Below are 72,089 nucleotides of genomic sequence, written 5' to 3' on the forward strand. Positions count from 1 at the left end.
GGCAGCAGTTACAGTATCTGTCAAACAACTGTGCATCAGACAGTGAGTCTGTGACTCTGTTCTCCCAATCATCAACTGCTGGAGCCTGCTCTTTTATGACTCAGGGAGGCCTGTGAGACTTCAGCTTTTCTATACAAGAGGCAGGGGTTGAGGGGTGCCCTGCAGGGTCCTGCTCGGTCTCATCTCCATGAAGCCTTTTCTAAGTACTTCACCTCAAACCAAACTTCTTATCCTTGGAATTCAGATGTACATAAGCTATGTACCATAATGTTTTACACTTAGCTATCCTTACCTTAAGTTTCCTCTTATTATCGGTTTAGCTCTCTTTAGCCATATAGTAACTATAATGTACATACTTTTTTGTTGTTTGTTCTTTAAAATATTCTGCAGAGTATCTGTACCACTTAATACATGATTGATTACTAAGTCAGTGGAAGGGTTAAATCCTTGATAGCTTCTTTAAGAATGTAAATATTTTCTGAAAAGGGCAACCATTTATTCGATGTAAAGCAGCTTGTTAGGTTAATCTAGGACACAAAGCTGGGGTAATCTATTGGAGACAAAAAGAAAAGGAAGGCTGCCACAGGTGAAAACAGAAAAGGGTCACCCCTGTTTGACGACGAGGAAACTGAGACATAGAGAGGTTACCTGACTTGCCCAGGACTGTATATCTCGTATGATATCCTGGCAACCTTGGGTCAGTGAGGGTCCTTTACTTTTTCTGTGTCTTTTTAAAAACACAATCCTCAGGAAAGTGTATGTAGGGAAGGGGAGTGGGGAATAAAAAAGAATAGCTCTCTACTCACTTCTTAGAGTTGAGTGCAGGCTAATTGCAATATGTGAATTAAAAGTGACATGTTAATCTCTCTTCGTCTTCCCCCTCATTCTTCTAACAACTCCTCCTCTCCCCCATTGCACTCCGTTTCACTTTCCACCTCCCTCTCTCCCTTGCCTCCTCCCCTCAAGCATCTCATTACAGTTTTGCAAGAAAAATTATATGCTACATACTGCTATATTCACACCTGGAATTTTCATCAATTTTACCGAATCAAGCTTTGAGTCCACTTTGCACTGCATTCCCATAGCAACACCAAATAGTAGAATTGAAGGAAAAAACTGAAAGCTCAGCAGTGCAGCTCCTGGATCTTGTGCATTTATGACCTTGCTCTTCCTCCACAAGTTGCCTGTTTTTTTTTTTTTTTTTACTTTGTTTTTGGAAAGGAGACACAAATTAGAATGATATCACTTCATATTTTGATTGCTTTGCATTTCAAAAATTCTCAATAGGGTGTTCTACTGTAACCAAAAACCATGGGTTTTGTATAAGAGACAGGAGAAGGCATCCTGAGACCTAGTTTCTCTGACCTACTCTAGTAATGATCAGAGTAATCTGGGAGCCTCTAGCACATCCTTCTATCTACAGTGGCCCTCCACGTGCCTACCTGTAGTCTCAGTGTCACCTGTGCTCAGAAGGAAAAAAAAAAATTAAGTGTTTCAAATCAAAGGAAGCTGCCTGAGTAGACCAAAATAAAAACAAAAACAAAAACACAAAAAGCAAACCCCAAACAGTGAAAAAACCAGAATTAAATAGGGGCATTGGATGCCAGACTAAGGAACTTTGATTTTATCCTAAAGGCAATTCAGAACCGTTGAAAGTGGGACAGGAAGAAATTAAACAAGGTGCCCAGACTGTAATGGCTGATACAGAGCTAATATCAAAGTCCTGGACCCAGATTCCTGTGTATTGGTTTACTTCTCTAAGTAATAGTATTTGGGATAGAAATATAAAGAGGTTAAGAGATTGGACTCTAGACTCAGACTGCCTTTGTTCACATCTCAATGTCACCACCTTCTACCTATGTAACCTTGGATCCCAGTTTCCACCTCTGCACAATGGGAATAATAAGAGTACTTATGTCATCAGATTGTTTTGAGGATTAAATGAGATAATATACAACGATTTAGCACAATTTCTGGCACACAATAAGTTCTTAGTAAATGGCGGTTGCTAGTAAAAAGGAAAAAGAAGGGAAGGAAAAAGAAAAAAGAAAAGGACAAGGGAAAGGAAAGGGAAGGGAAGCAGAGCAGTCAGAGGTCATATGCTGCTGTCTTGGAGTCAGATCACATTTGGAGATTTGAACTGACCTGGATCCAGAGCACTTGCCTGATTTTTATTGTTTTGTTGGATCAAAGATCTGCATTTCCTTTCACCTTGGCTTGAGTTGCTGGATCTCCTGTCCCCATCCACCCTGTGAAAGTGACGCCTGTTTGATGCCAGCCATATGCTGATGCTAGAGGGTGCTCCCATTATCATGGCTTGGCTCCCCTTACCATGGATAATATTGCTCCAGGTCTCCTTCCAGTGTCAGCTCAGTTGTCACCTCATCTAAGAATTCTTCCCTGATCAACTTATATAAAATAGTTCCCCCTACCCCATGCCTTCAAGAACTCCCAACCCCACTATTTTGTTTTATTTTTCCATAGGACATATTATTAATTCAGATTACCTGATGCATTGGTTCATTTATTGTCTGCTTCCCCCTGTCCCCTGGAAATGTGAGGTACTTAAGAGCAGAGGCCCTGTCTGCCTTATATTCAGCACTTTTTCTCAGGCTCCCAGCATAGTATCTGGCCCAAAGTAGGTGCTCGGATAAATATTGGATGGGTGGGTGAGTAGGTGGACGAATGAATGAATTTGGCAGGTAGTTATTAAACACCTGTTATATACGTAACACCTGATTACCTATTTTGGAGAATAGACACTACTGGCCTCCTGGAGAGTTTACCAACAGAAATGCCAAACTTCAAAAGGTTGATGTGTGTTGTGTTTCTTGTTTCCTTTCCCTGTGGCTTTCACAGAAGCAGCCATTCTTGACTGTTTCAGGTGTCATGGACCAGGCCGTTTCCAAGCCACTCTTTAGAGTTGCAGGGTTTGGTTTGACTTGCTTCAGGAATTTTTCCAGCCACCTTGCTTCCTCCTAATTCACTGTTAGACCATTGAGTTCTAAAATGTTGACATGGTTAAGTCTGTCTCCTATCACACTCCCCAACTGATTTAAGGTAAATAAATACACTTGGGAACTGATGTCTCACCAAGATTTTTGTCACGTGCACCTAAAGGTAAAATACACGAAAGGCTAAGTTGACCTCTTTGTAATGACTTAGGTAATTTATTAATTTTCTTTAGGCTTATTGACTTCTATAAGAAAAAGATGTTAAATCTTAAGAGGAAGCACTAACAAAAAGAAAAATTACTTGCCCCAAGTGCAAAGGGAAGGAAACTCTTAAATCAGCAGCCACTGCTAGTGACAACCACATCCAAGGCCATTTGGTGCATATCTTAGGCTAAGGAAGAGAAGGACACTTTAGGGCTGAAGCTGAGAACTTCATTTTTGCTGTATGTTATTAGGCCTTTTCTTTTACTGGGATAAGACATCCATGTCCTAGTTTAGGGATATTAGAAGGTGCTGTTTTAAAGACCTTAATTGTTCTTTTTTAATTGCTTCTCTTACAACCCTGGGACAACCCTACAATCTCTGTTTCTCGGTTTTATTATTGACTCACCTTCTCTGGGACTCTGCATCCCCTATTTGGACAATGGAGCTGATGCTGCAAGCTCTAGCCAGCAAATTGGAGTGGTAAATGACTGTTATCTTATTTTCTCTACTGGTAGAAAGTTCATATAAATATGGTGTTATTTTGTCATTGTTAATGGTCATTATTGCTTACTTGGGTTTCTTTATCCTGGAAAGGTGCTAATAGTAACCATTTCTTCTCATCCCATGTGGCTGCTTACCAGGATCAAAGCATCCATTGTCCTTGGGGTCTCAACGATCTGATATTGAATAGTTTGCTGAATCTGATACAGCATTTTGTGAGTGGTAACCATGGGTTTGCAGAAACAAGATCCGGATTTAACTGAGCTATGATCGAGTTTTCCAGATTTTAGTATCTGTAGGTTGGGCTTTGTTTTTTAAAATTACAAAAAGGTATTGTCTTCACACGATATTAAGAAAAATTTTTGAATAGTCTTAAGGCAATAGTTAACACTTAGATTTGCTCTTCCAACCAGGAGATTTCACTCTAAATCTAATTATTCATATGTTATCTCACACAGTAATACTATTTGCATAACACGAAATCATTTCCCTCAGGAATACTGAGCATATCCTACGCATACCAGTTTGGCTTTACGGAAAACATTCTGAGTGTACGTGTTTCTCATGGACATTAATGGAGTCAATGCCCCCAGCTGCCATTCCAAATAAGAAATCACCCCTGAATCTTGTAGTGCCCTTAGGGCTAGTAAATAGATTCTATGCCCCTGGACTCAAATAACATATCAGCAGTGTTGTATACCTTCCTTGGGCCACCTTTGTAAGTCCTGAAATAGATGACGATTTTTAACTTTGGAGTTTAAATTGGGTCAGAAGCGAAACAAAATGCCTTCTTTTTGACTTGTCTGTGCTTCCTCCGCTTCTATTCTAATATTTTTGACACCAAGTTTCTCTCAATCCTATTCTAAGAGGTTCTGTAAGATAAAAAAATAAACAGGATATCTTTGCAAATGACAAGACAAAAAGATAAGTATCTTTCAAGTATATAGGATTCATTTTCCACATACTCCATAACAGTGATAGGATGTATGTGTGCATGGGCTTGTGTGTATGTGTGTGTGTGTGTATAACATTCTGCAATCACATACTCTTTATGGATCTATGATAGGTTCACTGGTATTTTCGATGATCTGTGAAATTAGATGGTGAGTGCACATTACTCAACATTCACTGATTAATACAGTTTGGGTTTGAAAATGCCCAATAACTACTTTATAGATCTAGTATAATTTATATTCATTCATTTCAACCAATTCCTAAATAAAACCTTCAGGGAAAAATAAAAGCTCCTTTGGTTCTGTCTGAGAAGTATGCATAATGGTTGACTTGTCATTTTATATTGTATTACCTGACTTTATCATGGTATTGCACTGTGCCAGGGATTAATTTCTTGTGTATCCATGAAAAAGAAGAAATAACTCTCTATCCAAGGCTCTACCTCAGTGAACATCAAAGACATGCAGATATGATTCATGAATATTAGTTGGTTTGGATAATATGGCAGACCGGAATCAAGTGGGGTGCTTTAAAGAAAAACCCTCATGCATGGATCCCATCCTAGAGATTCTATTTAAATGGTAGGTTATGGGACTCTGACATGAGTATTTTTCAAAGTGTCCCCCATGATTCTAATGTTCAGCCAAGGCAGGGAATCACTGATCTAGGTCAGGGTTGGTGAACATTTTCTGTAAAGGGCCATATAGTAAATATTTTAGGTTTTGCAGGCCAGAAAATGTGTGTTGCAACTACTCAACTTTTCCACTGTAGCTTGAAAGCAACCTTAGACAATACATAAGTGAATGAGTGTGGCTATACTTGAATAAAATTTTACTTACAAATACAGGAAGCAGAACCAGATTTGGCCTGAGGGCTATAATTTCTGACCCCTGCACTGAATGAGTGGTTCTCCAGTTTTAGTGTGCATCAGATCATCTGGAGGGCTTGTTAAAGTACAGGTTGATGAGCTCCTCCCCCAGAGTTTCTGATTCAGGAGACGCAGGAGGGGAGTGAGAATATGTGCTTCTAACGAGTTTCTGGGTGATGCTGATGCTGCTGCTCTTGAAACCATACTTTGAAAACCACTGATCTAGACCCTTTTAGCTGTAATATGTTTTCTACAGTGATTCATGATTTAGTCTACTCTGGATCATTTATAGACCTCAAGTTAAAGTTAGTGGAAGAGAAGAATAATTCCTTATATGATAAAATGTATTGATAAATACCGATACAAAAACCAGCATCATAGTTAACTATGAAACTAAGAGTATTTTCATCGGAGCTAGGAATAAGGCAATATCACCACTATTGTTTGACTCAATTCTGAATGTATCAGCTAAAACAATTAGATGAAAGACAGATGTAAAATATTTAAAACTTGAAAAAAGGAAACAAAATGATAATCATTTACAAATACGATTGCTATACCTGGAAAATCTAAGAGTACTAACTGGAAATTATTAGAATTATATAAATATACATCTACAGAAATATAGAATATATATAGTGGATTCCCTTGATAAAAGCAGTTAAAACCTAGAATTAAGATCTTATTAAGAAATGTAGAGAACCAATATAAAGAAAAATTTTAAATGTCTATTGAGGGATGTGAATATATAGAAAGACAGATACCTTGTTCTTGGATGGGAAGATAATACTAAAAGATATTAAAATTTAATGTGATTCCAACTAAAATACTCAGGGAACTTTGGTCTAGGCAGAATGATTACAAAATACATACAAAATAGGAAAGTAAACATGTGAAGATAGCTAGGAAAATTATGAAAAGTAGGAATAATGAGTAAGGATTAACTTTATAATATATATTTTAAACTACAGTAATTAAGGTACAGAAATAGGAAGACATGTCAAATAAATAGATGTTTTATCCCAGAAATAGACCCAACACTAACATATAATTAACCATATTAAAATAGAAGATTATGTTGAAACTGACGATTCCCTATCTCATTCTCTATACCGAAATTAATTCCAAGGAGATCATAGATTTGAAAATAAAATAAATTTTTAAAGTATTAGAGTTAAAAACACTGGCCATGGAGGTGGGTAAGGGTCATGAAATACATAAAAGGCCTAAGGCAAATACGGAAACCTTAGTGGAAAGTATTAATAAATGTCACTATAAATTTTTAAATTCTTTACAGAAGAAGATATAATGACTGCTAAGGGGAAAGCTGGAAAATATCTTGCAACATGTATAGTAGATAAAAGCCTAATAATTTGCATTCTTATGAATCAGTGCAGGATCACTATTTAATACAAGGGAAGGGAGATAACAAGCAATTCAATTAGTGAGAATAAAAAGGGCTTATAAACATAGGAAACAATCTTAAGTTTTGGTCATGAGTAAATGCAGATTAAAGTGAGTGGTAAATGTTAATTTTTGATAATATGCAGTGTTGGCAAGTGAACAGGTAACATAGTTAGAAGCAAATCCTTTCCTAGAAATTTGTCCTATTGATTCATGGTGATTTGTCCCCAAGGGGACATTTGGCGATGTCTGGAGACCTTTTTGATTGTCTCAACAAGGGTGGCGGTGCTACTGGAATCCAGTGGGTAGAAACCAAGAATATTTGTAAACCTTCTATAACGTATTAAACAATACCCTACAACAAATAATTATCTGGCCAAAAGTGTCAATTGTTCTGAGATTGAGAAATCCTGCTATAGATATACATGCGTGCACAGATGTACGTTCAGATGCTCTTTGCAGCATCATTTGTATAAACAAAAGACTGGAAGCAACCTAAATGTCCACAAATAGAAGTCTGATCACATAAAATATGACATATCCAGAGAGTGCTATTACATAGTCTATAAAAATAAAAAGGTAGGTATATGCTGTTAAGGAAATATTTACAAGATAAGCTAAGTGAAGAAAAATCAGGATACAGAGCAGGTAGACAATATATGTCCCTATTTGTGAAATAGAAATATTTATGTGTGTGTATGCACATATATATATGTGAAAATCACCAAGGATGCACAAGAAATTATTGAAAATGGTCACTCTTGGTTAATGGGTGTAGGGTGAGAGACTCACCTTTTATTGTGTTCTCTTTTGTTCCCTTTGACATTTTATGAAAGTGGGCCTTTTTTTTTTTTTTTTTCATGTTTTTTGAAGAAACCCAGACTGATATTACTCCATCTTTCCTCCACAAGCGGCCTCTCCCATTTCCACCCTAAACAGAAACAATTCTCCTTGGAAGATGGAGTTAGTTATTAGATTGTTTTTGATCTGTGCCTTTTGCCTATGAAGTCTTTATCCCAATTTTACCCCCCACTTTTTCTTTTTAATTTTAAAATCTCACTTTCTAAACCCAGTCTTTGCTAGTCTCCTTGGTTACATGGGATCCCCCTTTCATTTACATGTATAACACTTTGTATATATTTTTAAGGCACTCATATTCTGTGTTGTAATTATTTATGACATTTTCTGTTTTTCTTTTTGCCTCTACCCCAAGCACACACATTAGATTGTGAACTTTTCAAGGGCTAAACCATATGATATTCATCTTTGAACCATTCACAATGTGCAACAGAGTGCCTAAGACATAATCATTGGTCAAAAAATAGTTGTTAAAATAATGCCATTTGCAGCAACATGGATGGACCTGGAGATTGTCATACTAAGTGAAGTAAGCCAAAAATAGAAGGAAAAATCACGTATATGTGGAATCTTAAAAAATGGCACAAATGAATTTATTTACAAAACAGACTCATGGACATAGAAAACAAATGGTTACCAGGGGGGAAGGTGAGGGGTGGAGGGATAAATAGGGAGTTTGGGATTTGCATATACTAACTACTACATATAAAATAAACAAGGTCCTACTGTATAGCCCAGGGAACTATTCAATATCTTGTAATAGCGTATAATGAAAAAGAATATATATATATATATTATATCTACACACACACACACACACATATACATATATATATATCTGAATCACTATGCTGTATAAAAGAAATTAACACAACATTGTAAACTGACTGTACTTCAATTAAAAAATAAATTAAAAATTAAAAAGTTGTGTTAGATCGAGTTGAATTGGATGAGAGTTTATAATATATAGAGGATTATAACTAGGTAAACGTAAAACCAAAAGCAAATGAAAAAAAAAAGCAAGTTTTTTCATTCTGTTAGCAGTCTAAACTCTAGTGGTGTTTAGTTTTTAAGCTTAACAGTTGAGTATGTATTATTTCCTGAACGGAAACCAACCCTATATACTATAATATACCTAGGTAATGTTTTTATAGTCTATTTTCTTTAATAAAATCACTTCAATTCTTATAGCAGTTCCACTGAAATTGTAATTGTTTCCTTTAAGTGTCAGTCATTTATCATGTGTCTCACCGGGGAAAGTACTGCTGGTTCTTATTTTACAAGTGACACAACAATTCTAGAAGCGAATGAGACACTTCTTTTATCGTCTCTAGCCTCTGTGTGTCTTGACTGTTGTATGATCTACTGAAAATTGGCATTTCAAGATATTCATGAGGATGAAACATGTCCATCATCATCACACCTCCCATTTCCTTAGGAACAACAGGGTATATAGTAGAGAAACTCATTAAGATATTTCTCGAGGAATGCTTCAACATCCATTTTTATATATCCCAGGATAAGGTCAAATTATGATAGGAATTTTGTTATGGAATTTGAAGTTCTTGGTCTTTTGAATCATTATGCATTATCCAGACACTTTTTATTTTTTTAAGTGGAATTTTTATTTTTATCTTTTATATTTATATATATATATTTATTGACGTATAATCGGTTTACAATGTTGTGTCAATTTCTGGTGTGCAGCACAATGCTTCAGTCATATAGGAACATACATATATTCGTTTTCATATTCTTTTTCACCATAAGTTAGATCTGGGCTTGGTTGGAGGTATGACAGTACTGAATGTTGCCATTTCCTAGTCTTCTTGGATGGCTTACTAGACTCTATATATGAATATATGAAAGTGATGTATTACTATTTTTAACTTGTGGTTATGGACCAAATAGGAAGAAATGACTAAAACTGACTGCAAGTAAAAGGAATAAAAAAAAATAATAAACCATATTAAAAATAAAATTTGCCTAGTTTTTCCTTCTCTGTGTTTACAGAGGTTTGAATTAAATGTTTTTTTCCACTTTAAAAATCTGTAAATTTATTTAAGCATCAGTGCTTGCGTTTTTCTAGAAAAGATTTGAGTGTTTTCAGATAATAGTGCTCAAATAGCAGAGTCCCATATCAAAATATTTTAATTACAAAAATAAACACTAAAAAACTCCATTGACGTCTCACAGCTAAGTGAGATGATGAAATGACTGGTAACAGACAGACTATACGTGCTGGGAAGAGTAGGTGTTTTACTGTAACCTGGAACTGTCCTCACAGATGTCAGCTTATAGTTTCTACCTCTTGCGAGAATTATCCTACCCACATGGATTTCCCAGAATTCAGCAAAGAGTGTCAGGATCAAGAAAATGAAGGAGCTTTTGGCTTGGTGATGGAAAGACAGGTAATACATAACATGATTTTTTTCCCCTTAAAAAAACATTTCTCAGCAGAAATGAAGCATTTAACAAATGTCTTTGGAGCTATCAAATATTTATCTTTTCCAGAAATCCAGCTGCATCACATTTACAAACTGTCCCCTTGTATGAACCTGTATTTCAATGTTGGCATTTTACCTTCGAAAGTTATGATATACAAAAGGAAGTGAAAAGATAGCAGCAGACTCCCTAGGCCAGTCTTACATATTCAAACCAATCTGCTAATTTTATATGAGTCGATGTCACCCATTAATCTTTGGCATCTTTTTTCACAATATTTTCTTCCCTTCTTGCTCTTTGTCCTTCAGGGTTCTGCTCAAATCCCAAGCTTTTCTTGACTATTTCTCTCCATAGTCTCCTTTCCCTTTGCTCAATATCTCTGAAGCACTGAGGGCTCAGAATTGGTCTCTAGATTTTTTTTCTGGTGTTCTTTGCCATAGTGAAGACTCTTCCAGGACTTGGAATTTCACTAAACCTGTTTATCTGTACAAGTGTGATAATATAGCCTTCTAAAGCCTTATTTGGAGGATTAAATAAGGTAAACCATGCTAATTGGATAGCACAGAGTCTGGCCCATAATAAGTATCCAATACTCAATAGCTGTTATGATTATGCGCTCTCCATGCTTATAGTTGATAGCTTACTTAAGCTTCCTTTCAAGTCTGCATTCTACACAAATACACATTCGTATGCTAGAAGGAGCCTCAGACCGTGTCTATAGAAGCAAAACGACTAGTTAAAAATTTCAAATCCTATCAAGTAGTTGCTTTCTCTGCATTACCAGTAGTTTAGCTGAATTATCTGAGTGAGAGAGGAGGCTGTTAGGTGTCTTGGTATCAGAATGTACATTATACATGAATTTCCACAAAAATCATTGCTGAGAAAAAGAACCTAAAGAACAAAGTCACGGCCTATGAGGCATTTGGATAGACTTGCCACTGAACTCAGGAAAGCAACCATTTGACTGGCATTTTTAAAAGTTGTTTTGACTTCATCTGTTGTTCTCGCACTAGATTAAATTGCCTAGTTTTTGGTGTGTAGAAACAGTGTCAGTCTCTTTTAATTCTGCCCTGATTTCTTTCAAGTGCCAAACATTCGGACAGTTACTTACTGTCATTATTCTTCTGCAGGGAATTTTCTGGTTGCAACAAAGCATTAAGAAATGGCATACAATGCATGTGTAATGTCCGTCAGCCTCACAGGCACTGTGCTGATATGATATATTTCGCTTGGCAAAGCAGCGCTCCGCAAATAGGGACCTTGTTCCCCATAGTCTCCCATGTAGCAGTCTGTTCTCCATCTCCATCTCTTCACATTTTGGTGGTAAGGAATATGGTCCATTTTGAAATGGATTTCACTGACTTTTTCGACAATAAGCACATCGTTGCCCCAGCCTGTGAGCAGATATCTTACTCAGCAGTCCCGGCTGTGCAGGGGAATGACCCTTTGAACGTGGGAAATGGTGCTCCAGGGATGTGAGTCAGTGCAGCTTTTGAAAAGGTTGAGGGATAGCACAGGCTTCTGGCAAGTACACAGGGTAGTGGCAGTAACTTGTTTATCTGGAATTTATACCCTGATTTCTTTCAGAAGACTTTGAGATAGTTTATAAATTGAGTATAATGCAGAAAAATTGAACAATTAGGGATTGAAATAGAATAGAGAGCATACTGTTCATGAATACAGCTGTGCTATTCTCAACTATGAAAATGTACTGTTCTTTACTTATTTAATCAGTGAGGTTTTTTTTCTTTTCCTTGCTCTGTGCCCTTTATCCAATTAGGTCCTAAATGAAAATTTTCAGGCACTCTCATTGTTTGGTTAGATCACTGGTGGTCTCCTATTTTTGCCCCCTTCCTTTTACTGCTCAGAATTGTTGCCCTCAGAGGTGGTCCACATTGTAGCTTCATCAAGAGCAAAGTGCCTGGGGGTCAAGGTGGCCCCCACTGAATGACGCAGAACAGCCCTCGGCTGCTCTGTGACAGCAAGTACAAATGAGTCTGACCTGCATGTGTACTTCTCAGTGGACCACTCATTACCTGTGTGATGTCTCTCTCCCCAGGCAATAGGCATGATAGCCCAGCCTCCACAGTGAAGCGTGTCTGATAAAATTGGTAGAGTATTAGTGGAAAATTTCAGTGTTTTTCTTTCTAGATGCTTTAGTTTACCTTGCCAACCAAAGGCATAGTACAAACACCTTTGCCAACATCCATGAGACTCTAAGACCAAGCTCTGCTTTGAGAGATTTGGGCAAATGTTCCATATTAAGTCCTTAGTCTCCCAGAATGAAGAGTATAAGTTTCCCAAGTTCTGGTTTCAGTAGTTTTCCCCGACCACTGGCCATCTGTTGTGGTGCGGAGACATTGCCTACAGGGATACGTGCCTTAGCAAATTTTTGTCATCACTGTCATATCCACTCAGCATTTTCTTGTCATCTTTCAATTTTTATAAAGTGCTTCTGAATTGACAGCTGTCACCAACATGCTTAGGTAGCAATGTTGAGGTTAGCTTAATTTACCAAGGTTAAATTTGCTACTTGCTCACTAAACACTAAGACATTGGGACTGATTTCTACTTAGGAGTTAATGCCTGGTTATGTAAAATTTTATAAATGAATTTCAGGACATCGTAGTTTCTATGCATCCTAATAGTAGTCTTTCACAGAGAATTGGATGTAGTTTTCTATTTTTATGTGCATCAAAGACTGAAGTCACATGCATACTGCAGGTCATTTCATTATAGCTTTATTGATAGAAAGGCACCAATATAGAGGCTTTGCCATCTTTTGTTAGCACATGATCTTTGATCGCATTCTAGTTAAGCCTTGAGTGTCAGAGAAGTTACGGTGACAATACTACTGCTTAAAATATTTTTTGTGTTACTTTTAATTGTACTTTTCTTAAAGCCTGTTTTTTTTTTAATTTAAAAACATGCACTCCACATGTACTAAAATGCTTTTGAGAAGTTATGTTTTCAAAACTGTGTGTCCAGCAAATTCACTGATTTACCCTTTGACCTCAGGTGTGTGATTTTTAGTGACTACGGACATAGACTTTTCTGATCTACATGCTTACAGACAATGTGGTGATAGGGGACCTGCTCACACTGTTTGTACTATGCTTAAGGTGTTATAGAGTCTTTTCCAGAGCTGACCACAAAGTGAGTTTTTATAAAGTGAATTAGATTTCTCCCATTTTATTACTTTATTGTTCTTTTCCTGCCTGGCTGAAGAGGCAAATGTCAATTACGGATGTCTCACTGCAGCCACGGGGACACAGTTAGAAGTCAGTGGACAAATTGTATAGACCTTTCCTCAGAAAATCCTGGTGACCTTCAAGTGCTGTGTATAAGAAATGTATTAGCGCTTTCACTCCCCTGTAGTTACTTTCACTGCAGGATCCAGGGATGCACATCTTGAGCCCTGTTGGCAGATGAAGCCATAGGGTTTGGCCTTTCTTGTTGTACTTTGGGTACTGAATACTGTGGCATTTTTATAATGTCCGCTAGAATGGGTCATCTTCACTTCTAGTCCTGAAGAGGACTGGGTGAGTGAGTGTGGATAGCCCTGCGTCCCATCATATCTGGGAGACAGACTCAGAATGCATAGTTTGTACTTGATTCTGGGAATAAGCAGTATGTGAAAGAGTAAAGAATCACACTATTGGCAAGGATAAGTCTCACTTCTCTGAGACTCCTGTTTGTGTATCATGGGCAGCTTTTTTTCCCTGGGACTATGTCTTCTCCTGGGACAAGTATCACACCTGTTACATTGTACTCTTGTACAATGCCTTTTACCCTCCAATATTTGAGATATTTTACGTTTGGGGGTGAAATGGCCCTATGACTATGTTCTCTCATCACAGAATTGGTTCGAAACTGTTTAAATATCCTTTCTAGTCTGGATTTCAGATGGAAACCCTAAAATCAGTTTTAACTAAGTCTATACCTGTTTTCCTGAATCATCTCAGACTAGATATTTAAACTGATTATGTCATCCTCTCTTGCATTTTTCCTTCATCTCTTTCATTTTATTATATGTGGTATAAGAATCAGTTGCTGTATCTTCTGTTTTTTCTCTTGCCTTTAAAGGAGTTAGAAGCATTGCTTAAGTTCCCCTGTTCTGGTTCGTGTTTCAGTAGTTAATTCATCACTCCTTGTTTGCTGTGCAGAAGTTAGAAACAATTTGGCTCTTGGCCATCGTATGTACCTAGTACAGAAAACAAATGTGAGAGTCACTTCAGTCACAATTGTTTTCTGTAGTAGGCAGTTGGATGTTGTTGCTAAGTCAAGGATGAATTCTCCTTCCTACATCACCAAAATCTATGTCATAGGTTGACACACTTAAGACCAATGCACATCTCATTACTCATAATAGAAAGTTTTGATGATTTCTCCAGGTATAAGATGTAAAAAGATGCAGTCATGTCTTTCCTTGTGTGGTTTAAAAATCCCAGGAAAGTGTTACTGTTTTGCTTGACTACTGAGAGATTTAGAAGTTTCTTCCTTATTTGATTCATGCAAATAAAACTGTATAACATTTTACAAATGACTTCCCCACCTCCAACTCCCTCTATGGGATGGATATATTTTTAAAAAATGGTAGCAGTACATAATGAGAGATTTCCAAATGACACTGAAACAGTCCTGCATCCATGCTGCTTTTTTCTTTTTTCTTTACAAGGTATATGTAAGGAAAAGTATCAATAATGCACTAATCTCCACAGCAAATCATGAGATACAGTGGATGTTGCAAAAGAGTATAAGGTGACTTAGGGATTATAAAAATACAGCAGACACTGAATACTCTTCAAAAGCACGAAAACGTCAGTGGCCCAAGAGAGGGAGAAGACCTTTAAAGCATATTGCAAATTATTCTTCAATAAGGCAAATGCATTATTTGATACCTGCTTTGAGGTCAGTAGCAGTGGAAAGACCTGTGTTACAAAATTATACTTAAAGGTCAACAGCTGTTTTATTCCAGATGCATCCTACTTCTGAAGCTGTTTAAACACATCTTTTTTGGAATTGAGATTACTGCAGGGATACTGGCCTCCCCCTACAAGATGTTTAGGGCCTATTAGAGAAAAAAAAAATACTTTAATAGGAATGTTTGACCTTATTAGCTCCAGTGAAGCCTGGTTGGGGAAAAAAACACATAAAGTGACAGAATACATGAGAATAGGCCTGAAATTCAGTTTAGCAGCAGCAGACGTTAGAACAGAATTTTTCCTTATAAGTTTAAGGAAATGTTGTTACTGGGGGTCTTGAGCTTTATGGCTCCAGACATACTACTTTGGGTTCTATTCAATGGTTCACTGTTTTTTTTTTTTTAAATGTTAATATATTAGCACATTTAAGTTAATAAACAATCTGGGCAAAGGAATAGTTCATGTTATACAAGCCTGGGGATCAGTGATCAAGGGACCAGACAAGTTACTTGAGTTGGTCAAAGAGAGACTCAGGAGAGGGGTCCACCCAGTGGCCAGAGGAAGGATAAAAATCTTAGAATCAGGACCCAAGAGGAAATTGAGATGGTGACCAGAACATCGACAGGAGGCCAGAAAACCTTTCAAAGAATTGACAGAATGCCAGAGGACTGCCTTCCAATAGGCAGGAAAACAGCTGACTGTCCAGAGGGTCACAGGTGATAATGAATTGGGCCCAGAGTGTTTCCACTTGTTCATGTTAAAGGTTTACAGGTCAAAGCTATGTCTATTAAGAGCTCAAAAATAGAAATGAGTGCATCAGTTGGAATTTCAAGGGTGTGTTTTCCTCCCTTTGTTGCATTGTTCAACGTTTCTTGAACACCCACTTTGAGCTAAGCACTGAGACAGGCTGTAAGGAATACAGAAACTTATAAACTAGCGTCCCTGCCTATCACAAGCTCACAGCATAGTGGGGGACACTAGTGAGGAAATTCCACTATTGTGAAAGATTCGAGTGCTGTGATAATATTATTCAGGGAGAGCAGTGGAGAGCCGTCTGCATTTTATGCAGGGTTGAGTTACTGGTCGTATGTGAGCAAAACCAAAAATGATCTTAGAAGAAATGTCACTAGAGTCGAATCTTTAAAAATAAGGAGGATTGGCCAGTTGGACTGAGATGGAGGAAAGGCATTCAAATTAGCAGGAAAAATATGTGCTAAGGCATCAAGAGATACAAGTGTGGCTTCTTGCAGGAGCTGCAGGTAGGCCAGTTTGGCTAATACTGGGGATGGAAGGAAAAGAGATGGTGCAGGAGATGGTGCTGGAAAGATAAACAACAGCCAGATCATGAAGGGCCTTTGGAGGCCAAAGTAAGGAGTCTGCATGTTACCTTGGAAACAGCAGGAAACCACTGAAGGATGCTAAGCAGGGAGTGACATAATGAGATTCGCATTTTAGGAAAAAATCAAACTGACAGCTGTGTAGTAAGTACTATAATAGAGGTAAGCCGGGGAGTTAAAGGAGTACAGAGGAGGTACACAGAAGGGTGCACCTAACTCAGTTAATAACTGACAGGTTAAATAAGCCCATAAAAGCGGTACAGCTGTTTGTGGCATGCACAGTTACTTCATCTGAGCTTTTTTTATTCTCCAGAATTTTGAGTGCTTTTTATTTTACAGGAATTTGGAACATTTTCCAGGATATGATGGTTGAAAGATATAGTGATTTTCAATGCATCCATACATTACAGCTTCAGAGTGTAGTTAGAGGGCTACCCAAATGCAGGGGCATGGGGCTCATTTTCCTACCCTTTGAGGATGACATCAAGAGAGATGGCAGCCTCCAACATGGCCCCCATGGCTTGTTAGAGAAAGAATACTGACTTCTCATATCACCAGTAGTGTCATTAAGGAAAGGTTATACCAATATGAGGGCCACCCCTAACTTAAGTGATACTGTTCAATGGTTTAGCTTTAAGAAGAATAGGAAATTTTAATTTTAGATTTTAGATTTTCAGTTTCTCTTGAGTTAGAGTCCTCAGCAGCATCAGTGATAACAATTTCCTTTGGAAATGAAATCAAAGGTCGTCATCACCTGTTTTGAACTGCGGCCCTGGCATTTGCTGCAGTTATGAAATCAAACAGCTGAGTACCTTGATATTGCAAACTTGGTAGAATCACTTGAAAGAAAAGTTCCCCTGATATTTGTACATTTATTTTTTCATCACCTAATGCTAGCTAACCAAAACTATATTCAGCAGAGAGAGTCGGGAAATTGATTTTATTGAAATTGATAAGTAAAACGTATATAAATGATTAATTGCCAAGTAGTAAAATGTTTCTTATAGTTTAGGCATCTTTATACTTGAGTCTGACATTTATTGTCCCTAATGATGTTGAATTGATCCTTATATGAAAATTTTACAAGTTCAACTGTTATTATTGGTACCACCGTGAATGTCAACGATTTACTCACAAGGAAGTGTGAATAGACACACACACACACACGTATATATATATATGCCAATCTAATTTAACAAGAAAATACAGTATTGCTGAAGATAAAGTTCGTCTGAAGGGTAAAGGTGAAAAATTAATCAACATTTGGTGATGCAATATTATTTAATGGAGATCATTTAACTTAAATTTTGTTGCCTATTAACCTCAGTTTGGTCTTTCACTGTGATTTAACTACTTACCTTTTGGTATATGGTTGCCTTTCATTTTTGATGTTATAACTCACTGAGGCATTCAGGCAAGTGCAGGTAGAACTTAAGTCTCCTCAACCCCCAAGTCAACATTAATTTAAATTTTATAAAGCTCCCAGGCACTGTACTAACTACTTTTGCAGAGGATATCTCAATGAATTCTCACTACACAACCCTATGAAACAAGTGTATTTTACATACAGGGAATTCAAGGTCCAGGGTTATTAAATAATATACCCAAGGCCTCACAACTTTTAAGTAATGGGGCCAAGATATGGACTTTGGCAGTCCGATTCTAGAAAACTTATTCATTACCACTATGCTATACTATCTTAATAGAGTGTGTTGTCAGCCAGAGTCAAGACTCAGAAGAAGGTTCATACCATTACCAACAGGTAGTCTGGCTTCAGAGCCAAAATTTTGTATACATTAAAATTATTAATCCATTCATACCTTATGATCCAACTTCCACTCCTAGATAATTACCCCAGAAAAATGAAAACATGTCCACAGAAAGACTTTTTCACAAATGTTTATAGCTACTTTACTCATAATAGCCCCAAATTGGAAAGAATCCAAACTTCTATCAATAAGTAAATGAATTGTGGTGTGTTCATAAAATAGAATTCCACTCCACAATTTAAAGAGATAAACTGCTAATACACACAAAATGGATGAATTTCACAGACATAAAGATGAATGAAAGAATCCAGGCACAGGAGAGTACACACTGTATGATTCTATTTATGTAAAGTTCAAATATAGGCAAAACTGCACTGTGTTGGGGAAAAAAATCAAAATAGTGGTTACCTCTGGAGAGGGATTGACTAGAAAGGGTAGAAAGGAAATTTCTGGGGTGATAAAAATACCATTTAACTTGACTGGGATATGGGACACACAGGTTTATGCCTTGGAAAAAACTCATTGAACTATACACATAAGATCTGTACATTTCACTTCTTAAAAATGATACCCCCTAAAAATGTAAAACAAGCAAACAACAAGAGCAAAATTTAACCCCCATAATAAATTTCACATAGTTCAAATGGCTAGATCATATTTAAGCCATTATCAGGCCAAGAATCCAAAATCAAAGCCATCTACTCTGAGGACACTGGGATGAAGCTTTGGAGATGCACAGTTGAATTGAAGAAATGTTCCTAGTCAGGTGATTTTAAGGATTTTGGCCAAAAGGGCTTAAGAAAAGTGTATTACAGTCCAAACCCATCCCCAAGGAAACAAGTGTGATCTTCTTGAGGGAAGATCTGTAATGCCAGTGCTTAATACACAAGAGCAAGAATAAATAGGCTCCAGTCATATGGCTGGGAAGCCAGACGGCTTTCCTCTGGGTACCTGGTCTAGACGGGGACAAAAAAAAGCCTGAACATTTTAGACTTCCCAAGCAGAAGAGGGGCACAGAGGAAGGCTTGGAAGGCTCCCCAAATGCTACTGAAAATTGTTCTAGAGCATTCAAAGCTTTAGCCTTGAGCAAAATATCAACAGAAAAGCTTTTGTTTCCTCTTTTTAAAACTCCCTGCCCCAGCAATTCTCTTGACTTTCTTCTCCATTGTATTTGGGTCTCTGTTCAAATGATACCTCCTCAGGGAGGCCTTCCTTGAGCACATTATCTACAGTAATTACCCCCTACCCTCAACATCACTCTCTGTCCTCTTACCTTGCTTTACTCCTCTTTATAACCCTTATATTATGCTCCATAATTATTGGTTTATCTAATTGTTCTGTCTCTTTTCACTAGAATAGAAGCCTCCTGAAGGCTGGGGCTTTTATATGTTCTGTTCACTACTGTATCCTCCATGTCTAGAAAAGTGTCTGGCACATAGCACATGATCAATAAATATTTGTGAAAAGTAACTTATTAATTATAAAACCTGCTGATCAAAAAGAGAACAGTGCAGGTTTATCTCAGTGGCATAAGAATATGATGACCTGTGCCTAGTGTTAGGGTATTGTACTCAGAAACATTGATCTGTTTCATAAAATGTCCTTACTAATTTATCAGCTAATTATCAAGAAAAAGTAAGTAAAGGCAGGCAGTCAGGCTGAACTGAGTAGTCTTCTAGTTGCAGTTTCTGCCATGGAGTTCAAACAGTCTCAAGAGCTAAGGCACTTGCTCCAACTGATCTTTATGATAGAAGCAGGAAGTACTACTTTTCTATGTATTGACATCTGTCAGAGCTAGTCTCCTTTCATATTGAAAGAGATCAATCCTTCATGTGATAGAGGATTATCTTCTTTGCCACCCATAAGCTGGCTTTGATCCCTCTTAGCTCTCTTCCTGAAAGGGTGTCACCATTTTATTATTTCTCTAGCAACCTGCAGAGTTCCAAACAGGACACTATTTTAAATTAAGTAGAGACATATCTACCCGACCACTCACTTATGTGGCTATTTTAGTGGCTTGAACCTTCTCAAATTTTCTGAAATGAAATGTCTGAATATCAGATTCTTAATTTAGGTTAATAAAAGAAGGGGAAGTTTTGCTACCAGAGCAATATATAGTTGTATGCTTTAATGTTTTTCTCCTGTCCTAGAGTCATCCTACAAACATGACAGTTCAATTTTCTTTCATAATTGGAACTTAAATTCACTCAATAAGCAAGTATATATTGAGGTTCAGACTTACTAGCCTCAGTGCCAGTGTCAGCCAGGTCAGTTTAATTCAATCCAGCAAAATTTAATGAGCTCTTGCTCCATGCTGGACACTGTACTAGATAAAGAGATTATAAAAAAAAACCAACACAACCTCTGCCCTCACGGAGAATATAGTCCATAAGCATGTAACAAGTAATTAAATGTATGAGGAGTAATATAAAGGAGAATATGTTGGGTACAAACAGTAGGGGGAAAATAGTCTATAGGATCAGACAATGCTTCCCTAAGGAGGAAATATTTAGGCTCAAACTTGCAAGATAAGTGGAAATGAGCTATGGACAGACTGAGAATGGTTATTATTTTTCACATGAAGTGACATCTTCTTTGATTCTAGCATACATGCCAATATGTAGTCATGCCAAAGCCAATTGGCTTGTTTCTTAAGGATATAACAAAGAGTTGGCTATGGAGAGAATATCATGCCTTGAATGAATTTACTTAGTCATTCAATAAACATTTATTGAGTGCCTACTATATACTAGACACTGCTCTAGGCCCTAGGAATATAATAGCTAATAAGGCAGCAGTGTCCTTGTGATCAGGGAGCTTATATCTAGTGGGAGGAGAATGACTACAAAATTTTAAGTTAGGAATTATCAGATACTGACAAATATTGAAAATTAAAAAGACTAGAGTTTTCTTTTTGATTAGATAGGAGGTGATGTTTAAGTTGAGATATGAGTTACAAGAAGGAACCAGTCAAATGAAGATTGGGGATGACCATCCGAAGGAAGATTTACTGCCAAGGGTAAAAGACCTAAGGTAGGGAAAACTTGGCAAGCTGGAGGGACAGATAGGCCACCATGGCTGGACCATGTGGGCAAGGGAAAAGGGTAGGTAGAGATGATGTAGACAAGTGTTGTTTCCTCTGTGGTTTTGTGAATTTAAAGAAATTTCTGGATTTTACTCTAAGTGCAAAGGAAATACCCTAGAACTTCACCACCCAACTTGTCAGGCACTACCCACGTGTGACTATTGAGCAATTAAAAATGGCTGGTTCAAACTGAGAGGTACTGAGGGTAAATTACACATTGGATTTCTAAGACTTACTGTGAAAAACAGAATGTAAAATATCTCAGTAATAATCTTCTGTTGGACTGCATATTGAAATGACAATATTTTGGATATGTTGGGTTAAACAAAATATATTATTAATGTTAATTTCACCTGTTTCTCTATTCTTTAAAAAATGTAGCCCCTTGAAAATTTAAAGTTACATATGTGGCTCTCAGAGAATGAAGCCTTGAGTTTTTAGCTTTCACAGCTGTGTATATGGTGGTACCATTTCATGAGATGAAGATGGAGAGGAGGGACAGTTTCTGGTTAGGGGTAGAAATCAAATGTTCTATTTAAGAGATACAAGTTTGAGCTATTTGTTAGATAGTCAAGTTCATGAGTTAAGTGGGTGATTGAACATAAGACACTGAATTCTGGGGAGAGGTTGGAGCTGGAGATACAAATTTAGGGTTCATAAGTATGTAGATATAAACACCATGTGTGGGAATACATGGCCTCACCCAGTGATAGTCTATGGGGAAGAAAGTCGGCCAAGCACAGAGTCCTGGGACATGACCACATGACAAGGTTGAACAAAAAAGGAGAATCCAGCAAAAAAGATAAAGAAGGAACGTCTGGTGGGTTAGAAGAAAAAAAATTGGTAGTGCAGAAGAAAGGCAGCTGTATAAAGTGTTGTATACTTACTAGAAGGAGGGAGTTGTCAACTGTATCACGTGAAGTGAATATTCTATTCAGTAATATAGGAGTCATCAGTGACCTTGACATAAGTAGCCTTGGTGAAGTGATGGTGGCAGAAGCCCCACTGGAGTGGGTTTGGAGGGCAAATGTGGGTGAGGAGGTGGAGGCAATGAATATGATGGCACTTTCAAAATTTGCCTCAAGGAGGAGCAGAAAAATGGGACAGTAGTTGGAGAAAAATATGTTAAATAGGGATAAGTTTCTTGTGTGTTTCATTAAAATAAGAGCTACTAGAGTATTTTAAATGCAGAGGGGAATGATCCCATAGAGAGGGAAGGATTGATAACACAGGAGAGAGAAGGGACAATTGTAAGCGTGACGTCTTGAGAAATTTAGATTAAATTCTTTATTAGGAATAGGGATACAGGGACACAGCATCCACTGTAGCAGTAGCAGGCTGAGAGTGTGGCAAGATTATCAGCTGAGATTATGTGTACATGAGGTGGGAGAGTGTGGAGGGGCGAGGGGCAGTGAAATGAGCTATTGCAGGCAATTTGAGGAGAGTGGACAAGGTGTGAAACTGTTTTTTTTTTTCCAAAGGGCAAAAGTAAACATACTAGGGAAGTGTAGGAACATCTCTGGGTGGCAGTGTTTGTGACATTTGAGATTTGTAGCCATGCATTTAAAGTGAGACCAATCTGCACAGTTATAAAATTTTCTGCAACAACATTGTGGAAGTGAAAGAAGGAACTCAAAGAAGATGTTCTTAATAAATTCTCTAGTTAAGGTCATAGAAAGTTACTTGTTGTTTACTTTTTTTTTTAATGTTGCTTGATGTTCACTTAGTCTGGCCTAAAAAGTTTACCCCAGGCTTGCCTTAGTACAAGCATACATTCTGTCCTATGATGGTGATAATGCCAAGTGACATTTTCCTCTGTGTACAAGGCAGATGTTTAATTTCATGGTGTTTTCAATTTCCTACTGAGTCTTCTACCATTTAATCTTCTCCTTCAACATTATTGCTTCTCCCACTCATACTGTTCCTTTTCCTTTCCACATACTACTTGGGTCATATTTCTCTGCTGTCTCTCATTCCTTTAAGTTATCTTTGTTCTTCTGTGGCTCTCCCATCCTTCTTCAGCTCTTTCTTCTTTTATTTATTTAAAAAAAATTTTTCTTGCAGCAGGGTGGTAATTAGGTTTTACTATTAATTTAATGGAGATGCTGGGGATTGAACCCAGGACCTCGTGCATGCTAGGTGTGCACTCTGCCACTGAGCTATACCGTCCCCTCTCTTCATCTTCTTTTAGTTCCTCCTTCAAACCTCTTAGTTGTAGATTCACTCCCTACCACATCACGCACGGGTGTATTTTATTGTGCTATTCCTTTCATATGGAATGTATTCTCTCAGCAAGCTACATATTTCCTAATAGTTCCTCTCTGAAGATTATTTTCCTGACCTAGCTTAAGCTCCAGGAAAAGAATACTTGTCATCACCATGGAATTACAGTTAGAAACCCACTTTCCATGTATAGCTGTAGATTTTGGGTTTTTTTTTTTTTTTGATCACTTAATGTTAGCAATTCAACTGAAAATAGAGAATTACCTGAGACAGTTCTGGGAATCTGAAAACACTGATCATACCATCAGTCTGTAGCCTCATTGTTGGTATAAGTGTTCTTTTTTTAATGTTCAAAAGTGGTACGATGTTTCGTTCATTAACTTTGATGCTTTTCTAATGAAACACTCTCAGCTAATCAATAACTACATTTACTGAAGTACAAAATAATATTAACTTTGAATTAAGAAATCTTTTAATATGCTTTCAAGAGAGCCTAATCTCTGGTATGTTTAAGCACTCTAACCATTAAAGGTTACTTTGAAATGGCACCTGTTGTTGACAACAGTTACACTAGTTCCAGTGTGCTATTCAAAGTCCAAAGAACTACAGGTTGATTATAATTAAATCATAGTTATTAACTATAAGAATCTCTCAGTGTTGAACTCCAGCTATAATCACAAGCTTGACTTGCTGCCTCTCTGCCTTAAATAAACCTCCTCAGCTAGTGTACTTTAACCCCGAGCTTGCTCCAGCACCTAAAGATCAATCTGGCCTCTAATCAAAGGAATTATGAAGACCTATTGGAGCCCTTAGCCTAGTAGCAAGTCAGCTTTCATCTACTCTTGCTTGTTCCTTTTAACCCAATCCTTGCCTGGTGCCCAAGTTTAAGTAACTTTGTTCCCACCCCTTGCTCTCCTGACCCTGTATCTGAGCCTTTCTGGCACTACCAACTAAATTGTGGCTCCCAAACTATCCTAAAAATTGGCCCTAGCCACCAGATGAGATGTCCTATGTTACCTAACATTGGGTCTTCTTAAGGCCAATTCCTTATCTCGGACTTCCCAACACTGCCTTCTGCTGTGGTCTGTACGAAACACCTGGGCTACTCAGGTGATAGTATATCTAGTCTCCAGGATTCTGGACAGCCCTTCTCTCATCTGTTCTATAGAAAGTCATTCTCTGTAGGCCCTTGGTAATAGTTATTCAGTGTAATCATTTGCCAAGAGACTGAGTTCTTTCACTCTATTCACTAAATAATAAACAGATCATGATAAGAAAGCTGGACTGCAGGAGGCTCAACCTGTTTCATCATTAGGTGATGATTGTCTTGTCTCTATTTGAGGCTTTCTAGACATCCCGTTACTAACCAGAAGAGGGAGTTGAAACTTGGTTACAGCCCAAGTCAAACATACTCAAGAACAGTTAAATAACTGCTTCTGAAGAGGAAAAACCAAAAGAAAGGCATATGGAGAGTGTTGATTCTTAAAAGAACTCCGTGGGAAAACTGGACATCTTTTATTCTTTTTTTCTTTAATTGAAGTCTAGTCAGTTTACAATGTTGTGCCAATTTCTGGTGTACAGCATAATGTTTCAGTCATACATATACATATATATGTTCCTTTTCATATTCTTTTTCATTATAGGTTACTACAAGATATTGAGTATAGTTCCTTGTGCTATACAGTATAAACGTGTTGTTTATCTATTTTATATATAGTACTTAGTATTTGCAAGTCTTGAACTCCCAATGTATTTCTTCCCATCTGCTTCCCGTCTAGTAACTGTAAGTTTATTTTCTATGTCTGTGAGTTGGGCATCTTTTAAAATGAAGTTTGGAGATGATGTTTCTAAGCATGGGATCTTAATAAATGGATACACTAAGTGATGTGACATGGTAAAGGGCTTTCTTATTACCTAGTCAGGTAAACTCAGGAGAGAGCAAACAGAAGCAATTCATAGGCTCAGGTTTGCATATCAAGAGAGTGGATGCTGATGTGAACAATGATGATGTGAAAAGTGAGGGTACTCCTGAAGTGAACAGAAACCAGAATCTAGTTAGGCTGGTAATTGGGACCAAAGTGAAAGCAAAGGGGGTAAAAATAAAAGTGATGAGTTTCTGCAGAACGAATTTGGGGAGATTGCGGCAAGAGCTGTGTGAAATTGAATGAGTGCAAGCAGGAAATGGCATAGAATAGAAATGCAAAAAGTATTAAAGGTCCTTCAGTAGGGTCCTAAGGGTTCTGCCTGTCATCCATCAATAACAATAATAGGAGCTAAAGAGGCCTTCTGTGTCTGAACTGCTGTATGCAAAAAGCATGGCAGGACAAAGGGAGGTCTATTCAAGGAATAAAACATCAGGTTTACAGGGAAAGAGGAAAATATCACAGAGCAAGTTTGAGTGTAAAATAAAGATAAGCCTATCAAAGGAAAAGAATGAAAAGAAGAGCTAACATACATAAGATGCCTCAAAAGTCCATCCATTTCACAGTTTTGGTTTTCTGAATCATAGGCAGACACGAACTCCGCCTAAATAGCACCTTTTGTGATCTGGAAGTCGTGTCTTACATATTTTGACATTTCTCCTTGATGTTAGGAATGAAGTCTTGGAATCTTTCTTGAAGTCACAGGAACTGAATGTTTTAAATCTTGTAAGTGATTGTCCATGAACTCTCTTGTAAAGAAAATGTTAAACTTTACTTTCATAATGGTGATATTTCCATTGTTTACATATAATACCTTCCTTCCTAGAATGAAGAATGTCAGTAACCATTGCCTCAACGTTGTTATGTATCAGTAGTATAAAAAAGAAAAGTTTTATCTGAAGGGAGTCTATGAATTAAATCTTTTAAAGTTAAGTATTCTTAGAGGGGGAGAATGGGTTAAAGAAAATATGTTCTATACTATTCTTAAAGGTTCACAATTTCAGATAACCTTGTTCTATAAACACCACTATGACATTATTTCATTCATAATGTTTTATTGAGACGATATATGAGTTCTAAGGTTTTTCACATCCCTGATATTTGCTGGGATTGGTAAAGAAATGGGTTGATTGTTTAAGACAATGGTATTACTCTGGATGGGAGGATGTAATTGGTGGGATTTCTAAATGTTCTTTTTTCACCATTGTGCTGGTATTTATATATGATAGATTTCTTTTTATATCAGTGTAAAGTAGGAGAATCACACAGAATATACTTAGATTATATTCCTGCCCCTTCTGTCTCTCCTAAATATACGGTGCACAGCTGTTTTAAAATCACCATTCAGCATGTTATTTAATTTTTATTATTATACATTACTATAAGCACCCAGGGAGAGAGAGAAACCTGATATGGCCTCTAAAATCAGTGAGCCATCAAAGACTTGACAATAATTTTGATAGAAGGTTAGGGTACTTAATTATCACCCGAAATATAGGTGCTGCTTAAAATAGCAGATGTTTAGGATCCTCCACTTACAGATTTGGTTTTACAAGTGAACATAACAAAGCTCTAACTTCTAGGGCTTAGCAATTTTTCATATCCTATTTAGGTCATATGCATTCTCTGTCTCTCGCTTTCATACACGCACACACAGATTTAAAGAAAGATAATTATATTTTATCCTCTGTGTACCATTCTATAATTTTCTTCCCCATATTTCAACTTTTCTGGAGCAAGTTTTTATTACAGCTGTCAGTCTGTAAGTGGGTCACTTGGTAAGAGTGAGAAAAGGAGCCATTCTTGCCCATCACATCTTCCATACCTGACTCTACAGCTCTCTGCTTTAATCACGTCTCCATTCACACATTTTACTAATGCTACTTTTCTCTATATCCCTGGCCCCTCCCTCCGCTCTCCTCCCTATATGCCCAAATACTCTCCCTACTTGCAAAAGTCATTCCTCCTCTCTTCTAAGATGAAAAATAATAATTGACATTAACATAGCTAGTGTTTATTGAGTGCTTACTATGTCCCAGGTACTATTCTCAGAGCTTTATAGAGATTAATTCATCTAATCTTCATTATAACACTATGGGATAGCCATTATTATATTTTATTATTATCATGATCATACTCAACAGATGAGGAAAGTAAAGCATAGATGGACTGTATAAATTTCTTAAGTTTGCACAGTGGCAAAGACATAATTCAAATTCCAAATGGACTGGCTCCAGTGGCCATACTCTCTATCAATATATTATATGGTGTTGGAACAGAATAGAGAGCCCAGAAATGAACCCACAAACTTTTGGTCAACTCATCTTCGACAAAGGAGGCAAGAATATACAATGGAATAAAGACAGTCTCTTCAGCAAATGGTGTTGGGAAAACTGGACAGCAGCATGTAAAACAATGAAGCTAGAACACACCCTTACACCATATACAAAAATCAACTCAAAATGGATTAAAGACTTAAACATAAGACAGGATACAATAAACCTCCTAGAGGAAAACATAGGCAAAACATTATCTGACATACATTTCAAAAATTTTCTCCTAGAAGAAATAAAAGCAAGAATAAACAAATGGGACCTAGTGAAACTTATAAGCTTCTGCAGAGCAAAGGAAACCAGAGATAAAACAAGAAGAAAACCTACGGAATGGGAGAAAATTTTTGCAAGTGAAACTGACAAAGGCTTGATCTCCAAAATATATAAGCAGCTCATACGACTCAATAAAAAAAAAATAAACAACCCAATCCAAAAATGGGCAGAAGACCTAAACAAGCAATTCGCCAAGGAAGACATACAAATGATCAAAAAACACATGAAAAAATGTTCAATATCACTAATTATCAGAGAAATGCAAATCAAAACTACAATGAGGTATCACCTCACACCAGTCAGAATGGCCGTCATTCAAAAATCCAAAAATGACAAATGCTGGAGAGGCTGTGGAGAAAGGGGAACCCTCCTACACTGCTGGTGGGAATGCAGTTTGGTGCAGCCACTATGGAAAACAGTGTGGCGATTCCTCAAAAGACTAGGAATAGACTTACCATATGACCCAGGAATCCCACTCCTGGGCTTGTACCCAGAAGGAAATCTACTTCAGGATGACACCTGCACCCCAATGTTCATAGCAGCACTATTTACAATAGCCAAAACATGGAAACAACCTAAATGTCCATCAACAGGTGACTGGATAAAGAAGTGGTATATTTATACAATGGAATACTACTCAGCCATAAAAACCGACAACATAATGCCATTTGCAGCAACATGGATGCTCCTAGAGAATGTCATTCTAAGTGAAGTAAGCCAGAAAGAGAAAGAAAAATACCATATGAGATCGCTCATATGTGGAATCTAAAAAACAAAAACAAACAAACAAACAAAAACAAAGCATAAATACAGGACAGAAATGGACTCATGGACAGAGAATACAGACTTGTGGTTACCGGGGGGGGGGCGGGGTAGAGGGTGGGAAGGGATAGACTGGGATTTCAAAATTGTAGAACAGATAAACAAGATTACACTGTATAGCACAGGGAAATATACACAAAATGTTATGATAAATCACAGAGAAAAAAATGTGACAATGAGTGTGTATATGTCCATGTATGACTGAAAAATTGTACTGAACACTGGAATTTGACACAACACTGTAAAATGATTATGAATCAATAAAAATGTAAAAAAAAAAATATATGGTGTTAAAGTGGAGACATGCTGAGCTGTCTCAAAGATTCCCAACATAGAACACTAGTTTTTTCTCCAAATTTATTCCAAAATTTGAAGAAAGTTTCAGAAATGTAAGATAACAAAAAGGGAAAATAAAATCAGACTTCTCACTCCTGAGATGTTCTTCAGGGCTTGAAGAATCTTTAGACAGAATAGACTTTTAGCGTTCCAGATCATCTACCTACCACCTGAAAGGGCTACATTCGCTATTCCAGTTGGCTGTCTTGACAGCCGTTTTCAACATACACATCTCTCTTGAGAGGTAGTTTTAATGCTCCAAGTCATCAGAAAAGGAGAGAAACTTAGATTTCAAGTGATGAATGACCAGGATTAAACATCACGAAGAGCAGGTGAAAATAAAATGGACAGGGAGAGGTTGAAACCGGCCACTGCATACTGAAGTCATGGTAAATGATACCAATGTCACAAAAGTGGAAGAAACTTCTCATTTTTTAAAGATTTTTGTACAATGCAGATTCTAGACTTTTAAAAAATTTCCATTATTGTGTTCTTACAAGGTATAGGAAACACGCAGCTGGTGAAATGAGAATAGGTTGAAACTGTTATTAAAAAAATTGGTGTCTCGTGCTGAGTTCAGCGGTATAATTTCATTTTTATTAGAATCCTACCTAGCTTTAACATTGAAATTATACTACAGATGAAAATGTTGAGGAGCATGTACCTTTCAAGGTTCAGGAGTATAATTTGATTTTTATCAAATTATGCTTACTTATAATGTTGAAAATTCAATGAGGGGTGAAAATGTTGAGACCCTGAGTCCTATTTCTACCCATTTTAATAATGATCTTGTAGGACCTCAAGACTCAGGGTATTACTATGAATTGTCTCAAGGTGGTGTTCACCATACCAGTCCTTTATAAGCTGTGAAGTTTCCTCTGCAGTATGTGAGATATTAACTAAATTTAATTCACAAATTTGGTTCAAGGGTAAACTGCACCCCCTCAATGAAGGGAGGGAGGAAAAATTCTTTGTTCAATGTTAATGGAAACTTTACAGTGTGAAATTTAATCCCCCACATATGTTCTATGCTCACTCCCTCAGCCTTCTTCCCTCTCCCCCAATCTATGATCTCTTTGGATTCCCCCAAGAAAGTATTTAAATACCATGTTGCACAAAGGGCAACTTAAGAGGGCAGTCGCTATGAGGATCGGCGAGTGCAGGTTTGCCCTCCTGCAGACATGGGGCACAGAAGTCAAAACGGAAGCCACCCCCCAAGAAGAAGATGACAGGCACCCTAGAGACCCAGTTCACCTGACCCTTCTGCAACCACGAGAATTCTTCTGACGTGAAAATGGATAGGGCCTACAACACTGGTGTCATCTCCTGTACCGTGTGCCTAGAGGAATTCCAGACACCCATCACTTATCTATCAGAACCAGTGGATGTATACAGCGATTGGATAGATGCCTGTGAGGCAGCCAATCAGTAGCAACGCAGAAGACCCACCCCCCCCCTTGGCAGCCCCGCCTGCTGGGTACCAATCCAGAGACAGTCCAGGGTTGGAGTGTGGGTCCAGGGCTTTTGCAGCCCTTTGTGTGCGTGGAATGGGTGTGAGTGTGAGTGTGAGTGTGTATGGCTGCAGGTGTGGCTGTGGGGGTGTCCCCGTGGGCACGGGGTGGAGTTGAAGGGTTACTGGGCCCCAAGGGCCTGAACTGCCTCTCTCAGCTCTCAAAGCCTTTGACTTGCTCCCTCTTCTGGCCCCTGGCTCCTCTGGGGCCCTGGTCAGGACATCCCAGGGAGGGCAGGCCCAGCTGAGGCTGCCTCAGGACTCTCCAGCCTCCTCACCCATGTCACCAGCACTTGTCCGTGTGAACTGAACTGCCCACCCTCCTTCCCTGCCCTCCAAGGCCTTGGGCCTGCGGTTCCAGCCACAGTCCCAGGGGCCCCCTGGCAGGGTGGCCCGATTTCATGTTTGGTTGCTGTTGTAGAGGAGGGAGGGGCTGGGTTGGAGACAGCTGTCAGTCACAAGCCCTGAAATAAAGCAGCCAATGCAAAAAAAAAAAAAAAGGTAACTCAAGAGGACTAAGCATGAAGGATCATTTCTATGACCTTGGGGAAAACTATTCCTTTTTAGTGTTTCCTCTTGAACTACAGTGTAACCATAATAAAAACAGGGACAGGGACTTACTTTCTTGTGACCTCCTACAATGCCTCACATTGTAGTTCTTACTACAGGTTCTAATGATGTTGATCTAAAATAGCCAATGTGCTTGACGAGTAACAGCCTGGATTACTCAAGAACTTGGTTGTCTATGAACCTTTCTATGTCTGTCCATGTGATACTTACATGCATCACCTGGGAGCTTGTAAGTAATGCAGAATCTCAGGCCTCACCTCAAACTTACTCCATTGTGATGTTCATTGGAAAAAGATCTCCATGTGATTTGTGTGCACATTAATATCTGTAAAAGCACTGTTTTATTGCATTCATGGCTGTAGTTGACTCATCCTACCATGACCACCTCTTTCTTTTTATCTTATATGTCTTCTTGTGTGCCCCAGGCATTTTTCCCCTCTTTTTCCATCTTCTGATTACTTTATAGGCCTCCTAACTCTTTGTAGTTCACCATATAATTACAAGTTTTTTAAGGGATAGTCCTCACTATAATGCTTTGCACGCTTTACAGAAAGTAACATCTCATCAGCTCTGCTTTCTCAGCTAGCTTTGTTAGAATTGTATGACCTTAGGTAACAGAGGAGATCATTTTCAGCCTTCTCAGTCTTATGTCTCCTAGGCCAAAGTTATCTGCCATTTCTCTCAAAAATCAAGGATTACTCTATTATTCCCTTTAAATAATGAGCCGAGTTTTGATAGGGAGGTAGTTACCCCAAAGGGAATGATTTCTGATTATCAAAGCTATAGAATCTTATGTTTTATGAAGATAAGGGACACGTCAACTAAAAGACAGTTATTCTGAAATTTCAGACACATAAGGGATTTTTATCTTTACCTAATGTGTATTTTTTTTCCTATGTTTTGTCTCTCCAAAAGCTGTGGCATTTCAAGACTTAATGAGGTTATATAATATATCATCATCATTTGGGAATACAGTTATCAGCTCTGAGAAGCAGTACTGGATGTTATTTCCCCTCTCCTTGTGGGTATTTGTGTCACTTTTGCTTTGTGAACTTTGACCAGAACTACTGCAGAAGGGAGGGGAAAGCAAATGGGTATTTGGAATAAGGCTTTTTATGACTGACTTTATATGGCCCTTCATGAGAGCCTGGTAGGGAACATCTCACCTCAGTTCACATTATTTGGAGAGAAAACAATTTAAATCTTCATATACAGATATAACATATATTGCTAATTTGTAGAACAAATATACTAGATATTTCCTGCTGAATTAAAGCATATGTTTCGTTAAATTAAAAGAACATCAGCTCCTTATATACAACTTACTCAGGGCCCGCTGTGTAGGCCTTACATTTCAAGAGAGAGATAGCTGATGAGCCCTAGAATCCTGAGATCTAGCAAAGAAATCAAAAGGTCAGTTTCAGTCAATTCTTCTCTGTGTGTGAGCAGTAAAATTTTATACTCCCCAAATTCCAAACCAGTTGATCAATCATGAAGCAGTTAAGCTCACCTGGCACCCTGAGAACTCATGTCTCCAAGAATAAGCCGAGAACACATTTTGAGATTGTGTCACTGTTGGGTTCCAGTTGTATCATCTTCCACCACCCTTACCTCTCCCACCATCTACACAGGGTAACTGAAGCCCTTGTCAGTTCCTTTCTCAGAGGGATAGGATAGATTTGCAAGGCTTGGAGAGAATAGGTTAAAAGCAGGACCCACAATTATTAAATTGCAATATGCCAGTGGTTCTGTAAGTCTTATCTGGTCAATTGTAAAAAGACAGAATTATTGCAATTACAGCCTTCTCTCAAGGGGGCTCTCTGCCAAGAAAAAAAAAAAATCTAGCTGCCAGCTGCTTTGGTTATTCCCCATCTGTGCTTCCTTCTCATGACTGCCTTTCACTCTGGCCGGCAACCTGCATCTCCAACTCCCCTCTAAGTGAAAGGCTTGGCTAGATGTGGAAGCAGGTACAAAGATGGATGAGAAGGGATACTGAGACTGAATAAAGTGAAGTGACTTGTCTTCAGTTGTGAAAGAGGATAGAACTGACTAATGAGAGGCTTTCAGTTCTTTGTTCAACTGAACAGTTCGTCAAAGTTTGATGGAAATTAAAAAGAAGAGTTCCTCACCAGGTACAGCTCTGGAATGCTGATGCATATCCTACAACTTCATTTTGTCAATGTGGAAACTGTGGTTCAGATAGTATGATTTGTCCAGAACTAAACTAAACCTAGGCCATCTGATACGGGTCAGTGCTGCTTTTCCAGCGTGAGGTATGATTAATATTCCATAGGCCATCTCATCTCTACTGCTATTTGGCTCAGTCTCGGAGTATACCTCCTTGTGCCAAGGAAGAAAATTCTGTTCTGATATAAATCCTAGTGACATCAAACAGGATTTAGGATTTCAATTGAGTGGCAGTAGGGCCTGACAATCTGTGAAGTCTCTTCCCACGCTAAGATTCTAGCCACAGAATCCGCCAGTGCCAAATGTGAAAGTGGTTCACACTAAGCAGCGTGCCACGCACATTGGAGCACAGCTCCTCCCTTTTAAACAAGATTAAAGATTCATTTCTACCTGATCGTGTTTTCCTTGAAATGCTCTTTTTAATAAGAGTGTTGGAGTCACATTGGGCATGTGAGCTGATAACGTAGATACGCTACAAAGATCTAGTGCTGGGGTCAGGAATGGGCAGACACCTACAACAAGCGAGAAGAAAAATGCCAAGGAGAGAGAAGTCTATGGAAAGAAGTGACAAAGGTAAAGTAGGCAAAATCAGAAGCTCTTTCGTACCTTAAACAATATACCTTGTACTGACTGGGTGACTCACTGTTGATAAACTGATTATTAAAGGCAATACTAGTTTTTACTCTTTCAGAGTGACAACTGAACTTTCTAATAGAGAGAGAAACGTCTTCCCTGTTTCCACACACTGATTTTAGCGGACCGGTTTTCAGTGTATACAAGTCCTAGGGTTGTTGCTCCTGTTGCTGCCATGCCTTCTCCGATGGTTATCTCTGGGTTTGGAGCTCATGTGCACTGAGCCAGGCTTATTTTCCCCTCTGGCTTTTTATTTTCTAATCACATAGTGTGCATTTGTGCGATGGTTGTAGGTAGAGGCGTGAAGTCTATGGTCATTGGGTAAAGGAATATTAAATGGACAAATACAACTAGAAGTGTTGTCTTGGTTTTAACACCATCCTCATCCAGAGTATGTGGAGTAGCTAACCCACATATGGCACAGTTTCAGGTATCAGGAAGGCGCAGGCATTTCTTCTCTTTCCCTCACTCATACCTCTCCAATGAGCAGGTGAAATTTCACTGTGTGAATGTTGTTCTGTTAGTTTAAGGCCTTAAAGGAAAAAGGAGGAAGAAAAACAAGGGCCCTAGGACTCTAGTGCAAATAAAGGCCTACAACAATGGAAGGGTCTTCTTTACAATTTTGTGTCAAGTGGACCTGCCCTAGAGGCAAGTAATAGTGTTTATTAGGCAAGTGAATGGATAATCCTGATCCCATTCACTGGGTTTAGGAAGTCCAGGTTAGTGCCGTATTACTAGGTGCTGTAGGGGGCACAGGAGAAGCAGAAGACGTTGTCATAGACTCTTTTTAAAAAATTAAAGTGTAGTTGATTGACAATTTTGTGTTAGTTTCTGGTGTACAGCATAGTGATTCAGTTTTACCTATCTATCTATTATCTATCTATCTATATATCTATCTATATCTATCTATCTATAGAGATATATACCTTTTCATATTCCTTTTTATTATGGGATATTACAATGTATTGAATGTAGTTCACTGTGCTATGCAGTAGGGCCTTGTTATCTGTTTTACATATAGTAGTTAGTGTCTACAAACCCCAAACTCCAATTTATCCCACCACTCCTTCCCCTCTGATAATCATAAATTTGTTTTCTATGTCTGTGAGCCTGTTTCTATTTTGTAAATAGTTCATTTGTGTCATTTTTTTAGATTCCACATATGAGTGATACCATGTGATATCTTTGTCTGACTTACTTCACTTAGAATGACAATTTCCAGGTCCATCCATGTTGCTGCAAATAGCATTACTTTATTCTTTTTTATGGATAGTAGTATTCGTGTGTGTGTGTGTGTGTGTGTGTGTGTGTGTGTGTATAAACCCTCCCAGACTTCAGACAGTACTACATGTCATAGACTTTTAAAGCTAGAAGGAACTTCAGCAGATGCAACCAAGACTGAAGGAGATAAAGCAACCTGTCCAAGGTGACAAAGGAAACTGGCAGAGCTCTGACTAATGAGAGACACTCAATATTTGATTTGAACAGATTTTCAATTTGAGAACAAATGTGATGAAAATAGTGTTTTTATCCCTTTGTATTACTATTTTTCTATGTTGAACTTTCTAACACTGTGCTTTCAATGGAATGTTTCCCTCCGAGTAAATGCGGATCCTTATCATTCTCTTGCAGAAACCTCTACCTGTTATCATAAATAACCTTAGCTTTGAGATGTATATACTCTTTGGAAATAACCTATGCATAATTTTAAAATATATTTAAAAAATTAATTGTGCATAATATTTTAATCATTTGGCTTTAGTCTGCAAGGGCTTAGTACCACCTTGCAAAGTGATTCTTACCATCTTTTCTGTAGAGGTGTTTTTGGTTTTGTTTTTGGTTTTTAGTCTAACTATTTTAAGAGCAGGTGAGTCTCAGGAGTAAATAATCAGCTGCATATTTGAATGGCTTCCCTGAAAGTTAGGGTACATTCTATTAACCCAGAAATGCCAGTCTGACATAGTGCAAATAGAGGTTTTTCCCAAAATAGCAATTGGCACTTTGGCAGTGCACGCATTTCAGCCTGTTTTATTACTTAACTGTGGTGCTGGAGTTTTACTCTCATTCTGGGATGGAGTTTGAGGGTTTCTTTTGCATGCCTGTTATGGTGGTAACAGATTACATACTTTTAAAGATATAGTTTTGCTTTTTATCATCATTTTTTAATCAGGCTTTTAAGTTTGCTAGTTAGATCCACAAGGGAACAATCTGCTGTCTTTTAATGTTTATACTAGAAAGTTAAATGGAAGAGAGAGAATGACACTGTGGTAATAGGTCATTTTCCCTTCTTAATAGCATTCCAGAGCAAAGTTTCTTTAGACAGCAGTGTTCAGCAAAAGGCATCTGTGCTGCTTCATCTTTAATTTTCCCATTCTTACATTTTCATAAATGTTTTGAGGGCCTTTGCCAAATGGGCATACCAAAGATGCTAGGCCAGCTGCTTGACATTCGCTACATGGCATGGGCCAGAGGAAGGGTGAACTGAAAAGAAATTACCAAAAGCAGTCAGAGAATTCTGGAATACTGGAGAATTCAGAAATAACAAGGGTTTATGATATTGGATAAGTCTAAGATCCAAAGCAATTTTTGACCACAGCATTTAAATTATTTTTTAAAAATCGAACTATTTACATCTCCATAGTAGAGACTGCAGGAAGTAGGGGGCCTCTGAGCATAAGTCACTTTCCTGCTGAGATGAGTGAGACATGGGCAGGGGAGGAGGGTGGAGAGGTGGCAGTCTTGTAAACCTGATGGGAGGGTCTTGAAAATGGGGAGTTAGCAGTAAGATATTTACTTGAAAATTACAGCATACGGTTAAGAACTCAGGCTTTGTCTCCGAATCTTAGTTCTAACCCTTACTGTTGGTGTGACTTTGTACAATTGACTTAAACCCTATAGGCCTGCCTCCTCATATATGAAGGCAGTACAATAATTCAACTTCTTACTGTTGCTGTGAGACTCAAAGGAGACGATATATGTAAAGCAGTTAGTGATGTGCCTGCCACACCATAAGTGTTCAATACTGGAAAATGGCATTATTATTTTATTTAACTCTCAAGGTTTATTACTCCCCACCCCTGGGATTCTCCTTTTTATTGAAGTATCTCTGAAAAAATGCTGTTTCAGCTTTCCGCCTTGGCTTTTTAAAATTGCTTTAAAAAACCAAATTTTCTGAGTTATAACTTACACACCATAAAACTCACCTATTTTAACTGTATATTTCAATGAATGTTTAGTAAATTTAACAGGTTTTGCAACCATCACCATAATCCATTTTAGAACATTTTCATTCCAACCATCCCCAGGGAACCTCTAACCTACTTTCTGTCGCTGTGGATTTGACTATACTGGACAATTCATATAAGTAGAATCTTACAAAATGTGGCTTTTGTGACTGGCTTCTTTTGTTATCATGATATTTTCCAGGTTAATGTTGAAATTTCTATGCTGTAGCATGAGGTACTTCATTCCTTTGTACGGCTGAATAATATTCCGTTGTGTGGACATACCACATTTTTATCCATTCATCAGTTGATGGGCATATGAGATTGTTTCCACTTTTTGGCTATAGTGAATAACACTGCTATGAACATTTGTGTGGAAGTCTTTAACTATAGTGGCATTACTATTAATGTCAGCAGTCGTATTTCTTCCTGTATCATAACTCACCTGACAAATAGTCTGGGGCATTGATTCCTACAGCAAAACAAAGTAACTAACTTCAAATGCCCCTTAAAGAAGCATCTCTGAAAACAAAACTGATAGCAGTAGCCCTTAAGTAAATAAAAAATGGAAAGGTTTCTGTAGGAAACCAAGTTTAATCACAGAATGGATTATTTGAAGACATTTTGTTCACACCCACTATGGGAGAAGTCTAAAGACGATGTTTTTGTTTAATTTTCTAGCACCTCGACTTTTGTCTTATCTGTGCTTTTGTAAGATAACTATCTGAATGTCAATAAGATGTATGATGTCTCAGGATGGTGCAGATTTCCCAGTGATTAATACAGGGTATAAATAATGGTATATGAATCTGGGCATCAAAGTAACAAAGATATATCTTGTGACAACCCTGGCTTTTTTTTCCCCCCTGGATGCACAAATCAGCCCTTAAGAGAGAAGTGCTTTCACACCACTCGGTGGAATAAAATACAATTCTGTGGCAAGAAAGGCTACACTGTAGTTTGTCCACAGCAAAGGCGTTGGGGTTTTCTAGGTTCACAGCTAAGGTGTTATATTCAGTTGTCTCTCACTAAAAGCAATAAGTGCGTTTCTGAAAAGTTAGTGATGCTCATATTGTGGGTATATTATTGATATACATTTTAGTATCAGCTGTTTGCCCAGCTTGTAGAACTAGTTCTTTAAACAGGGAGGCAAGGCGAAACACACACACACACACACACACACACACACTCTCTCTCTCTCTCTCTCTCTCTCTCTCTCTCTCTCTCTTTCTCTCTCTCTCTCTCTCTCCCCAACTCTCCAACTCTCCAACAGATAATGATAAAATGCAGTATTAAATTCTAATTTATATGGTACCATACGATTTCGACAAAAGTAAGGTAGGTTTCTTTCATTGTAGTTTTTTTGGTTCCTAGTCCTTGCCTTACTCACATCTTTTATAAGAAGGAAATGACTTATTCTGATTTGAACTCTAACAGTAAAATCCATTGGGCAGTGTGCCAAGCCAAAAGGATTCAGTTGGGTTAGATGACTGTGGATCAGGTTTTCTCAAAGTATAGTTCAAGGAACTTCCTTCCACCAAATAACTTAGCACACATGCTCAAAATGCATGGAAATGGGGTCCAGAAATATTCATTTTGATTATACTCTCTGGATGATTGTGATACACAATGGTCTGAGAACACTGAAATGCTTTACCTGCATCAGTTACCAAATGTGTCCCCATGAGAAAGAAGCTGCCTTGACTCCTCTTACATGACACAACACATCTAGCATCATGTGCACTAGGAGTATAGTAGATATTCAGTCACCTGAACTGAGATGATTGAGATGTTGATTTAGCAGGGATCTTAAACATATAACCCCAAAATATGCTGCTCTGGCATATTGATTGTTTTGAGCTGAAGGCAGTTGAGAAACAGCAAATGCAGGAAGAGCTCTCCGACCTCCCCCTTTCAACCAAAAAGCAGGACATAAAAGTTTCCAAGGAGAGAACATTCTTATCACCGCGGACTTGAGTCAATGCTAAAATGGATCTGTCCAAACAGACCTACTGAAGTACCCCTTATTTTCCAATAGTTTACCCTATATATTTCCTATTCACTCTTCCACAAATTACTGCCCCCAGCCTAAGCCCCTTTGTCACATCCCCACAATTTATCATTCTTTGATTCAAAAGGTATAGAAGCTTTTGGGCCTAAGGGGTTCTTTGGATCATCATTTTCATTATGAAAACTCCTGTGTGCATGTAAAAATATTAAATAAAATGTGTATGCCTTTCTTCTTTTAACCTGTCTTACGTCAGTTTAATTCTTACGCCCAGCCAGAGAACCTACGAAGGTAGAATGAAAATTTTTTCTTCCCTGTACTTACTTATAATTCTATTCTTAGAATTGTATACAGTATCTTCAAAGCTAATGTACTATAGGAGAAGTAGGAAGAATGCCAGTAAACGAATGGGAAACTCACCTCCGAAAAGGGCACTTTTATTAAGTGAAAAGTTTGAAAAGGAACCATAGGTTTAATAAATTTGAACTCAGAGCAAAAACAAACAAGGAACTTTTGCAAGTAAATCAGATTGTGTTTATAAGGGAGAGGGAGCAGGGGTCCCTCAATGCCAAAGGAAAGTGAGCGCTTGGATCACACTTTTAAGCTCCCAAATTTGTCTTCAAAAGTAGGTAGCTTTTACAAACATTAAGGACTGTAGCTCTTGAGAACCAAATAACACAAAAAACAGATTTCCCCCATGTAATTAAAGTATTACTAAAAATGAGAGATGAAACCAAAGAGGTGGCACTGGTAGGATAACAGAGAGGGGAGCGGAGGTGAGTACGGAGTGTGAATAAAATGGATTTGACAGGGGAGAGACTATGGGGCGGGGAATGGGCTTGCCTAGCAGTGAAAATAAAAAGGAGAAACATGTTGAGGGAATAGAAAACATAGGTAAGAGGAAAACAGTTGATAGTAGGAAGCTTGGAAGAAAGTGAGTAAGAGAGAAAGTATGGCTGAGATCTCAGCATTTCATATGTTCCAGCCAAAAATGACTACTCGGTCTGTAACTTATGATTACTGGGTGGAAGGGATGGGAAGGGGTAAACTGGGTGTTCAAGATTTGCAGATACACACTACTATATATAAAATAGACAAACAAGTTTCTCCTGTATAGCACAGGGAACTAAATTCAGTATCTTGTAGTAACCTATGATGAAAAAGAATATGAATACAAATATATGTATGTATATATATGACTGAAACGTTATTGTGCACGCCAGAAATTGACACAACATTGTAAACTGACTGTATTTCAATAAAAACATAAGAAATAGTTTTTTAAAATGATTTCTCGGAAATGCAGGAAAGAAAGCTGACCTTTATCTGCTTTTAGGCAAGCTACTGACTAGGACACAAAGGGTTACTAAGAGAAGCCTCTTGGCCAAAAGTAGAACCCCATCTCCATGATGTGCCAGAAATTCTCACCATTTAACTCACCATTTGGGTTAAGGTGTTTCGTATCAAGGTGTCATTTCTTAAATGGCATTTTAAGTTGACTGGGAGGGTTAAAATACCTACAGCTTTGATATAAGACATGGACCCTTCACAGAAAATTAGTCTTTCAGAAGACTTTTAAATGTACTCGCTACTCTAGCAGAATAAAGCATTTCATGATGTGACCTGTCCAGCCTCTTCTCTTCCTAATCCACACCCTCTTGCTAGTTGCACTCTGGCCATAAATGAATACACATTCTTTTGTGCTCCTGTGCCTTTGTATGTACCATCCCCTCTGCTGAGAATGTCCTCCTCCTACCTGAGTTCAAAACGTCTCCTCTGTGAAGCCTTCCTTCTGTTGCCTTCTCCTGTACTTCCACTGCAATTGCATATGTCTTTGAGCAATATCCTTAAAGTATTGTAATTAGTGGTTTCAGTATCTATGTTCTTCTCTAGACTGCAGTTTCATGCTGCTAAGCCATCTGATGCTTATTTCATAATCACATGTATCACATGGTAGAGGTGGTGCTGTGTTTAAAATCAGGGGCACTGGAGTCAGAGAAACTTGAATGAGAATCTCTGCTCTGGCATTTCCTAGATGTGTGATCTTGGAAAAGTTACGTAACCTCTCTGCGCCTCAGTGTTGTCATTTAAAAACCAAGGTTAACAGCAAAAATAATATCTAATAGTATTATGCAGAGATTTAAGTAAAATAATGCATGCGCGTGAAAGTTCTTAGTCTGTTCAGATGTTTCAAGCCTCCATGTATGGAAAAATACAAAAGAACAGGACTAGGAGTCAAAAATATTGAGTGCTATTTTGAGTTTCTTCACTGACTCACTTTTTATTCCCAGTACGTTACTCAAGGCTCCTGTTTTACCTATTTCCAGCAAACATCATCAAGAGATTGGTCTCCCACATTCCCTATGGGATCATTGAGTTTAAACAGAGGGAGTAACCTACAAGGAGATTGGAGCTTCTCAGAGTGAGGTTGCTAAAAATGCCAGGTGTTGCTGAGGCCATCAGAGAAATAGCCAATCATCTTAATCATAATTGTTACCATTTCTTGAGGGCTAATTTATAATCTACCCAGGCACTAGGCCAAGTAGTTTATTTATAGTTCTCTGGTTTTAGTCATGTATAAGCCAAGGCTGGTTGGTCCCTGGGCAGGCATGCCATGATAATATTCAACTATGGAATTGGGTAGCCTGAGTTTATACGACTTTACAGCTGCCTCTTTGGCTTTCTTGTAGAACTCTTTTCTTTTTTCTTCTCTTACTGTCCCTCTAGACGCTTTCCCTTCGTTCAAGGCAACATGAAGAGAACTGTATCTTCAGCCATTGTGTGAAGTCCTGTTCACGTCTGGAAGCTAGTTCATAGGGAAAGCTATAAAAGTTGAGACACCAGCTCTATGAAAACAGCCATAAGTGCCTTCTTACTGCAGTGAGGTTATTGCTAAGGTATAATTAGTAGTAACACATGTATTAGCAATTAGAAAGTCAAGGGAATCGAGATGTGAACAAAAGACCATCTGTTATGAGAGAAATATCCAACCCTCAAAATCAGTAGGTAATAGATGTTCTCTTCTTGAAACATAATAAATAGTTAAGGAATAACAAAGAAATGTCTTATTGCCTGCTAAAAATACTCTTGGGAATTCCCCCAAAAGAGCTGCACAATAATAGTAAAAGTTCTGATTTTTAAAAACTTGAGCTAGAAATAAGAACTGGTGACAATTTTCTTCTGACCTTATTCCGATGTTCAGGGACTCCCTCAAAAATAATTGTAGGCCTCAGCTGTTAATTGTTAAAGAAAGCCATTTCTGGTTATGATTATAACAGACGTTGAATTTAAAATAGCTTTAACTCATTTATGAAATTCACATAATGAATATGGGGTTTACCTCCTGAATGTAGCACGCTATAAGGAGTACAGGGGACTCTGGAAAGCTTGGGAAAGGGCCCAGATTTTGGAGACCGAGAAACCTGTGTGTTAAAGTTGTGCCTTCCCTACTTAATATGGGACCCCGGGCAGTTTCTTAATTTCATTGAACCTTAGTTTTCTTGTGTAGAGAATAGAAATACTGTTTCTCAGCTCAGAGTATTACTGTGAGGATTAAAGGAAATAATGCAGTCAAGCATTTAGCCAAGTGCTGCTGCTGCTGTTTTTGTTGTTTTGTTTTTTATTGGTGGTGGTGGTGTTATCCCTGTGACGGACGTAATTCTGGGCAGGATGATCCAGGAAATTATCCTGAGTTACAGTCTGCTGTCTTTACCTAAGAGAGGCAGATTGATCGCGGCTCTGTAAAGGAAGGATTAATAATATTAGTGCTCACTACACAGGGCTCTGTCACTGCAAGGAAGTGATGGATGTAAAACGGTGCAGTAACTGGCGTGTAGTAAGCACTCAATAAATGTTTGCTACTATTATTATTATTATTATTTAGCACAGTGGTACATAGGATTTTGATTTTTATTGAAATATAGACAGTTTACAATGTTGGGTTAATTTCTGGTGTACTGCATAGTGATTGTTATACATATGCATATATTCCTTTTATTCTTTTCATTATAGGTTATTACAAGATATTGAATATAATTCCCTATGCTTTATGGTAGCACCTTGTAGTTTATCTATTTTATATATAGTACTTAGTACCTGCAAACCCCAAACTCCCAATTTATCCCTCCACCTCTCCCTTCCCCCCCCAGTAACCATAAGTTTTCTATGTCTGTGAGTCTGTTTCTGTTTCATACATAAGTTCATTTGTGTTATTTTTTTTAAGATTCCACATATGAGTGATATCATAGTGTAATTTTCTTTCTCTTTCTGGCTTACTTCACTTAGAATGATGATCTCCAGGTCCATCCATGTTGCTGCAAATGGCATTATTTTATTCTTTTTTTATGGCTGAGTAGTATTCCATTGTAGAAATGTACCACAGCTTCTTTATCCAGTCATCTGTTGGTGGACATTTAGATTGTTTCCATGTCTTGGCTATTGTAAACAGTGCTGCTATGAACATTGGGGTGCATATATCTTTTTGAATTAGAGTTTCCTCCAGATATATGCCCAGGAATCAGATTGCTAGATCATAAGGTAAGTCTATTTTTAGTTTTTAAGGAATCTCCATACTATTTTCCATACTGGCTGCACCAAAGCACATAGTCTTTTGAATGGTATTGGCTCATACCATTACTCCTGAGAATCTTCCTGCTCACTGTTTGATTATCAGAGGGCAGAGATTCCCCAGCATTGGCTATTGTCTGGGGAAAACCTACACTGCTGGTGGACTTGAGCTTTGACTCAACGAGGTGGACCAAGGAGTGACAAAAGAAGTGATACCTCTTATATAATGTAGATTAGGGGTATGGGGGAATGAGGACTTTATGCTAAATTAAGGTGCCTAGGTATTCATTTAAAGATGTTCCATCCCTACCTTAGCATATCCATTTTTTTTCACATCACTTATCATGGTTAAAAAACAGTGTCAGCAGGTTTCTAAGATAAAGCCACACTGCAAAATAAGTTGATGTCCTGTTCTCTTCAGTTTTAATCTGATTGTCAGATCTAACTTGAGGAGGTAGCCTTGAATTATTTCCGGATAACCTATGTGTACATCCCACAACTCTCTTGAGATGCATTCAAGTCAAAAATCCTGGTCTGCATTCAATTCTAGTGCAAGGTCAGCACCTCCAACACAGCTGTTGTTTCAATCCTGTAGTGCTAATTTCCTCAGCAAGACTGTTGATGTTAATTCTAGGGTGCTGTGGCTCCGGGACCATCTAAGGGACTGAGTGGGCCAGCAAAAACCACACTGAGGAAGTGACCTTCACATTTTTATCCCTGTAAATCACGTTAAAAGAAGAATCAGAAGCCAACTGTGAGAATGGATGGAAAGCCCGCTCTTTGGTATGAGACTGGGAGTTTGTGGTGACTGTGGGGCCTGTAAAAACATACAAGCTAGCTAGGGAACTGAGGACCTCTCCTGTGTCTGAGTCACTGGGTTGCTGCTCAGTTCATCAGCCGTGGAGGGCTTTCCAAAACACCAGGCAGGGCTGGGGGCATCTCTGCCACTGGTACTTATTTACTGAACAGGGGGATTCTTGGGAGATTTTCAGGAGGCTCAAACATTTAAGATCAAGTTCATCTGTTTTCATTTATGACGACTGTTCCCATTCTGTTAGGTTGTCTTGTTCTTCGGATGATTTGGGTCATGACTAGGGCTGGACTGCCCAAGGCAGTAAGTGGGCATTTGCCTGTGATAAGTTAACCTGAGCTTCCTTCCTCCCTTGATTCCTTCCTTTCTTTTTAACAATTTATTTAAGTAGTAACTGATGTCTGTGCATATACCTACCATATGGAAAAGAGTCAGGCTGGAGATTCATTATGGCAATGAAAACATGCATGATCCTTTCCCTCGGTTAGTTAGTACAGTTAAGATGTGAGCATTGTTATAAGTCGTACAATCGCAGGAAGTGAACAGTGAATGGGAGGATTCCCTAGTGTACATTTCTGAACGTTCTGTATGTTCCTCTTATCCTTCACGAGATTTATGTTCTATTTCTCATGAGGAACTTTTAAAAAATCTAAGTAAAATACATATTCAGATGCAGGATACCATTTTGTACACACACATCATATATTTTGAAATATATATAGTCCAAGGTTAATGAAACTCTTGTAAAGATCGGCAGCCAGCACGTGCAGGAATGAGGGGATTTAAGAAATAGGACCACTTCAAATATTTTACTTATTTTGATACAAAGAGAAAATCAAGCTGAACTGGACTGTATGCTTTAATTTCTGAAGATACTACTATTTTACGTTCTAAGTGCATCTTTTCTAAAGAGTTCCCAGTGATACGTGTTTAATGCCTTCCGGATACATTGTTCCCTTCTCTTTCTTAATGAAGGGCTTGATAACAAAGGAGTAGAAATTGAAAACTTAAGAGAACTCCCTCTCCACACTCCAGGTTACTGAGTAAGAGTCGTTATGGATAGCCGAGATGGCCCGGCTTTCAGCTCTGTGATCTTAATAGGTGCAAAAAGCGACAGGTAGATGGCCTAAGAGACTGACTATTAAATGGGATGTGACAGACACTGAAAGTTTCAGTGAACAGCCTCCTCAGAAGCAGAAAATTCCTCTCCCATTTCATTTACTCCTTTGAGGTCTATAAGTCTCTATTTGAATGTCAGACATCTGCCCTGAGAGGGCGGCACCACACAGTCTCACCCCATAGAGAAGATGGTTAGTGGGCTAGTGGATTTTCCCCTGTGGAGAAGGGCTCAGAAAAGGCCTCAAATCCGAAACGCTTTCAGATGGATTTCTACAATTTAAGATCAGTGGATGCTAAGGCCACTGAATGTTGGTACATACCTCTTGACACCATCTGCAAACTAAGGTATATATACATAAAAATAAAACCAGAGGGCGCTAAACAAGAGGAAAATGGACATAAGAAGGAGATTCAGTGTGAGTGACCTGAGACAACCTTTCTTATTTAATAATTTCGTTAGCCTGACACTGCCCCCCTTTATAGAACTAATCACAATGTAAGGACTAGAGTCCTTGAGTTTTGTGTCTATCTGCTCCGCTTGACTGCAAACCTTAGAAGGTAGGAACTCAGATTTTAGTTTGTTTTTTTAATCACTTGTCCCTAGGTATGGCCTGATACATGATAAATGTTTAGTAAATTCTGGGTGAAATAGAAATGAATGCCGTTTCACGTTTCTGAAGTGTTGGAATCTTCTCTCACATTCTTTATTCTGGTGGAAATGTCTTTATACTGGTAATGTCTTCTTATCGGATGTCCTCCCTGACTATGCTATCTAAAACTGTACCTTCACGCTCCAGCACTTGAACTTGCTTTATTTTGCTCTATAGCAATGATCATTACCCAAAATAATATTATACAGTTAATTCTTATTCTGTTTATTCTCTGTCTCCTCTGCTAGAATCTTACTTTGATAATGTCAGGGACCTTGTTTGCTTATTTACTGCTGAATCTTGAGTACTTAGAACAGTGTCTGACACAAAATAGCATCTCAATAAGTATTTGACAAAGAATGTACCGACAGCTCTAGGAATGATCTCCCAAATGGCTTTACTCCATTAATTTTTCTTAAATTTGTATTCCAAAGAATATCAGATAAGTTTGGAAGATAATATTAACACAGTTCCTTAAGGCGAGAAAAATTTCCTCCAATTTCAGGTTTCATTACTTCAAATAGTCAATAAAATGGTAAGAAGAATATAAAAATTAGCAGGCATTGATTAAGAAATCCTCTTGGCAGCATCAATATGTGGTGTTTTCATCTTATTAGGGGCAATGATATTTGTAAGTACTTCTTTATTTCAAAAGACTGGCAATATTTGAAATAGTTTACTAGTTGCAACCCTCAGCGCCTAAAAGTCGTCGTTCCCATTTCAGTTATCTTCATTTTCTCAAATATTTTCAAAGAACATTGACTTCATGCTGAGGATAGAGAACATACTAGAAGAGCTGTACATAGCTCACGATTAACTAAAGCTCTGTGCAACGGACCTCTTCATGTATTTTGCAATTATTATACTTCTTTAAAATTAAGATTCAGTGGACAGAAAGTATTTTACAACCAAAAAGGAGGATATTTTCCTTGTTTTATTGAACACCCTGCATCTAACAGCTCACTTAATGAGAACAGTCCCTTGTGTTAAATTTGAATTCTCATTTAGCACTTTTTCCAAGCAAATGGATTTCTACCCATCATACAATGTTGCCTTGAAGCATCTTGTCCATGGGCAATGTAAGGGAGGCTTAGAGTCAAATTCTGCTTTTAATCTGGAATTAGAAATAGTGCCTTCATCTTCCACGTTTATCTTTACATGATAAATATGTTACACTTTCTTTTTCAGAAGTTCACCATCTGGATTTAGTTCTGCACACTATCAGGTACAGAAAGATATAAACTTATGCTTTTACAATGTTTAAAATAGCACAGGAGAAGATAGTAGTGTATCACCATGAGCAGAAATAATAATACAAAATTCGGTATGTGAATAGGACGTGATAAAATAACAGAAATGATATGAAAATCAAATTATGGCTTAGAGATTGTCTTCTTAGAGGTACAGAATCAGGTAAGGAGTGAGTGGTGATAACAAAGATTCTAAAATTGAGCCGTTACTGGTTTTCTTGAGACAAGTTGTTGTTTGGGACAAGTGTTTTGGGTTGAGCAGAAGAGGTGTAATTCTACAAACAAAAGGGAAAAAGAGGAGTCTTTACCATTAACTGCAAGCTTTTACAACTCTCCAATTACTTTGTAATGTATAACTTCTGGGAGGTGTGTTGGGTGGTGTCAGAGAAGTCAGCATGTTAATGTTGACAGAGATGGAGCAGTTAGTAACTTGGCAGGGGATTCTCATCAGTTGTCTTTCTAAGTTCTTTCCAACTTCTGATTTGTGAGTGGAGTTGCTATGTTGTTTTTCACACTTTTCCTTTTCTTTAGTAGCAGTGATGATAACTTTTGGGGGGGAGCTAAAATGTGTTTTCTGTGCCTCCTGATAGCACGTCAGACTTTTTCTTCCCCAACCATTTTTCTCTGTGGTGACATTTGCAAATGAACTTGCAGTGTTTTCCACTATTTATTGTAGGGAGATTATAGACAACAATTCTTTTAAGATATCTTGTTTCGTTCCTGCTTAGAACTGTTATCAGTTTCACACACTCTTTAGTCTTCTTTAAGTAGGATTGAGGAAGAAAAGAGAGGAGTCTCAAAATATATTTTTCAAGTTTTTCCTGTTTATTATCTGAGAACACCAAACTTTTTAAGTGAATCCTTTAATATGATTTTGTTTGAAAACTTGTAACTCCAATTTACTGCTCAATCATGTCATTAGGAGCACTTAAAAAAAAAAAGATTTGAAATGGAAATCATTTCCTTTGTCCTCAAAGTAGCTAGGCTGCTATAATTCCCTTAAGCAGTAAGCTGACCAGACTCTGTCTTTGACTTCAGCATATTTCTGGCCTGCCCTTAAATGCCAAATTAGTCTTAAAAGCCAATGGAATTAATGTTGAAAATCATTCCACTTTTTTTTCCTATTAGCTCAGCAGTACTTCAGTATACCCCCCTTTCCCTCTTTTTGGATATAGGGGCTATAAATTTGATTTTATATCTTAAAGCACAAAAGAGTCACCTTGATCACAGCATGAAACTTATTAGATTATGTTACTTCAAAAGAAAATAATAAAAACATTATGTAAAGGTGTTCATAAGTTATTTACAAAGCAAAATCATTCATAAATGGCTGTCAGTATTTCTTGTAAGTCCCTCCCTTTTCACCTTTTCAGGAATTCATTATCAGCGACAACATTCCTTCATATTTGGCATAAGGTATTTTATGAAAGAAAAGTGTTGTTTAAATACCTGCAGCTGTTTCTGTAGTCAAGGTGGAACGAAGAACAAAGACAGCTGATTTATTTGGGGGAAACACATTAATGAGCCTTTCAATTATGAAGGAAAGGCTCTGAGCTGAAGGTAGGGGTTGAAATAAATAGGAGATAAATTGCTCTTCTTAATAAGGGGTCGGCATTTTGAATTTTCTACCAGGCAGCCAAAGAGACAAGAGTAGGTACCAGGAGTCAGTGGAAAAAAATTGATGAGAGAATAGGCTCAAGCATCATGGCAGATTGCCAGTAATGAAAGCTCACTATGGCCAGAAATGATGTCTGATAGTCAATTTTTACAAGTTGTTACCTGCTCTGTGCAATAATCCCCCTCCATTGATGAACACTGGAATTTGACACAACATTGTAAAATGATTATAAATCAATAAAAAATGTTTAAAAAATAATCCCCCTCCATTAGACCAATTTTAATAAAAGCCTATTACATGCAAAAGCACTGTGTTTGTGGTACCTTGAGAAGTTATGCAGGGTGGGTTATATCTACACATGGGGTAAGTCAGTGTATAGAGAGAACAGTTACCAGTAATAATGATGCCAGGATGTCCCAAGTAGATCAAGAGTTGAAGTAAAAAGCTAAAATTCAGAATTAAAAGTGTTAACAGTAATTAGGAAGAACAAGGGAATACTGAGAAGTGTGTTGGACTTCCTGCAATTATATAAGAATAGGGACTTGAATATTTTTCATAGATATTAAGAGAAAGAGCAGCAACATGGATGGACCTGGAGATTGTCATTCTAAGTGAAGTAAGCCAGAAAGAGAAAGAAAAATATCCTATGATATCACTTATATGTGGAATCTAAAAAAATTTCACAAATGAACGTATTTACAAAACAGAAACAGACTCACAGACATAGAAAACAAACTTATGGTTACCAGCGGGGTAAGAGAGTGGGAAGGGATAAATTGGGAGTTCAGGATTTGTAGATACTAACTACTATATATAAAATAGATAAACAACAAGGTCCTACTGTATAGCACAGGGAACTATATTCAATACCTTGTAATAACAATAACAATAAGTTGTAATAGCCTATAATGAAAAAGAATATATACATCCATATGTATAACTGAATCACTATGCTGTACACCAGAAACTAACGTATTGTAAATTGACTATTTCAATTAAAAATAATTAAGTAAGCACTTAATTATTTTGAAAAAAAGAATCCAGAAAGCTAGAGAACTGGGGACATTCAGTTTAAATATGTGAGGGAGTATAAGCATAAACACACACTCTGGGACATGGTAAATGTATGAATATTTATGTATTCATATTTTACATAATTTGTTTATGCTTGGTCAGATTTACTCTTTATAAAATTGTTCAAGATCTGTTTGAGGTACCTTTGTATCTTGTTTGAGTGCTCCACTTTGTATTTTAGATTTATGGAGTCTATCATTGTATGTCTTTACTGAAGCACTTAGACGGTTATTGGTAGTTGTGTTTCATCTGAATTTTCAAATTAATGATTATAATATTACCATGATTTGGTGATAAGATACTTAGTGATCACAGCATTGTCTAGTATGTTCTGTGACACACCTAATCGTCTTCTGAAAGGGAATCACGTACTGGAGATTGAACCCTTCTCTACCACTGAGCTATACCCTCCCCCAAACTTTAGGCTTCTGAATTCCAATCCCCTGGTTAGCTCACTTCCCTGTCCACTCCCAGCAGCCTACAGTGTGAGTTCTTGACACACCCTGGGGCACAGACAGCCAAGGAGCCAAACTCCACACCCTCACTGAGATTCTTAGAAATAAGAGCACAGGAAGTTTTAGCTAATTAGCCAAGATCACCCAGCTAGTTCCTAACAGTGCTAGGAACAGTAACTAGAAACAATAAATTATTCAACCTAGCCCTGGCTTATCTTTCTTGTGGGACAATCCCAGGTATTTTGGAGTTTCCAAAACCAACAACTACTATCTACAACATACACACACATGAAAGCCAAATAAATCCAATGTTTGGGAAGTGGCATCAATGAGACGTTCAATTGGGCCATTTACTAAATTAAAAGAAAAATTCCAGGAACATTTTCTTTAGAAAACTTAATACCTTTTTTTTTTAATATATAAGACTTATTGGGAAGAGTTGTCTTTCTGTCTGACAACATACTTTACATCATAGTCCACCTGAAGGGTCGGTTGGTGTCAAGAACCCACATGTTGAAGGATTCCTGAAACCTAATTAATGTGACAGACAATAATACTTTTATAGCATGAATTTGAACTCTCAATACTTATTCACATAAATTGGTCATGATTGTGCTTTTGGAGCTGTTACAGCTGAGCATGATAATAATATATTATCTAAAGGGAGAAAAATGAAGGTCCATGCATGTCTAAAATGATGAGACATTTTATTCAAAATTCCTACATTTTAAATGGCCAGTACATACAAGAAAAGGTGTTCAACATCACTAATCATCAGGGAACCAGCCAGTCAGAACCACATGAGCTATCACCTCACACCTGGCAGAATGGCTGTCATCAAATAGACAAGAGGTAACAAGTGCTAGCAAGGGTGTAGAGAAAGGGAATACTTGTGCACTGTTTGGGGGAATGTAAATTCATACAGCCACTATGGAAAACAGTATGGAGGTTCCACAAAAAATTTAAAAATAGAACTATTATATGATCCAGCAATCCCACTTCTGAGTATATATCTAAAGAAAATGAAATCACTATTGCAAAGAGATAGCTTCACTCACGTGTTCCTTCCTGCATTATTTATAATAGCAAAGGCATGGAAACAACCTAAGTGTCCATCAGTGGATGATGGACAAAGGAAATGTGATATGTATGTATGTATGTGTATATACACACACACACACACACACACACAGTGGAATATTATTCAGGCATAAAAAGAAGGAAATCCTGTCATTTGTGATAGCATGGATGACTTGGAGGGCATTATGCTAAGTGAAATAAATTAGAGAAAGGCACTATACGATCTCATTTTTATGTGGAATCTAAAAACATTGAACTCATAGGAACAGAGAGTAGAATTGTGATTGCCAGGGGCTAGAAGGAGTGGGGGTAATGGGAAGATGTTGGGTACAAACTTTTAATTATAGGATGAATCAGTTCCAGGAATCTAAGATCATGGTGACTTCAGTTAAAAATACTGTGTTGTATACTTGAAAGTTGCTATGAGAGTAGAGTTTTAATGTTCTCACCGTAACCAACAGCAACAAAAGAGTAAATACATGAAGTGAAGGAAGTGTTAACTAACTTTACTGTGGTAAGCATTTCACAGTATATGCATGTGTATAAAATCATCACATTGTACACCTTAAACTGATAAAATGTTGTGTGTCAATTATATATCAATAAAGCTGAAAAAAAAAACCCAGAATGACTACATTTTATCTTCACCATAGAGACGTGTCAGAGATAGGAGAAACTCCATCCTAACTCACCAGTTTGCATGTGCTTTGGGGAAGCACAGTAATCTGGAAGATGGTGTCATTCTTTTGTGGATATTAATATGTACAATTTTGCTGATGTATATTGCTTGATAATTTCCAAGAAGATAAAAGGAATAGGAAAAATTTACAAGAGGAAAGGAAATGCACAAGTACTGGAGAGTGACTGGAGAAGGTTGGATAGGAACTTCATGGGACGATGCTCATTATTTAAATATCAAAACTGATAGTTGGATTTAAAGGAAAAAGAGAGAAATTGTGGGAAAGATGGTGATATTACTTGAAAAAGGCTACAGGGAAATTGAGGTGTAGTGTGGTAGTGACTTGTGGCAGAGGACTGAGCAAAGTAGGTGTGGCTGATGGAAGACTGGTCTTAATAGAGTGAAGAATTCTTGTCAGTGGTGGAGGTGGGGAGAGAAAGGTTCGGGTAATTACAGGGGGCCAGGAAATCCAGACTCAGAAGTGTGATCTGAATACAACAGAGTATGAGATGGCAGGTTGAGTAATGGGCAGGGGAAGGAGTATGCATCAGGCACCTTCCATGTGCCAATCAGTAGACCAGGAGATACAGATTTATTATCTCACTGAAGTCTTCCTAGCGGCCCTCTAAAGGATATTTGTCCCTGAATCCATGTCCATACTCTGCTTTCCCTCATATTACAGCGGCTGAAGAGTTCAATCTCCTGGCAAAGGCTAGTCCTGCCACTTGTGCTCTGAATCCCATCACCTTAATCTCTCTCACTTTACTGAAACATTTCCAATGGCATTCAAACATGCTCTACTCTCACCTGTCTTAAATAAAATAAGCAAATGAAACTCATCAGTCCCCAGTTCTCCCTTATCTACTGCCCCGTTTCTCTACTTCCTTTCATGGAAGAACTTGAAAGAGGTCTTCACAGCCATTAACTCCATTTCTACATCTCTAATTGGCTTTTGAACACATCTAGGAGTGGAGCAAGGGGAACAGTCTTTCCCCTTCTGGCCAATTCTCCAAAAATATTATGCTGTCGTGATGGTTAAGAATATAGTGAAAAACTATTCAAGTATGCTGTGGGAAAGCATGACCATGATACAGAGAAATTAGTGTTTTTTAATCTTTTAAAAATGCACTTGATCCCTCAGCAATTGCCCAAAACCTGCTCCTCTGGCCAGGACACAACCACAGCATCATGCCCACATTTCTGCTATTCAGTCCACTCCAGTCTGTCCTCTGTGCATTCCAACCAACTGAAACAGCTTTGGTGAAGTCACCAGTGACCACCTTGTTGTAAAATCCACTGATAACTTCTCTGTCTTCATCTTACTCAACATCTCAGTTGAACCTGATCCTACTAATCATCTCTTCTTGAACCACTCGTTCTCCTGAATTGTTTGACATTACACTGTGCTGGTTTTTCTCCTAGTTTGTTATCTAGTCATTCTCACTCTTCTGACCTTTAAATCTTAGACTGCAGGGCACTGGGGCAAAGGAAGCATGCATGGTGTTTGGTGTCTCATCATACCACTATGGTGGAAGAGCATAGTGGTTATAGAATCTTTTCTAGGTACATGATTAGTGACTGAACCTTCAGTATCCTGTCTCCTGGTGCTGGAAGGTTAATTATCTACATCTTGCATTAACTTCTTGTTCCTTCTTTGCACTTCTGCCTTCTGTCTGCATTTTGCGTGCCTACAGGAATGTGCCCTTTGAAATTTATCATTCTCAATACACTTCTTACTTAACTAAAGTAGCAGATTGAAAAAGACAGAGAGGGAATATAAGATAAGATCTAAGCCTATAAACTACAATGTCATATCAAGGGAAAATGCCATATTTTGATAATATGAGGAAATGGGATCTCCTTGGTTTAAGGAATGAGAGTGAGTAATTTATAAAGATGGTTAAAAAGAATAAAATACATAGAACTTGGCTTAGAGGGAGATCTAAAGATCTATAAATGTCTCCATCTGTGCATACATTAGCAAGAGGAAAAATTTATTTAGCTTTGTAAAAGGTACAAAGGGGCTGTAACTAAAAATAATGAAGTTATGCTTAAAGAAACCAGAGAGGGTGCAATGGAAATAATAGAATGAATTTAGAAATATTAGAATAAACATATGGAGTAAGCCATGCAAAGTCCTTCAAAGGGAGCCTTTACTAATAGAGGGAGATCAACTCTGTGACGTGAAACAAGTGGCTGTTAGTCTGCACAGCAGCAAAGAACACTCCTCTATCTTATGTGGTCTTAATGGGGATGACAGTTCCTGTGCTTCTATAAATGAGTTCTAGGTCAACTTCTGCCTGTAGTCATCCCTTGATCTTTTAAAGACAATGATTACCAACTCTTTTTCACATCAGAGCACATGTAGGAAAGAAAATATGTGTGTGGTTCACTAGATATCAGAGAATAGCAGGGACTCTGGCTGCCTCAGACACTGCCCAACCGTCCCAAGGACTAAGGGGATCCATTAGGTGGCTAACCTGGAACCCACTCTCAGCAAACCGGTGTTCTTCAAAACCCTGGTTGGGGAGCACTGTCCCCAAATCTTTTGTTTAGGCAAGGAACACAGACAATTTCCAACCCCCAGTCCCTTCTTCCATTTCCCCTCGTTCACTACCTTCTTATGGCTGTTGTGAAATAAGTCCCTCCTCCTTTTCCCTGTCCCCTTCCATATCCAGTTATTGCTTTGGTATGAGAGCCCAAATGATTTCTCCCCACATCCTTACAGTGAGGGACCAGAACCATAGTTTATATCCTGAAGAGGCAGTTGGGCATTTTTCCAGTTTTCTAAGAGACATCTGAGTTTACTGCTAATTTTCACACGTTCAGTTGGAGGGGAGGCAATTGCCATTGAGTTCTAAAACTGCCCAGTGGAATTTTGTCCACTTCATATTTCAGTTGTTCATTTCATCCTGAAAAGTGCCACTGTTTACCAACCACCAGCAATGAATTATGATCTCTTTGAAGTTGCCAAGTCTAAATCATAATAACAAACTAAGATTCTGGAGTTACTGAGTCTAATTTTATGAATATCAACTACAGTATTATATGTTCCTCAACATACGTAGGGTACTGTTTAACAATGAGCAAAAGGAACTACTCTTAGAGCAATTCATCAACCCATAATACACAAGCCTCTGAATGCCTTGTACTTAGAATACTTGATAGAAAGATCTAAATGCTTATTAGTCTTTAAGCCATTTTGAGTTGATTTTTGTGTGTGGTGTGAGGAAGTGTTCTAACTTCATTGATTTACATGCTGCTGTCCAGTTTTCCCAACACCATTTGCTGATAAATGCTGGAGAGGCTGTGGAGAAAAGGGAACCCTCCTACACTGTTGGTGGGAATGTAGTTTGGTGTAGCCATTGTGGAAAACAGTATGGAGATTCCTCAAAAGACTGAAAATAAACTTACCATATGATCCAGCAACACCACTCCTGGGCACATATCCAGATGGAGCCTTAATTCAAAAGGATACCTGCACCCCAATGTTCATAGCAGCACAGTTTGCAATAGCCAAGACATGGAAACAACCTAAATGTCCATCGACAGATGACTGGATAAAGAAGAGGTGCTATATTTAGACAATGGAATACTACTCAGCCATAAAAAAGAATAATGCCATTTGCAGCAACATGGGTTGATGTGGAGAATGTCATTCTAAGTGAAGTAAGCCAAAAAGAGAAAGAAAAATACTATGTAGTATGACTCATGTGGAATCTAAAAAAAAATACAAATGAGCTTATTTACAGAACAGAAACAGACTCACAGATATAGAAAACAAACTTATGGTTACTGGGAGGAGGGGGATGGGAAGGGATAAATTGAGAATTTGAGGTTTGCAGATACTGACTGGTATATATAAAATAGATAAACAAGTTTGTACTGTATAGCACAGGGAACTATATTTAATATCTTGTACTAACTTGTGAAAAAGAACATGAAAACGAATGTATGTATATTCATGTATGACTGAAGCATTGTGCTGTACACCAGAAATTGACACAGCATTGTAAAGTATGATTCAAAAAAAAAAGAAAAATTTAAGCAAATCAGCTTAAGTAAAAGAAAAGTAAAATTCTTTAAAAAACACTTATTAGAATGTGAAAACAAAGAAGATAGCAGTCTTTGCATCTGAGGGACTCAGTAGGATAAGTGGAGAGTGCACAGAAACAAAACTTAGGAATTCTGGGTTCTCTCTGAACCTGGTTTTGTCATTTGCAAATATTGTGGAATTGTACCTACTGAATCCTCCCAGCTCGTAATAGTATTTTAAATGGTATTTTTAAAGGACTCAGCTTTACATGGTGAACTGAATGCAAGCATGTATCTCCATTCCATATTCCCACTCCACTAAAATGGTATTAAAGAAGTAAAAATGATGTCACCTACCAAAGGAAAAGAAACAACCCCAACTGGCTAGGAGATGACAGCAGACAAGATATGGCCAAAAAAAAAGTTGGAAGTTGGAAAGCTGATGGACAAGTGTTAGAGTGATTCAATAGACCTTGGGTAAGTGAAACCCAAGCCTGCAAAGGAGCGGGGTCAGGAATCAAGAAGCAATCACATTCTTACCAGAGAATCCCAAAAAGTTTCAAAAAGTAGAAATATCAAATACTTTTTCCGGCAGGGCAGGAGGGTGAGACTGAAAGCAGGCTGTCTAATGAAATGTCATTAAAGCAAAGAGTTAGACCCCTGCCCCAGGTCCATTTCCCATTCTGTCCTCCCAGGTGGCTGCTTCTGCCCCTCCCAGTCTGGTTGGAAACTGAGTGTTTACTCTTTGGAGAGGCTTATCCACTGAGGCTCTGCACTCAGGGACACCAGGCCCAACCAAGGACAGAGGAGATGCCTTATACTGAAAATAGGGGAAATAAGAGGAAGTCTACATATTGAACAGCAAAAGCTCCAATTCCCTTTCCATACTCAACTGCAAGAAACTGGCAGGTTGCTACTCCAGTATACATTGGAGCAAGAGGACAGAGAGCTTGAAGATGGATTCCTCCAAGAACATGAGACTAATAGTATACTTGAATGTGTATTCTAGAGGAGGGTTTTTGATTTTTTAGAGAATTTGGGGATGAATTAATTTTGGTGCATAGAAAACTAAGCAAATGAAAATATGAGCCAATTAATGAGCTCCAAAAATTTTTTTAAAGCAATACAGAAAAAGAAAAGTAGTCATAATAAACTGGGCAGCTCAACTATAAATAATGTAATCGTAATGTAAACATTTAATTGATTTAACTAAATATGGTGTATGTATTGGGCAAAGGGGGGCATTTAGGAAAGCTGAATTCTCATTTTATAATTGGAAGTCAGCAGACACTATTTCAAAGTGAAAAAAATGTTAAAATCACAGTATAAGTGTATAATTTACATATATGGAGGTAAACAGAAGAAACAGAGCAAAGAGTTGGATGTGCTTTGCTTTTGGAGAGGATACAGCAGGGACTTTTTTATTGTAAGCCTAATAGCACTAGTTGACTGTCTAAAACTGGACTTACATTAAATTAAATACTTACTTACATTAAAATTATTTTTTAAAGTATTTAATTGGACTAAATAACCTTTGGTGTCTCCTACTTTGAAAATTCAATGACTATGAAAACCTTTAGGTGAGGGTATATAGCTCAGTGCCTGCTTAGTATGCACAAGGTCCTAGGTTCAATCCCCAGTATCTCTATAAAAAATAAATCAATAAATAAACCTAATTACCTACCCCCTCCCCAAAACAAAACAAAACAAAAAACTTGGGGAAAAAACCATGAATACTTTCTTCTCCTAAGAGACTGAGCCTCATTCGCCCTTATTAAATTAGATGCTAGTTAGGAGGAAGGTACATTAAGACTTCCAGGCTCTCTTAGACTCCATAGTATATGAAGTGCTCATGTGGGTAGTTTACACTGTCCTTAAAATTCCATTTGGTGAGTGTACTCCTTGCCACAGATGTACAGCAGTTTTTACTTTGGATATTGCGTGACCACATACGTGCTTCTTTTGAAAAATAGATGGAGAGTAAATGTGTCTTGAAGCAACCAATAAGTGAAAGCTACCATGAATAATACTAATCTAAGGAGAGAATTTTTTGTGTCCCACGACTAACCCTCCCCCCATCTCCCAGAGTGGGAAAAGAAGTGTTCTGGTCTTAATTTCTCCCTGGATTACAACTTTTATGTCTTTCTCTATACTTGATTCTTAGTGTTTATTTTAAAACTTGAGTTACTATTTCTTTAGGCATCACCGGCAGTAAGGCTGAAATTCCAGACTGAATCCATCTCTTGCCTCTTGATAAATTCAAGTACTGATTCTTCCCTCTCATCCCTGTCTTTGTCTAGTCCCTGCATTGTATTCAGTGCATTTAAAAATAAATACATGATACTTGACTCACTAAGAACTTCAGTTAAAATTTTAAATATAGCAGACTGGGACTATCAAAATGACATGTAAATCTTATTTACTGGTAGGTTTGAGCAGAATGTTATTTATTTTTGTATTCTTACTAGTTATTTCTCTCTTAGATGCCATCCATCTTTCATCGTCCGTTCTCCACTCTGCTTTATTTATCTCCCTTGCTTTTCTCCTTTTTTCCTATGTTTCAGATCAAATCTTTTCATATGATCGTAATCCTCATCCTGTCCTCTCCCTTTACTCCTGAGTATCTAGAGATTCCTAGTATGATTCCTTCCATTCATGAGGAAGCATACCGTACCCAGGACTATGCTGCCCTCTCATGCCTTACCAAATGTGGCTGTCTAGATTTCCCTCCAGCTTGGGCTATGTTCTCTGGGAATTGGACCTCAAAGCCTGTTTCAAGTGGTAACGGTTGAGATTCTTTTTAATATAATTCTCCTCTCAGGTGATAGCTGTACCTTAATGGACTCCTTCATTCTACATTATCCAAAGAAGGTACAGGTGTGTGTATATGTATACATGTCTGTGTAGGAGGGGATGGAGAGTAATTGATGGTAGGGGAGGAAGGGGCATCAAAAGTATTTCTGGTGCATTTATGTCTCACCCTGTGCAGGAAGTTGCATACTTTCCTTCTATAAAGAGAGTCCTTTTTTGGAAGGTAGATCTTAATTTGAGTGCTTTCATTTTGGTTTCGAAGATGACTTGTTTTATTAGGCACTATTCATTATTATATCAGAATGTTATCACAGCTTTGATAATTTGTATTTTCTTCAGTCTCCTTTTTTCTTTCAGAACTCCAATAATTTTGACCCCTTTATGTATGTTTGGTAGGCCATTTTACCCTGTGTAAGATTGGTATGCTGTTTTAGTCAATAAAAACAGAAAATGGCTTTTATTTTGTTCTAAGTAATTAATCTATTTACTTAGTCACTTATTTTTGGCAAGAAGGGGAATTCAATTCCCTGAAATATTTCCTTCTGGGTGATAATTCTTGATATTAGCTTGACTGTGACGGTTTTCAGTCCAGCTGCTAATGATGTAGGATTCCTATGCTCTTGAGAGAAGATTTTAGAAGTCATTAAATGTGAATGCCTCCTCATCCGCTTGTCTTCTGTTATAACAAGAGATTTTCTTATTTAAAAGTGCCAGCTCTAGCCTAATTCTTTTCAGAGTGAGCACTTTAGGATTTGTGAATAGGCTGTAGAGTCTCCCTGAGTCAATCATCATGCTTTGGAAAAAGACACAATATGATGGAAAATGGGGATGCTAACTGGAAAACAGCTGTCAGTGTCTCTCACCAAGAAAAATTAGATGGCATCATAGGAAATTTGTGGTGTCAAATCATGCCTAAAACACGGTTAACCTCAGAAAAGAGACTCTCTTATTAGGAGTCAATAGATCGAGGGAAAAGAGAAGAGAGAGAAGGAGATGGCAGATATACAGCAGACCTAATAAAAGAATGGTGACCCTGACTGACTCAAGGATCTATTTTTTGTTTTGTTTTGTTTTGTTTTTTTACTTTTTTTCGGTATAATGAATAGAAACTTTATTCATTCGTCAAGGAATGGATGAGGGAGGATTCATGCTTTAAAACCATCTCCCCTAACGGAGGGGAGTAATCCTAAAGGTTCAGTTTTGGAAACAACTTCACAGACCACCAATGAGACCAAGGCTAATGCAGAAATGAGGAGATAACGAGACAGTAAAGCGGGAAAAGAAGGAATAAGGACCACATACCAGGAAGAGTGTCCATTAGGACAGTCGAGGTAGAGGAAGGAAAGGAACCAAAGCAGTGTGGGGAACAAGTTAATTTGCCATAAGATGTTAATAAGGTTTTCCCGTGATGTGTCATGAAGCACGTGGTAAAGAAAGAGTTGATTCAACAATGGAGTAATCGGTCAAAGAATTGCAAAATTTTGCAGCACTACTTCAGTGCTTTTTCACTGATGATATATTTTCATGCTAATGAACTAAATCATTGGCCTGACTTGTTTAGGGCAGTACTGCCCAAAAGAAATATCATGTGAGTTACATATGTAATGTAAAAATTTCTCATAGCCAAATAAAATGAAACAGGTGAAATGAAACTTTATTGACACAATGTATTTTAAAAAATCCTGAGTTCACAAAGTGATCAGTATAAAAGATTATTGGCAAGATATAGTGTGGTCTTTTTTTTTTTCCATACTAATACTTAGAAACCCAGTGTGTATTTTGCGCTGACAATGAATTGTGATTTTCAGTAGGCCCATTTCATATTCTCAATAGCCACGTGAGGCTAATGGCTGCCATATTAGACATTACAGGTTTAGAGGAACCCATCTTTTCATCGTCACCTATGAAGTTATCTTGAAAACAAAACAAATCAATTTGATCAAGCTGCTAGATCTGCACTGTCCAATATAGTGACCGCTAGCAACATGTGGCAATTTAAATTAATAAGAATTAATTCAAACTTGAAGTGTAGTACCTTGGTTGCACTAGCCACATTTCAAGTTCTCAATAACCACATGTTATTAATAGGTGACCCTATTAGGCAGCACAAGTTTAGAGACTTATTGCTTCTATCACCTAAACTGAAAATGAGAGAAAAATACCTAAATTACAGGGAATTTATATTACCCTTGGTGAAAAACTATTCTTTTTTCATTTCGTTCCAAAATGATCTTTCACCCTATGAACTTCATCCCTCCCCCTCTGCTCAATAAAACCTTACTGTCCTTGTCTACAAGATGCAAAATTATCCAAGAGAATCCTGAGCAATTCAGTTATGTTGATACCCTTTCTCTCTCAACAACAGCATTTTTTTCAAGTTTCATAGGGATGTGTGGCATCCCGTGCTTGGAATACATGGCACATCTGAAAAGAGTTGTGAAGAGTGAATTTCTGAATATGCTGACATACCTCATCAAACATTATAATTTTAGCTGGTGCTGTGACAATTGTAGAATGTGCAATTTGGAAACTAGTAGGAAGGAAAGAAGGAAAGAAAGAAACAAAGAAACAAAGAAGCAATCATATAGCAGTACCCCTGTTTCCCCCTTCTACATTTTAGACATTTTTTCCTTGTCTGTGCTCTGGGCAGTGTTCTAACTTCATATTTGCAAGTCAATGGCAAGGGCTGCTCAGCGCTGAGGGAATTACATAGTCACAGACAATTAGTCTTTTAAAAGGTCTGCTGCTTGGAAATTTGCCACTAAACTCAGTATAGCCTCAGCACATAATGTAAATTTTTAATGATTATAACTTTTCTAAATTCAGCCTTTAACAAATCTTATAGTCGTGTTTTGAAACTTTTAAATCAAACATAACCCAATTAGGTTGGTATTTGATTAAACTGAACTGCCACTTCACTGAAGTGTTTAAATAAATCAACATTAATATGCTTTTACTACAGTAAATAAAGTAACGTCTATATAGTTGAAATGTCAATACTCACACATGGCTCTTGAAAATTAAGTACTCCCTGCACTCTGAATAACGAATCCAGTATTAATTTGGGGGAAACTATTGATTTCTTTTTATAGGCCTGTGGGAGTACTTCGTCCCAAAACTGTACAAGTTCTTAGTTCTTAAAGAAATAGCTGTGGAATTCTAAAACCACTGAGTTGCCCTAATAATGGTTCTGATTAATGATCTTTTCTCCCTAAAATGCAATACCAATCGATCCTTCAAAGAATAGCTAAAAGGAATCTTTTTCATTCTAATAGGATAAGATTGTTAGGAGACCTTTGGCTGGTTTGCTTCCCCAACCTACCAGCAAGTACCTGCATGGTGTGTCCAACAACAGATTTTCTATAGCAAATAGTCTTCATCATACGGTAACTAGCATGACATGGTAGGAAAAAATCCTGTTTCTGTCCATAGGTACAGCATGATGAATTTAAATATCTCATCTGAGTGTAAAGGAAGTTTTTTGGAAGCAGGTCTTAGGGACACTGAAAAATGTAGCTTTCACTTTTCCATTTCTCTTGCTGTTCTAGAGAGAGATGCTGTTAAGATGGTGCTATATTTTCTCTGACATTCATAGTTCTGCACTTCATTGATATTCCCTCTTTATGGGTCCTTTAGCAGCCTATTTGATTTTTGACTAGTTCCCTGAACCCTGTATAGGATGAATTTCAAAGTACAGTAAATTCTTATTTGATTGCCCTTTGTTAGTATGTCCCTCACTTTGAAAAAAAAAAAAATTAAAACTGAAGATAATCTGCCTTGAAACTTTTGTTCATCAGAAAGAAATGTTTACACGGTCTAAGCTAGAACACCTATGATTAGTTAGTCTTTGGTTTGGCTAAGACTGACAGAAAACATATAAGAATGGCTGAAACAAAATAGATGTTGTCTCTCTTACGCGTTCAAGTGCAGAGTTACGTAGCAAGGCTGATATGGTCTAGCCCTTTGAATTTAGAGCTCTTCCATGCCTGGCCTTCATTCTGAAGGACCTCATGTTCCAAGAGGGCTTCCTCCAGCCATTATAACCAGAAAGAAGGAGAAAAAGTGAAGAGAGAAGGACAAACCTCTCCTTTTAAGAACATTTTCCATAATTTATATACTCTACCTCCACTTATTAATTGACTATGACTTATGTCTCCTGGCCACAATTAGCTGCTAAGACAACTGGGAAATACAGTCTTTATACTGGGTAGCCATAAGATCAGCTAAAAATGTGGCATTCTGCCACTCGAGAAAGAAGGTGATACTGGGGAAAACTAGGTGTCTGTGTCATACTGTTCTTTGGCATGGAATTTTGTTCAGCAAAAGACCATTTCAGGAGCCTGGCAGCCTCTGCTAGAAAAATAAAGGAAGTAACTAAGTTTCTGGTAGAACTTCCCCCAAAGAATTACTTATAATACCTTTTTTTTTTGTTCCTGGCTTCCTATATTTTCAGAGCCCCTCTCACCATAACATATGAAAACTCCTGCTCCTCTCATAATCTTAAAATCCCTTGAATTTCAGCTATTTCTTATTGAAACTTCTTATATTTTTATCGTAAGAAGTAACTTTCCAGTTTTCCACCCTGGCATAATATGTCCTAGGAAGAAGAAAAAAGTTGAATTATCTTATCTAAGAAGAAAAAAGGTACTCCTCAACTTTTTATTCTTTTCCATTCTGTACCTTTTTTGTTCTTGTTGTTGCCACACATTGAAATACCTCTGCTGACATTAAACTGTCTATATAACCCCAAATTAATTGACGTTTTGGAGTTGATTGAGTAATAATAATAACGGTCACTCTATGCCAGGCATTATGCTGTGGGTTTCACTTATGGTATCTCATTAAATCTACAGAACAACCTATGAGATTTGACTATTATTATTGCCCTTAGTTTTTAAGTGGAGAAACTGAAACTCAGGGAGGTTACATAATTTGCCCAAGTCCATCACTCACAGGTAGTGAGTGATGGAATCTAGTATTCATACCTAGGAAAGTGAATCCAGATGCTTCCTCACCCTAGTCTTAACCACAGTATGCCCGGACTGATTGATTGACATTATTCAATATGAAAAAAATCTAGATCTATGCTGTTCAATATGGTAGCCACTAGCCACATATGGCTAATTACATTTAAATTGGAATGAATTAATTTAAACAAAATGAAAATTTTAGTTCTTCAGTCATACTAGCCACATACCTTGTGCTCATTAGACACATGTGGCTAGTGGCTACCATGTTGAATGGTGCAGATGTGGAGCATGCCTGTCATCACAGAGAGCCTCTTGGAGAGTACTGATCTCAGTAACTCAGGTCGTAACCTAGATTTCCGTATAGCCTGAATTATCTGCCTGTCTGTGTCGATATGGGCAAAGTGAAACAGGCACAACATCTTCAAGAAGGTATTGACTGAATTTATCATTTTGCTTCATCATTTCCACATTTACGGAAAAACATTCAAGTGAAAAATGTGAATATTCTTTGGATACCTTCTCTGAAATCATCACCAATCCATTATCATGTTGGCTTTACAACCCTACTTATTGTTATATAAATGTGTGTTCTCCTGGTGAAATCATGTCGGGCATATAATACCAATTCTATGTAGTCAGTGTCTGATATAATGCAGCTTGACCTACATGGCATCTGTTTGCTAGTCCTTTCAAAATTATATGGGAATAACTTGCTTCTTACTATTTTCAGCATTATACAGTGAATGTTTGGACAGTGGTGAAAATAAAATGAGAAACACAAAGATGTATATTGGTATATAGGAGCAAAATAGAATTGCTTCCAATCTTTATCCTTTACTATTGTATAAATTTATATTAAAGACTAAAAGGTGGGTACTTAGAAAAGAAACTGGAGTCTTCTGTGGATGTGATATACGGTCAAATGCAAAATCCTAGCCTTTGGAATCACCAATAGTTACAACTTCAAAACCTTCATGGTAAAAGTGCTCAGTCTCACTAAATCACCCCGGCTTTTACTGAAAAAGCCCAGTAGGTTTGCCTATTTGAAAACGCTGTATTGAAAAGAGTACTCTGGTAGTTGGTGAGGGAAAAAGGAACCTAAATGACTTAATATGACGCTGCCTACAATTAGGCTCATTTTTCTTTTTTTTCTAAGGTGAAAGGAGAAACTTTTAACTTTAGAAAGCATCATTTGTCTGTAATTTGAATATTTATTCTTTGTGTGCCTAAGAAAACATATTCAGAAGATAAATTAGCAAACACCTCAGTTATTTTAATTTGGAAAGAAAAATGACATATTTCTTCTGGTGAGCATCACAGTCAAACTAGTAATTTTCCTACCTATATTCCTTCTGAATTAAAGTGTTCCAACTGAAAATAGTAAAATGTCATATTAAGGAAGCATGTATTTTCACCTCTATATACTGCAGTTCTTCTTAGCACTAACAGGTATTCTGGGGAAAAAAAATAGATTTGCATTTCAATCAAAGAACATCAGCCGTGCTCTGACAGGATAGAACAGACATGATTTTTCAAAGTTCCATTTCATGGCACCTCTGAGATAAAAAGGGACTTCTGACAATTTTCAGCACTCCGCGTTGCATTGTCTAATTTGAAGTACTATGTAAAAATCCAAAAATGTGCTTTGTCATTATAATGCCTACACCTCTGAACTGGTTAAAAAAGAAAACCCAAAGAGGCATTTTAAAGCACGTATAGTAATAACAGTCTTGATTTGAAGAAATCAAGAAATTTAGGGTGGAGAGGGCCAGTTAACACTATCAAGACCAAACCTTTAGAGAGAAAACATAACCCCAGAGAACTTGGTATTGATGGTGGGTGTATAGATCAAACCCTGAATTCTGAAAGATGAAATCTGGGTGTAGGTCTCAGGTTGAAGATTAATTGTGGGACTTTGGCTCAGTTATTTTTTTCTTTCCCTGGACCTCTGTTTCCTTCTCTCTGAAAGATAATAAAATTTCTTTCAGATCTTAGGGTCTAAGTATGATTTCCTGTTACTTGCAAACATTAAGCAGCTAGTTAATATTTTAGCAGACTCTACTTCACTAAAACACTACATTATTATTATTGTTGTTGTTGCTATTCTTATTCATTTAATTTGCAAGAAAACCCGAGCAGGCTAGTATCACAAATTCATTTTAAAAATGGCTTCCAGGAAATATTTTTAGGTCAAACTATAGTCTGGGACATTCTCATTTTCCATCTCTTGCCCTGGAAAGTCAGTGCTCACATGCCCAGGGATGACCATGAAGTTTTGAACGATCGTAACTGCCCGGTGAAGATGCAACTCTGTGTACTAGATTTCATTCCCATGAACTGCAAATTTGCCTTGACCATTTAAAAATAATTTTCAACAAGGGTTAAACACAACAAAAATGCTTTCTGATCAACTTTTGCATCATTCAGTGACCTACAATATCCTATTCCCCAAGCATACCAGTTAATCAGGGTTATACTGTGCATTCCTTGAACTAGCTTGTCAGTTAATTAATTGAAGTAAGTGAATTGTTTGGCCTGGCTGGATGTCTGCACTGATATGATTCCTTGGATTTTATCATTCTGTTTAGTAAAGAGCATATTGCATGAGCAGTAACATATGTAGGTTTGACAAAGGCAAAGGAACTTTATATATGGTGAGCATGGTCAGGCTTTAGCTGAAGTAGTTGAAATTGCTGATACCACAATTACAGAGTTTCCCGGCCAACTCAGTAAATGATACTGAGGCCACTTACCTACTGCTAGGAACAATTGTTAGTCAATTCTCTTCTCTGGCCTTACTTCCTATGCCAAGTCATAATCTAGCTACCTCCATTTAGCAGCTTTCCCTTGCAGTGAATGATAAGATCTCTGTATTGTGGGGAAGGAACTGGGGCTTTTCATCATTGCACCTCTAGTACAGGACACAGCGTCTAGCACATAGTAGATCCTTCATAAATGACTAATGATCTAAGCAATGGAACAGGAAGCGGGATTATTTTTGACTAATAGGTTGCACTTTCAGGGCCTGATTTGTACTTATCTTAAATTAGATCCCTCCAACAAATTTTAACCAAGATGAAACAGTATGTTATTTGAATGTATTTGGTAACTTACTTCTCCCTTTCACTCCCTCTACTGTCAGTAGGAGAAAATTGGCCAAATCTTTGATGACTAACGTCTTTCATATTGAGACATATATAGTAGAGATGCAGTGAAATTTATTGACTGAATATATAGGCAGAAAGGCAGCTTGTGAAATAAAGAGCCATTTTGCAGATTTTTTTCCTTTGCTCTAAAGCAAAACAAAACAAAAGACCAAATGTGTAAGTTAGGATTAACTGAATTAGGATGATGACATTGACAAAGTGGAGAAGGTGTGCCCACAGAAGGGAAGCGCTGACAGACTAAACAAATGATTTTCTCTTAAATAGGAACATATCTCAGCACCAAGTGAGGGAGCTGCCACGTCGGTTTCCATGATGAAAGCCAAATATTTTAATAAGGGTAATCGCATAGGCAGTTCTCTGCCTAATTACTTCAAACCTTAAAAATGCAAGAGTAAATTCAAGTGCATTTTATCTCCAAGTGAAATCCTGACAACCAAGAGCAAAAAGGTTTGTAAAATGTTGGTAGATAATTATCAACAGTTGTCTGCTTCAGAGGTAAATGCAAATGTGCATGCTAGGGACATACTCCATGACAGTCTGTTGATCTGACCGAAAAAACGGAGGTGCTGAAAATGCTCTTTGTGTTGGCAGAGGTTGCTTTCTGCTTCTTCACTGAGTAAAGAAGAATCTGATTTAACATCAGCCTCAATGTTGATGGTTCACCCAATGGTAAGTGATGGTCATAGGCTCTCACCTCCATCAGTAGCATACAAGCTAGGTCCTTTGGCCAGCAGAATCCAGGGCTGGTCTTTGAGGACTTCATGTTTCCATCTTTGAGCTCTGTGCCAAAGCATCTAATCAAGGAACAGGCTCTGTTTATCTTCATTATATTCTTACCAAGCCCATTGCAACTAAATCCTGAGAAACCTTCAGTTTATTTTAAGGAAAGTGTTAATGTTCTGCTTCAAACCTCCTGACAAAATCTTGGAGCTACCTGGTCTGAGTGGCTACTAAATATATATGAATTTTCCCCCATCAGTCACCTGTCAGTCACTTCCCTTTGAGTCAAAGGGGATGCAAACCTGAGTTTCTAAAACCTACTGGCCATATGTACTTAAACTGTAAGTGAGGGAAGCATTTGAAATGACTTAGAGGATTTCATATTCTGTGCAATACAGTTTTCTGGAAACAAAGCTATGAAGATTAAACAGGCAGCTCAATATAGTGATTATATTTGATCTAAAAAAAATGAAACCAAACCAAAACTTGCTGGTAATGGAAAGACTGGCCCCTAAAGGGCATCAAGTCCAATTCAAATCATAGAAAGGTCAACTAGAAAGGTAAGGGTCTGAGGGTTCAAATGACACATACTTGGAGACAATACTGTTGGTTTCTATTTTGACATATAATAGAACATCTCTAATGGAGTTTGATGAAAACTGGTGGTTATAACAATGGCTCCTGGGTGGTTTGTGACCTGAGCTCTTGCTTATATGATTATTTATTTATTTCTGTCACACTCATAACACTAGTTTCTTCAAAATACTAGTTTCACACTTTGGTTAGGCATTCCTTTCTGTTCCTTGCTAGCATAAGAAGTGGGCAAGGTATGGAGGAGTAAAGAGTCAGGACTAAAGCTATTCTGAGAAAAATCAAAGACTGGGAATACGGCCTCAAGAGAGTAACCTACTGGCCGACTTGGAGAAGAGCTGGAACTGATGAGTCCGAAGGACACTGCAGAAATTATAGAGGACTTCCAGTGTTCACATACACAGAAGCTATCCCTTTTACATAAAATGCTGGCAGTGGGGTCATGTTGCCCTTGTTATTTGAAGGAACTTTTTTTCCCTGTACTTTGTTTTAATTTAATTGTTGTTTTACAAGTTGCAGTGATTAAGACCTACTGCTTAGAATGTTCCCTTAGGCAGGAGTTGTATTAAATTTGGTACCCATGATAGGATACCTGGCTGTTTGGAGCTGATTCTTTTTAGGTTAATCTGTGTGTTTGTGTCTCCTTCTCCTACCCCCATCCTTTGCTTCCCAACTCTGGAGGCAAGTTTCCCGAGGTGATTTTCAGATTAGTGTTGGTTTTACACAGCGGGTGAAAGGGAGTTTGGAATTAGCTGAATACTGCAAGTTACTGGTGGTGGGAGATACAGGGAAGACAGATGAAGAGAGGTGTGAAGACTTTGAATAGGCGGCAGGCTGGAATGCATTGGCACAGAAACCTGCAAGGCTTTCTACTGAACACTGATGGCAAAAATTCCCTCTCTGAAGGTTCTTCTCTTCTTTGCTTCCCCCAGTACTGCAGTGAGCTTTTGTTCTGGTCTCAGAAGATGTCTTCATCAGTTTCCCTAACAATCTTGACTCCTTACCACACCAACCCCTTGCTGCCTATTAATTTTTAACTGCTTTATATCCAAAATTATGCTCGATTTCCTGAGTAACAGTTCCCTGAAGCAAAATCTACTAGTACCAACTGTGATACTGACTAAACTCAAATGTGTCCTAGGAGCAGCTGCTGACATTTTGACTGAAAAAAATGATGATTGTAAGGGACAGAGCAAGTAGATTTTGTCAGTGACATAAATGCCTGGACTAACTAGCCCCATGGAAGTTTTTGACTGATTATCTCAGGGTTGTGAAACTCAACAAGGACCAACATGGGTTTAATAAATACCAATGTGGCTGATGGGGGGATCTTGGGAAATCTCAAGTCTATATACTCAAATGATCAGTGTTATGATGGCGGGCAGCCTTTCCTTTAATATCATGGCTCTCTTTTCCCCTTCAAAGCACACTTTTAATTAGCTTTTATTAAATATGCTTCAGTGCAAAGAAGGCAAATTAGGGCAGGGTCTAAAAATAGCCCCAGAATATTACAGTAAACTTTTCTCAAAAGCCAATGCAGAGGACGGAATAGAGTTCTAAATGATACACCAAAGCTCTCCCTTCCCAGAATCCTCTTTGAAATGCTATCTGAGTTAATATACTATTTCTTAAAATATAGATCATATTTAAACCATCTTCTAGACCAGAAGTGGTGTCAGGAGAGTGCATCAATAATTTTGCATTTGGGGTAAGTTGGAAAGATTCATTGGTGCTGATGGATTAAAAAGAAGTACCAGTTTGGTACGTTTAGGTTTCAGCAATCCATAGAAAGTTAGAAATTGCCTCACATAGTCACCAGTGTCTAGAGCAATGGTTCTTAACAGGGGTATCTAGGAAATTTTTAAATACAGGCTTCATATATACACAGTCAGACATATACATGCATGTGCTCGTGCACACACATACACACACACAAGCATACAGAGACCCTTTCTGCCCAAATTTTCTCTCTACTGGAGGAGCAGATTTCATAGAATCTGGAGTAGGGCATGAGCATCTGCATTTTTAAATGCTCCAAAGGACATTCTCATGTAAAGCCAACATCAAAAAAACCCAGATGTGTAAATTTGGTCTGGAGTTTGATGTCATTGTAGATGCTTTATTTTATAACAGACTTATTTAACACATACTATTTACCAAGCATTGTTCCAAGTTTTTTGAAATACTAACTCATTTAACAGTGTCCAATCAACCCTATGATGTAGCTACTATTATCACTACCCCATTTTGCAGATCAAGGCAAAGAAAGATCCTTAGTTTGTTCAAAATCCTACCAGTAATCTTCTATCATAAGTAGAAAGGCACAAAATTGTATCTCATAGAAGTGTATTAATTATTCTTAAGCTAACTGTATATCAAAGTCCTGTGAACATTATAAAATAACTATATATATGATAATAACTTATGATGTTAACCACAGTGAGAGAAGATACCTGGATCTGGTTTATGAATATTAAGGAGTACATGGATCAATTTACTCCCTCCTGAAAGAAGATGAATAGCTGAAGAATAGGCTCTCCCTTGGAACTTTATTCCAGGGGAAGGGAAGGGAAGGGAAGGGAAGGGAAAAACAGGACAAAAGTCAAGCACATTGTAGTATGTGGATGTTTGCTACTGTCATTTCAATGTAGACGACTGTAGTCTTCGCTTCTTGCATTTTTATAAATCAAGAAAAACCCTAGCCTTCTTGATGACCTTAAAGCGGAATTCAATAATATCAATGTTATGACCAAATCCAGCAACAATAACTTCAGAAACTAGTCCATAAATTCGTTCTTCTGTGTTTGCTAATCCATTTTGCTGTGCTGACCTTTTGAAAGTGTTTTATTAGTAAGTTAGGTCAGTGAGTAATCTAGGTATAAAAAGACCTGGGTTCTAGTCTTAGCTGAGATGAGTGAATTCTGTGTCTTCTTCCCTCTCACAGCCTTAGTTTCTTCAACTGTAAAATGGGTGGGTTTGCTTTGAATGATCTCTCCAAAGTCTCTACCCATATTAGCATTGTTCACAGCCACTGTGACAGGAAGTTCATGACTTCTACTTCTTCAAAGTAATAATGTGTTCCTGTCTAACTTCTGGGATCTCTGAGCGTCAGTTAGACAGAATGCAGTGCTCTGTGGTGGGCAGAAAT

The 72,089-nt window shown here is 37.8% G+C and overlaps 1 pseudogene; it reads left to right on the forward strand.

Moving 5' to 3' along the window:
* Nucleotides 1–11,520: 11,520 nt before the first annotated feature.
* On the forward strand, nt 11,521–30,781 carry LOC102526762 (transcription elongation factor 1 homolog; annotated as a pseudogene).
* The last annotated feature ends 41,308 nt before the right edge of the window (nt 30,782–72,089 follow it).

This window comes from Vicugna pacos, chromosome X (genome assembly GCF_048564905.1).
Source record: "Vicugna pacos chromosome X, VicPac4, whole genome shotgun sequence".
Taxonomy (NCBI): Eukaryota; Metazoa; Chordata; class Mammalia; order Artiodactyla; family Camelidae; genus Vicugna; species Vicugna pacos.